We start from the raw sequence: 72,089 nt of genomic DNA, 5'->3' as shown, positions 1-72,089 counted from the left end.
GAAAAGTAGAGTCGCTAAGATTTACAACTGGCTCTTTTAGCACCAAGGTCATTGATCTTTTCACCATATTCCACTGGTTCCTGGTTAATTGCAGATTATGTAATAGTACGTTGGAACTCAACTGTTCCTTAGTTCCCTGCTAGGAAAAATGTAATCCACGAAATCAGCTTCGCCAAGATGCAAAGAAGGTTCAGAGTTTAAACTGTTTGATTTTATTTTATCATGAAGTATGATTTCTGTATTCTGGCAGTGGGATGTATCTATTCTAAAGCTAAATGTCAATTCTCGGCGTGCGAAACAGTCATTTATTTATTTGGATGTGAAGTCCTTTAGATTTGTCAATATATGAACCAGTAGTCCTAAACTTGGGGATGCATTTCTTAACTGAGAAACTCATAGTTCTGCTATTACAGCTTAGAGGAGGCAGGAATTATAAAATGCCCTTTGATGAACACTATGTCACTGATGACTTAATACTCCCTCTGATTGTCACTGGTTCTCTTGCATTAAAATCCTGTTCTGTATGGTTAATTTAGCCTTGGTCCAGTTCACTTCACAGAGTGTCCTCAGGCCCCTCATTTATCTAGCCGGCCCTAAGACTGGATTGTAGGTTAGTACTGTCTTTTGCTTTATTCTGCCTCTTGATTGTCCATCTACTGAAGGGTAGGAACAAGGACTGGTTCTGCTATGTCATTGTTTCTCTATAAAAGTTTTGTTGAAACTGAAACTAAAGGAATATACATTTGTTTTTAAATTACAGATTTTATTTATTCTGGTTAGTTCTGTCCTTGGTTTCAATGAGTGGACTGCCCCCTGGTGGACAAAAACTGTCAGCTCACATGAAAGTTAGCATGCTTTTTATTTTTCTTCAATTAATGTGAATTATATTCCATGAACAATAAGAATTGAATCATAATATGTCGAATTCAATTTAAAAAACAGAACTCTAAGATTCATCCAGGTATTCTTGGAATAGCCTGAATTATGAAGACAGGGCCATAATCTTTGTACAGTAAATTTCCATTTTTCTAGAATGGCTGGGGATTGTGAATTCTAATTCGTAGGTTATCTCACAGTCACTGATATAACTTACTCAGGCTAACCATTTGCAAAGAATTAGTACACAGTGTGTAATGGAATACATGGACTGCTGGATATCAGTTTCAGTAGTACTTGACAATAATAGTGAGCACTTACTTATAAGTACATCAGATATTTAAGATCATTTAATTCCTCCTTTTCTATGAGATAGGTGTGGTTACTATTGCTTTTGTGAAGATGAAGAAACAGAACTTTCACACAGCTGGGAAATGATAGAGCTGGAATTTAAACCCAGGTAACAAGTTTCAAGAGAGCATGCCTTTCAACCCTATGCTAAATGGCCTTGCTTATGAGTTCTAGAACATTTCAGGATGCCACAGGATCCCTCTTCTGAGTATTGCTGCTCACCAGTGTAGAAGTTGTAGGGGATTAGAATTAAACTGTGGCAGACCCAGCCCCTTTCCCTTTCCATACCGTCCGCTACCTTCATCACTGTCACATCTATCAGAGCATTGTATGTATCAGGGTGCAGTAAATACCTCTTGTCTTGAGCTTGGATCATTCAAAGCCTTTTTTCCCAGAAAATCTCAGCTCTCAATTTTTTTATTCATTTCTTTCTCACAAAATCATGATGAATCCTGCACAACCCAAATATGATTATTTAACTGTTTCATTCAGGACAACATATATGATTATTGACACCTGCTAGAATCACATGTAGCACATCCAGACCAAACAGGCTTTACCTAGCTCAGTAAAGAAGACTACGTATCTGGTTTCGTTCTTTTGAGAAAAGGTTTCTTGTTCATCCCGGATGAACCATGTCTACATTTCCGCATATAACACCTTAAAGGGTTTCTTTGACACTGGACTTAATGCAGGTCACTGCTATGGTTTGGATATGGTCTGTACCTGCCAAAACTCATGTTGAAATTTGATCCCCAATGTCACCGTGATGGGAGGTGGAGCCTAGTGGGAGGTATTTGGGTCACAGGGGCAGATCTCTCATAAACATTAATGCCCTCCCATGAAGAGGTAAGTGAGTTCTTCAGGGAATGGATTAGTTTCCCCAAAAGTGGATTGTTAAAAAGAGTCTGGCTTCCTGTTTCTCTCTCTTGCATCCTCTCTTTCCATGCAGTCTCTTTGCGCCTATGCCTGCTCCCCTTCTGCTTGCCACCATGAGTTGAAGCAGCTTGAGACCCTCACCAGATGCAGCTGTCCAATTTTGAACTTTCCAGCCACAAGAATCAAGAACCAAATACACTTCTTTTCTTTATAAATTACTCATCCTCAGGTGTCTTGTTGGACAAAACAGACTAAGGCAATCACAAAAAGTTTTGTTGAAAACTGAACTCATAATCTAAGATGAGACCTTTACAACAAACTTGAATATCCTGTGGGTTTACCCTCTCGAAGGCGGCCGGGCAGCATGCCAACCCTAGAAGTGCTCCTTTTCTGGGTGATCCATGCTGTTCTTGTCCCTTGCAGTTGGATACTTGCTTCCTGTTTCAGGCCTTTATGGACTTGCTTTTTCACCCACAGCCTGGCTTGCTGGGGCAGCAGCTCTCTGACTCTCCCATCTGACTGCCAAGGTTAATTCGCCATCTTTGCAAGAGCTGAACTCTCCCTTTTGATAGGAAGAACCACTTTCTATTTGGAGAACTAAAATCAGATGTCCTGTTACACAGAAACATGGACTGTTGACATTGCCCATGCCACTCTAATCACAATAGCTGACACTGTGTGGGTTTCTCTGGCACACTGGTCAGCACACAGTAAGTAGTAATACATGGTGTTGGCTGTTGAACGTACCTGGGAATACACCACAAGCCAATTTTGTTTCTATATAACCATTTTCCTAGGAATCAGTGCAGCTCTTAAAGACTGCTTCAGGATGCTGCATACAAGCACACACTTCAGAAATGTTTTTGAAGATATGAGGAGGAGGAAGCCGTGCCAGTGGCTTAAGAAGAATAACATGGTTTTAAAATACAGCCTAAAAGATCTAGTAACACAGGTGAGCTATTTCATCTTAAAATTAAATATTAACATGGCCAGAAATCTTCCTGCTCATTCCTGCTTCTAATAAAGCTAACTTTATGTGGTATTTGGTTGATTTTAATAAATCTAGAATACACAATACAACTTTAAAGCATCCCATTTTAGATACATACAAAATGAAATTCTCATAATTATCAAGCCTGAACTATTAACATAATTAATATAGGCTTTAATTTTCTTTGTTTTTCTACTAAAAAAGGAAAAAAAGAAAAAGCTTACCATCTGCATTCACCCAGAAGCACATGCATGGTTAAAATCAGACCGTCTGGGTGTTTTGGACACAAAAGAAACCTTTGACCACTCTGATTTGAGCATATGAGTGTCAAGAACCCCAGAACAGAGCCAATCCAAAACACGCTACAGTGTTTCTATTCAGAGGCCCTCAATGTGCCTCTTTAATGGTTTTTCAGAATCCCAGGAAATTGTGATTACATGGCATTAGCTTTTCATTTTCTGAAGAATGGATGGAAAGCATGAAAGTCCTCCTAACAATGTGAAGAAAATTATTTTTGGTTCTGGTATACTTCTGCTGTTTTCTGATAAACACTACACAGAAAATGCCTTTAAGATACCACACAATTATATATACAATTGTAGCTCAGTGGTGCCCGTGCTAGAGAGACTACAACCTTATCCAGGCAGAAAAGACCCCCAAATGGCAATTGTTCTCACTGAACAGTCACTTAGTCAAGGATGGTATTCATTCTAGTAATATCATGAATTTGTTTTCCTTTCTCTGTGAGATGCTCTTATGTTACCATGGAAGTAATCTTAATTCAGGATTTAGTTTTGGCAGGGCGGGGGTCGGGGGTTGATATTTCCAAGTAAATAACCATAGGTTTTGACTGGAAAGTTGCTTCATCTAGCTGATTCTGTATTTACTATATTGAGGAAGAAAGTACTACTTAATAGTCCATTGTGTGTCCAGATTGTGGAAATAACATTGGTTTGGTTATATTACATGTGAACCAATAGTATTTAGTGAATAGCAATAAAAAGCACAAAGATAAGATCAGATTGTCAGTGGATTCTAATAATATTTATGTGAACCCTAAGATTCCTGCAAGATTCAGTAAGAAACCGAAGTAGAAATCATGGAATATTTTATGGCAAGATAAGGACTGGAGCTATCATCACTCACACCATTATCCATTAACTGCATTGTGAGCTCATCAAATGATATTTAAGTCTCAGCAGAGACCTCAAAGGCTCTAAATGTGTGCTTTTTGAATTTTAATGGTTAAGCATTCCTTGGACAGGTGTTTATAAAAGATTCAGATTCTCAGATTTCCCTCAGAGATTGTTTCATTATATCTGGAGTGGGGCCCAGAAGCCAGCATCTGAAAAAATATACCAGATGATTCTGCAGCAGTGGTCTATGTCGCACTGTCACTCAGACTGGAGTGCAGTGGCACACCATGGCTCACTGCAGCCTTGACATCCTGGGCTCATGTGATCCTCCCATCTCAGCCTCTCAAGTAGCTGGGACTATAGGCATGCACCACCATGACAGGCTAATTTTTGAATTTCTTATAGAGATGGGGTTTCACCATGTTGCCCAGGCTAGTCTCCATCTCCTGGGCTCAAGCAATCTGCCTGCCTCGGCCTCCCAAAGTGCTGAGATAACAGGCGTGAGTCACTGTGCCCAGCCTGTGGTTGACTCTTCAAGAATTTTTTTTTTAAGTATAACTATTATATATCAATTAAAAATGAAAAGAAAAATACATTTAAAAAAGAAATATAACTTAGCTGTTTTTAATCCACTTGAAATACCCACCTAACCTTCAGATTGTCCCTATCTGATGAAGTACTTATATTCATCTTTTTAAGATTAATTCGTCCCAGGTTTGGATATATATCTTTCCTGTCTCCATAGTAATGTAGTTATAAATGACCACTCCAATGTCACCTAGCTGGGGGCAGCAAAGGAAATGCATTGTGACAAAACCCTACCACAGCCATACGTATCTTGAAACGACTCGTTAGAATGGACTATCATCGACCTTGATATCTGCTTATTTTGCAATGGTGGGGAAAATGTTAGGTGCTTTTTTTCCCCCCGTTCACCTGTTTTGTATATCCTGGCTTCTCAAAATGTGGTGTGTGGACCAGTAGCATCAGTGTCGCCTGAGAGTTTATTTGAAATACAGAATCTAAGGCCCTGCCCAGACCAACTAAACTGCAAGTCCACCCTGTGAACGAGATCCTTTGTGATCCCTGTGCATAGGAAAGATGAAAGGTAGAGGTGGGGAACAGCAGCCATGTTTAGAAAGGAATAAATGAGAGAGTATACGTTTCCTTGCAGTAAAGTTAAGCATGCTGAGATATAGGTGATGGGGAGGAAAGCAGCAAATCACACTGCCATGTGTGTACCTATGCAACAATCTTGCATGTTCTTCACATGTAGCCCAAAACCTAAAATGCAATTTAAAAAAAATTAAGCATGCTGTATATAACATTGACATGAACAAGTAAGTTCTACGGACTGAGGTAGACACTTGTTTTCCTTCTAAGAGCATGTATTTAACATTACTACAAGTGGTCATTCTGGGCTCTATCCCCAACTTTGGCCCCTGAAACTGGGATAGCCCTGTGACTTGAGCTGCCTCAGGGTTCTCATTGCCTTGATGGTATTTCACCAGGGTTCACTGCTCTACCCCTTCCAATTCCCCTCCCACCTCTCTCCCTGCAGACACCAAGTCGCTCTTCAACAGAGTCTCTCCTATAAGCAAGGCCCTGGGAGAGGAGCTGGAAAGAGAAAGATGCAAAGAACCAAGAAGGACTTTGCCTGCTAGAAGATTGTGACATTAAGAACAAAGAAGGGGGCCAGGGACAGTGGCTCACACCTACAATCCCAGCACATTGGGAGGCCAACTTGGGAGGATTGCTTGAGGTCAGGAGTTTAAGACCAGCCTGAGCAGCATAGCAAGACCTCATCTCTATAAAAAAAGTTTTTAAAAAATTATCCAGGCATGAAGGCACACATTAGTAGTTTCAGCTACTTGAGAGGTTGAGCCTTGAGCCCAGGTATTGGAGGCTACAGTGAGTCATGATCACACCACTGCACTCCAGCCTGGGTTAAGAGTGAGATTCTGCCTCTAAAAAAAATTACTGCCAGGCACGGTGGCTCACACCTGTAATCCCAGCACTTTGGGAGGCCAAGGCAGGTGGATCATGAGGTCAAGAGATTGAGACCATCCTGGCCAACATGGTGAAACCCTATCTCTACTAAAAAATACAAAAATTAGCTGGGAGTGGTGGTGTGTGCCTGTAGTCCCAGCTACTAGGGAGGCTGAGTCAGGAGACTTGCTTGAACCCAGGAGGCAGAGATTGCAGTGAGCCGAGATTGCACCACTGTACTCCAGCCTGGTGGCTGGCGACAGAGCAAGAATCTGTCTCAAAAAAAAAAAAAATTGAACCAAGATAGGGCTTGAGAGGTGCCAGGCCCCATTATTAGCACCTTACAAGTATTAATACAGACCGTCTTCACAATAATTCTGTGGCATATGTAAAGTCACTTGCTGAACACCACACAACTGGAAAGGCCACCCAACTGGGAAGGGGCAGAGGGCTAGCTGCAGAGGCTGTGCCCTGGGTCACCAGATAGGAAAAAGAGAGCAGAGCTAGATGGTGACTGCTAGAGGAAGAGGAGCACATTAAGCTCCCACAAAACCCCCATCTTAACAATGAAACTCACAATGTGTTAGTCTTCATGTCAATTGTGAAGCAAACACAGCTTCCAGCCTCTCAGTTCCACTCTGACTCCTGCACTCATTTCTCCTCAAAGGAACTACTGCCGTTTCCACTGAGATTGGGTGTGTACAGAAACCACAGCACTGCAAGGCAGATAAGTGCTGTGGAAAGTAACAGCAGAGTGCTGTGTAAGTGTGGCCATGAGGGAATTAGGCCAAAATGAGTCTACTTTGCAAATTAATTTCTAGGCTTCCTGAAGGAAGTGGCATTCATGAAGCCACACGGGTCATGCAGCTGGCTAAGGGGCAGAAGGCCATCCAGGCAATGGGCTCAGTGCCAGTCAAGGCACAGGACTGGATAGGGCTGTCATACCTAAAGTTGTTGTGTTCAGTGGCTTGGAGGGGCAAGTGAGAGAGAGCAGTAGGAAGAGCAGTCACCCTCTCAGAGGTGACTTGTTTTTCTGTGTTATACAATAAAGACAGCAAAAGTCTTAAGTTCATTTCTAATACACATGCCTGTTCATCAAAGTATGGTAACGCAACTTCTAGTTTAGCCAGTAAGGTACATGTTTACCATTGCATTGGAATCCCTTTCCTTTGTTGGAGGCATCTCCTGCTTTGGAGCCTACCCTAGAATCTGAAAATGTCAGTTACCACTTTCCCAGCTTCCCTTGCAGCTAGGACCAGAGATGCATGAGCATCACCACCTGAGGAGAGTCCATATAGAAGACCGTGGCAGCAGAGGTGGCAGACGCATACAGCTTGAAGAGCTGTCAGTGGCTGTGGTTCTATGTGAGTGGTTCAAGTTGTTTATCTGGGCCCACTACGGCAGCAGTGCTGGCTTCACAGGGCCAGTTTCAGAGCATGATCGGGGCACACATGTGTACACATGTACAGGTACATTCAGGCTGTAGAGTCTGTAAGACTTGTTCTCCAGATAAACTGTTCAATATTCTTTAATAAATTTCCTTTCTCTTTAAAACAGCCAGATTTGCTATATCTTGCTTGCAAATGAAAATCGCAACTGATACTTTCAGTATGTTAGAGAATAAAGTGCATGCCCACAAGGATTTTGGAACTTAGCCCTTCCTTTTATATACACACTAGGGGTAATCTTGCACAAGTAATTTTTTTTTTTTGGAGATGGAGTCTCACTCTGTTGCCCAGGTTGGAGTGCAGTGGTACAATTTTGGCTCACTGCAATCTCCGCCTCCTGGGTTCAAGAAATTCTCCTGCCTCAGCCTCCAGAGTAGCGGGGATTATAGATGTGTGCCACCACACCCAGCTAATTTTTGTATTTTTAGTAGAGAAGGGGTTTCACCATGTTGCCCAGGCTGGTCCCAAACTTCTGACCTCTAGTGATCTGCCCATCTTGGCCTCCCAAAGTGCTAGAAGTTACAGGCATGAGCCACCATGTCCAGCATAATTTTTTTTTTTTTTAGTGTTGGTATTTTTTATTTTCTAAATCATTTGATGAGAATGTGTGGACCTCATTCTCTAGATTATGGGGAGCGAGGACTGAAAGTGTGGGAACCTGTAGAACAGCTGTAATAAAAAGCATAAGGAAAATGAGGAGACCCTTGTATGAAATTACCCAAATCCAAGGTGTTTTCTCCCATGGGCCTTTTATGGAATTGTAAGAGGTAGAGTAAAGGCCCAAATTCTTTTGTTCTGTTACAGGAACACAGATTGCTAAACTCATATTCATTTAGGACTTTGAGGGGCACCAACATTTATCTACTCAGAATTAGCAGAATTGTATGGAGTGGTGTGAACAGGGAGGCCCCAAACCAAAAGCAGCCGATTGCATTTGCTATAGGTAAAACAAACTTCAGTGTAACAACAACGATGAAATGCTCAAGAACACTGATGGTTGTTGTCTTTTAAGCTAAGCTGCCAACTAAACCGTACCAGCAGTATACACCAACCTATTATTGACTTAATGATCCCAGAAAACAGATTTTAATATATGGTCCCACCAAGCCCCGTGGCTCATGCCTATAATCCCAGTCTTTTGAGAGGCGAGGCAGTTGGATCACTTGAGCCCAGGAGTTCAAGACCAGCCTGAGCAACATAGTGAGACCCTGATTCTACAAAAAAATCCAAAAATTAGCCAGGCATGGTGCTGCACACCTGTGATCCCAGCTACTCAGAAGGCTGATTTGGGAGGGTCGCTTGAGCCCAGGAGGTGGAGGCTTCAGTGAGCCATGATAGTGCCACTGCATTCTCTTCATCCTGGGTGATGGAGTGAAACCATCTTTAAATAAAATAATGTAAGGTCCTAAATCTATAAATTTGAGAAATCATCAAATTCACTTCTATGATGAAAATCATCATTTCAATGGAAAATTAAATATTCAAACAACTTGATAGAACATACTGTAGAACAAGGTCTATTTTTTTGTGTCATCTACCGTAATGTAAGCTCTGTGACAGTAGGGCCTTTGCTTGTATATTTCCATGGTGTGTTCTCAGCACATGGTAGGTACTAAATCTAACCTGTCTAGAGGGAAGAGGCACTCATTGCTCCCTTAGAATTTGTGAAGAAAAGTGTATTATATGTGGTATATTTTCTTGACCATATCTTTGCAGGACATTCTTATCAATGAGTATTTTTAGGGGGTAAAACAGGTTACTGTTTAGTGTATATTCCCTTTCATTCCTACATAAATGACTGCTAAGGAACAAGTCATACCTCAGTTGGGTCTTGTTTGTTCTACAATTACCTCTTCCTTCAGGACTTTCTGCTTTCAGTGTTGAACAGAGGTTAGTTAGACACAAAAGAACCTGACTTGGACATTCTTGGATTTCTCCATATAAGTCAATATAGGGTATGTTTTATTTGATGATGTGACGGGATGTAAACGAATGTTTTAAATATGGAAAACAGTTTTAGCAAAGTGTAAGGTTTTAGAAACCTCTGTGAATCTCCAATATTCTCCCCCTATTTCAAGCAGTTGAAGAACTCTTCAAAATACCTCTTAGACTTTCCGGGAGTTTCTTTCTTTTTAGTTTTCTTTTCTTTTTTTTTTTTTTTTTTTTTTGAGACAGGGTCTTGCTCTATTGCCCAGGAGTGAAATGGAGTGACCACCGTTTACTGCAGCCTCAACCACTTCCCGGGCTCAGGCGATCCTCCCACGTCAGCCTCAGAGTAGCTGGGACTACAGTCATGAGCCACCATATCTGGCTAATTTTTTTTTGTATTTTTTGTAGAAACAAGGTTTCGCCATGTTGCCCAGGCTGGTCTCAAACTCCTGGACTCAAGCGATCCACCCACCTTGGCCTCTCAAAATGTTGGGATTACAGCCATGAGCCACCATGCCCGGCCAAGTGTCATTTCTGTCTAAATTGTCAATTTGCTTATAAGTCTACCATCCTCCATCTACTTTGCATAATTAACATCATAAACAATATTAATAATGTTCTTTCATATTGGGATTGGGAATGAGAATTTAATTTTAAATATATTCCACAAATAATTTGATAGTTGCTTCTGTAAATGTCATTTTTAATGTACTTAACTATTTTCCCAACAACTCCTCTGGCAATAAGCCATACTGTGTGGCAAAGCCTTTCTTTTTTTTCTTGGATTAAATAAAACGACACATTTACCTTCATCTTTGTTTGACTTTGAAGAGCTTATTGCTGTGACTCACTCTGTAGCCTTGAATTTTAAAAATAAAGAGTAGAATCTGATTATCTTTTGTTTTCTCACAATATTTTAAAAAGAAAAAGTGTGAGTACAAACTAAGTAAGAATGTTAAGTGCCTTTAACTATTCTATTACATTCCAATTGGTTTCCCGGGCTGTCCTAACAAGGTGCTTCAAACTGGGTGGCTTAAAACAACAGAAACGTATCCTTTTATAGTTCTGGAAGCTGGAAATCTGAAATCGAGGTGTGGTCCGCAAGGCCATTTTACCCCAGAACACCTGTAGGGAAATCCTTCTTTGCCTCTTCCTCTCTTCTGGTAGTTTGTAAGCAATATTTGGCCTTCCTTGGCTGGTACATGACAGGCTCCAATCCTGTCTTCCAGCCATTTTCCTATAAGCACTCCCTCCCTCAACTAATTACATGGGCAACTGTCCTATTTCAAATAATGACCCGTTCTGAAATAATGGGAGTTAGAGGCTTCAACATGTCTTTTTTGCGGGGACACAATTCAACCTATATCAATGATTTCGTTTTTAAAAATTAACCATTGTTTGTTTAGTATAGTTAATTTCAATTATATTATTAAAAGTATTTCTTGGCCAGGCATGGTGGCTCATAACCTGTAGTCTTTAGGAGGCTAAGGCATGTGGATTGCTTGAGCCCCAGAGTCAAGACCAGCCTGGAAACACGGCAAAACTCCATCTATACAAAAAATACAAACATTAGCCAGGTGTGATGGCTCAGGCCTATAGTCTCAGCTACTCGAGAGGCTGAGAGGTAGGAAGATTGCTTGAGCCTGGGAGGTGAAGCTTGTCATGAGCCATGATTGCACCACTGCACTCCAGACTGGGTGACAGAACAATACTCTGTCTCTAAAAATAAAGAAAGAAATAAATAAAAAGTATTCCTTAGTCAGAAGAAAACTTTGACCTAGCAATTTGAGAGGAAAACTCGAAGTGGTTCAGCAAAATCATGAGAAGACGCAGTGTCATGTGAGTCAAGACGCATCAAGAAGAGCAGAGGTTTAGGGAGCAGGTGGACATATTTCTCTCCTTTCTCTTCATGACCATGTTATCATCTACAAACATCTGGAAGAAAGAAAAGTCTGATACGTGTGGGTTTCCTAATTGCTATGGACCGAATTGTGCTCCGTAAAGTTTCTATGTTGAAGTCCTAACCCCCAATATGCTCATATTTGGAGATGAGGTATTTGTGAGTAATGAGATTTAGATGGGTCCTGAGAATGAAGGGACCTGGTGGGATTAGGACCCTGATAACACCAGAGAGCTTGCTCTCTGTCTGTCTCTCCTCTCTGTGTGAAGACACAGTCAGAGGGTGACCATCTTCAAAGCAGGAAGAGAGGCCTCACCAGACCCTGATCATTCAGGCACCCGTTCTTGGAATCTCAGCCTCTAGAACTGCAAGAAAAAAACTTTCTGTTGGTTAAGCCACCCAGTTTATGACATTTTGTTATGGCCACTCAAACTAGGACAAAGACGCAAAACCAGATTCACTCAATGAAATCTTGCATTGCCAGGCGTGGTGGCGCATGCCTGTAGTTCCAGCTACTCGGGAGGCTGCGGTGGGAGGATGCTTGAGCCCAGGAGTTCTGGGCTGTAGTGCGCTATGCTGATTGGGAGTCTGCACTGAGTTCGGCATCAATATGGTGACCTCCTGGGAGCAGGGTAACACCAGGTTGCCTAAGGAGGGTTGAACCGGCCCAGGTTAGAAACAGAGCCGGTCAAAACTCCGGTACTGATCAGTAGTGGGATGGCACCTGTGAATAGTCACTGCACTCCTGCCTGGGCAACATAGCGAGACCCTGTATCTTAAAAAAAAAGAAAAAAAAAAGGAAAAGGAAAAGAAAAAAAAACCTTGCATTAAAATATTGTTTTCAAATGACCAAGTAATGCAGGTATCAGAGCCCAGCGTCAATTCTGTGTGAATAATGGTGAGGGAAAGTGGTCCACAGACAGGTCAGGAGGGCAGAAGACAGATAATTTTGCCTGCTGATCATGAATACAATGACTTAGCAATATCTTTCACCACCATACAGGAGATGTAGAGTCAAATTGTTGGTAATCCTTGTAGAGGATGACCTTGTAATAATAATGACAAACACACACAAAGTATTTACTGTGAACTACACACTATTCTAAGCACTTTACAAACAGTAGCAACTCCATGAAGTAAGTACTATGATTCTTCCAATTTTATAGATGAGGAAATTGAGGCACAGATTAAATAACTTGCCCTGGTTGCAGCTAGGAAGTAATAGAACCCATGTCCATGTTTGCAATCTCTCTGCTATGCTACCTTAAAGTTTTATATTCATATTCAGGAATCAAACCACTAATCTCTAAGCAATAATGCACTTCCTTAATAATATGGTTCTTTTTTGTAATAATACAAAATTCTAGTATGCATTGGCTTAGAGCTGCGTGTGTGTGTGTGTGTGTGTGAAGTCCAAAAGTCAAAAACACATATCACCAGAAATCAACATAATTGAAATACTCTGAAACACACCCAATTCCAGTGGAATTAATTTCCTGACAGCATCTTTACATTATTGTAAAGATACTTTGGACTTTGATCCAGATGTAAAAAAAATGTAATTTTTTACGTTTGGACTTTGATGTCCTGCACAGGCTTATGAACACATCCACTTTCCTTTACAAAATGGGTAGAAGAAGAATTAGGGTAGAGCCAAAACACTAAACTTTGACAAAAGATGAGTACCTTAAATGTTTTAAGTAAAAGTTTATATTCTTTTACAAACAATTTTGGATTATCCCTATTAAGCAAACACCTCAGGGTAGATCATTTTAAGGCTTATTACTAGACAGCGCAAAATCCAAGAATTGACACCTGAACCCAGAAGCACAGAGTGATACATTTTCACAAACACTTTGAATATTGAAAAGTAGAAAATATGCCTTTATTCCTCTTTACCAATACATTTAATAGCAGTGATATTTTAGAATGTAGATGCTCCATTTATGCTGTTTATTGATCATGTCTCTTTATGTAAGAGCTGATATGTGTAAATGTGTGTATATTTATAAACATATAGTTGTGTGCATATATATGTACACACATAGATTGTATATACACATGTTTCTTACCATTTGTGTTCCTTTTTGAAGTGGCCAAATTGTGTGCACAATTCTTGAACTTTCTTTTTATTTATTATACATTAAGTTCTGGGGTACATGTGCAGAACGTGCAGGTTTGTTACATAGGTACACATGTGCCATGGTGATTTGCTGCACCCGTCACCCTGTCATCTACATAGCATTTCTCCTAGGCGTCTTGGTTTTATTCCCATTGGCGTATTTAAGGATATGTATGTTCCCATTGCTTTGTTGACAGCCTTTTAAAATCTTGGCCTATCTGATAAGACCACGTGTTATGCTTTTTAATACACATTTCTTTAATGATTAGTGGGTTAAACACATTGTTATTTATGAATTCCACAAATGTTGATTGAGCGTCTGTTAGCTGAGATACCATTCTTATGTTGGTGATAAAATCAGTGACAGGTGACAGAATAGGTGGTGGAGAGACCAACTGCAGGTGCATGGCTTTGGGCCTTCCCCTCTGTGTGGCTCCGTGTGCTGTCTGCCCAGTCGCTGGCTGCCCTCTCCTGCTGTGTGCAAGGCCTGTGTGTGTCAGGGAAGCCTTTCTTGTCTCACATGTCATATTTTTTCCAGTTTGTTGTTTGCATTTGTATTTTTTTATTCAGCTCCTGTACATATTTAAAAAAAAACAACCTCAGATTTAATGATTATTTTTGTTTTGGCTTCTAGGATGTGAGATTTATTTATTTCCTAAAAGTAATCTCAAGGAAAACTGTTGTGTTTTGTGTTTGTAGATGGTATGATTTACATAGGCTCGCGAGTGGTTTTCTTGGTAGCACGGTGTGGCAGTGTCTCGCCGATGTTTTTATTGGAGATATTTCCATTGTTTTCAAGTGTCTGCTGAAAAGTACTCAAAAAACAAAGACCCACGTAATCACTGAGATATGATAAATCTAGAAAAGATAAAATTCCAGTACTTAGAATATATGTCCTTTAAAAAAGTTCATACTTAACCTGATTGTGAAGAATGAGTTCTATGTAAATTAAAATTCCAAACAGTGCTTTTCTTTTCTTTTCTTTTTGAGACGGAGTTTCGCTCTTATTACCCAGGCCCTCCACTACCCCCCAACCTCCTGCTTTCCCTCCCCTAACTTCCCATCCTCCGACAGGCCCTGGTGGGTGATGTTCCCCTCCCTGCCTCCATGTGTTCTTATTGTTCAACAGCCACTTATGAGTAAGAACATGTGGTGTTTGGTTTTTTGTTCTTGTGTCATTTTGAAGTTTTTTTTCCTTTTAATACATTCAGTTCTGGGGTACACGTGCGGAACGTGCAGGTTTGTTACATAGTTATACACGTGCCATGGTGGTTTGCTGCACCCATCACCCCATCGTCTACATTAGGTATTTCTCCTAATGCTGTCCCTCCCCTAGCCCCCCAACCCCTGACAGACCTGGTGTGTGATGTTCCCCTCCCTGTGTCCATGTGTTCTCATTGTTCAACTCCCATGAGTGAGAACACGCAGTGATCGGTTTGCTATTTTTGTGTTAGTTTGCTGAGAATGATGGTTTCCAGCTTCATCCATGTCCCTGCAAAGGACATGAACTCATCCTTTTTTATGGTTGCATACTATTCCATGGTGTACATGTGCCACATTTTCTTTATCCAGTCTGTCATTGATGGGCATTTGGGTTGTTTCCAAGTCTTTACTACCGTGAATAGTGCTGCAACCAACATACATGTGCATGTGTCTTTATAGTAGAATGATGTATAATCCTTTGGTTATATACCCAGTAATGGGATTGCTGGGTCAAATGGTATTTCTAGTTCTAGATCCTTAAGCAATCATCACACTATCTTCCACAGTGATTGAACTACTTTACACTCCCATCAACAGTGTAAAAGCATTCCTATTTCTCCACATCCTCTCTAGCCTCTGTTGTTTCCTGACTTTTTAATGATGACCATTCTAACTGAGATGGTATCTTATTGTGATTTTGATTGCATTTCTCTAATGACCAGTGATGATGAGCTTTTTTTCATGTTTGTTGGCAGCATAAATGTCTTCTTTTGAAAAGTGTCTGTTCATATCATTCACCCACTTCTCTGTTCCAGGGAGATGGGAAATTTATCTATAAGCCCCTGACTGGAGCTGTTGCCTTTCTTTCAGAGATGCCCTGCCCAGAGAGGAGGAATCTAGAGCGGTAGTCTGGCTACAACAGCTTTGCCAGGCTGCAGTGGGCTCCACCCAGTTCCAACTTCTCAGAGGTTTTGTTTATGCAGCAAGGGGGAAACTACCTACTCAAGCCTCTTAGTGGGGGGCACCCCTCCCCCCGCCAAGCTCTAGCATCCCAGGTTGACTTCAGACTGCTGTGCTGAGCAAGAATTTCAAGTCAGTGGATCTTAGCTTGCTGAGTTCCATGGGAGTGGGACCCACTGAGCTAGACCACTTGGCTCCCCAGCTTCAGCCCCCTTTCCAGGGGAGTGAACAGTTCTGTCTCTCTGGCATTCCAGGCACCGCTGGGGTATGAAAAAAAACTTTTATAGATAGCTCAGTGTCTTCCCAAAAGGCTGCCCAGTTTTGTGCTTGAAACACAGGGCCCTGGCGGTGTAGGTACCTGAGGGAATCTCCTGGTCTGCAGGTTGCAAAGACTGTGGGAAAAGTGTAGTATCGGAACCCGAGTGCTCTGTCCCTAACGGCACAGTCCCTCATGGCTTTCCTTGGCTAGGGGAGGAAGTTCCCCAACTCCTTGTGCTTCCTGGGTGAGGCAATGCCCCACTCTGCTTTGGCTCACCCTCCATGGGCTGCACCCACTGTCTAGCCAGTCCCAATGAGATGAGCCGGGTGCCTCAGTTGGAAATGCAGGCTGGACATGGTGACTCACACTTGTAATCCCTGCATTTTGGGAGGCTGAAGTGGGTGGATCACTTGAGATCAGGAGTTCAAGACCAGCCTGGCCAACATGGTGAAACCTCATTTCTACTGAAAATACAAAATTAGCTGGGCGTGATGGTGCACGCCTGTAATCCCAGCTACTTAGGAGGCTGAGGTAGGAGAATTGCTTGAACCCTGGAGGCGGAGGTTGCAGTGAGCCAAGATTGTGCCACTGCTCACCAGCCTGGGCAACAACAGTGAAACTCCGTCTGAAAAAAGAGAGAGAGAGAGAGAAATGCAGAAATCACCTGCCTTCTGAGTTGTCCTCACTGGGAGCTGTAGACCGGAGCTGTTCCTATTTGGCCATCTTGCCAGCCACCCTTAGAGTAGATTTCATTTATTTATTTAGACGGGCTCTCATTCTGTTGCCCAGGCTGGAGTGCATTAGAGCAATCATGGCTCACTGCAGCCTCCAGCTCCTGGGCTCAAATGATCCTCCCACCTCAGCCTCCCAAGTAGCTAGGACTACAGACTCATACTACCATACCAGGCTAATTTTTTTTTTTTATATATAGACATGGTTTCATCATGTTGCCCAGGCTGGTCTTGAACTCCTAGGCTCAAGTGATCTGCACACCTCAGCCTCCCAAAGTGCTAGGACTATAGGCATGAGTCACTGTGTCCAGCTTATTTCTGAACTTTTTAGATTATTATATAGTTAACAGAGTGCTAAATTACTGGAAATTGAAGAATAAGAGTGAAAAAAGAATTTGGTAATATCTTGAAGTTACTAGTTCAGATTTAAGAATGTGTTTCCCTCATGAACTCCGGGATCACTATTGGTTGGAAAGGCTCTCTTGACAGTGATTTTATCACTCACCTTCAGATCACAGCATGAGACTGAAGACTTGACTTATCTTTCTTCTCCTGTCCTTAGTTTGCCCATTAGTAAAAGGAGAGAGATTTTGCTGGAGGATATTTGAGGACTCTTTTATCTCTAACATCCTGTGAATTGCAAACATTATTAACTATTGTTACCTTTCATGAGAGCAGGTAGTTGAATCCAAATTGCATTCCCTTTTCTAGTTAATGTGTTTCAGCCTTCTAAGATTTTGTATTTGACAAGAAATATATTGAACTCTCTTTTTCCTAACATGAGGGAACACAGCTGGTGGGGTAATTTGCATCTCTCTTGAGGACCTGGATATGCTTTCACATCATCCAGTTTCTTCGAAGATTTGGGGCATCTAAACGGGATAGTATTATGTCAAGACCAGACTAAGAAAAACTTCCTTTGTATCTGTAAAATAAAACACACAATGTTTTAATACTAAGGATTTTTAAGACCACTCTATTGGCTAAGAATGGTTTTTATATTACTACATAATGTCTTTTTTTTTAGACTGAGTCTTCTTCTGTCACCAGGTGCCAGGCTGGAGTACAGTGGTGCGATCTCGGCTCACTGCAACCTCTGCCTCCCAGGTTCAAGCAATTCTCCTGCCCCAGCTTCCCAAGTAGCTGGGATTATGGGCATGTACCAGGCTAATTTTTGTATGCTTTGGTAGAGACGGGGTTTCACCGTGTTGGCCAGGCTGATCTTGAACTCCTAACCTCAAGTGATCCTCCTGCCTCAGCCTCTGAAAGTGCTGAGATTACAGGCATGAGCCACTGCATCCGGCTTGTAGTGTCTATTTTTAAGTATGGAATTGCTGAGAGACCTTTAAACTCATCTCAGCATTTTGTGTGGATACCACCAGGACTCTTGCCATTCTGTGTTGAGTGCTCCTTGCCCCATTTTTACTCCACTATCTCCTACAGTACCTACTCTCCCCCTGACACAGCCCCATACAATACAGGCTTCTAGACAGCCACCTTTAATTCAATTCAGCAAATATTTATGGACTGCATATGACCTGCCCAGCTCTGTGGTACGTGTTAGGGATATAAACTTCAATGTAATTAGGGACCTACCACATGAATTAACCACAAAGCACTCCTCTGGGTTACATGAACAAATTGTCCTACCATGTAGGTTTGCTTAACATTAAATACTTAAAAATCAGAAAACCAACGCCTCAGATTCTTCTTCTTTTTTTTTTTTTCACAGTTAATGAAAATTCCCTCACCTTGCTGATATTGGAAACTGTCTTGCAATGCTTTGGTTGATTCATGACAACAGAACAATTTTCTCAATGTCTACAAGAAAGGAGACTTCTATTGAGAGTGTTAAGAGAAAACGTAGCTATTCCTTTCCTTTCATCCAGAAGTGAAAACCAAATTATAAACATATACATTAAAGGAAGTGATGTGGATATGGTTTGAATATAGTCCCCACCAAATCCCAAGTTGAATCCCAGTGTTGGACGTTGGGCCTGGTGGGAGGTAGGTCCTGGTGGGTCATGAGGGTTGATCCCTCATGGTGCTGTCCTTCTGGTGGTGAGTTCTCACAAGATCTGGTAGATTCAGTGTGTGGTATCATGCCCATCTTGTTCCTGTTTTCACCATGTGAAGTACTTTAAAATAGAGTATAGATCAGTGCTGTCCAAAATAAATATTATGCAAGTCATAAATGTAACATATTCTAATAGAGTTAAAAGAGATACATGACATTTCTGTTAATAATGCATTTTATTTAATTAAATGTGTGATTGTTAGTTTTCAACTATATTCTACAAATGGACATTTGAAAGCCAACATTCTGGAGAAGGCTCTAACATTTCTTTATCTCTAAAGAAATGGTAGCAACATATCCAAAATGTGTGATTGTTAGTTTTCAACTATATTCTACAAATGGACATTTGAACCAACATTCCGGAGAGGACTCTAACATTTCTTTATCTCTAAAGAAATGATAACAAAAATATCTTTATCCCTAATCAATCCCAGCTTATGAGGTAGACTGCATTATTGTTACAAATAAGTACAGCTTCCTTATTGGAGAACTATAGTTCCCACACTGGCTTCAGACTTGGTCATGGGACTTGCTTTGGCCAGCCAATGAAATGTGAGTGGCAGTGATGGATACCACTCCAAGCAGATGCTTTAAAAGCCCTCATGTGGTCTGTCCCCTCTCTTTTCCCTGTGCCACAAGACCTCATGTCCCGTGCAGGGACAGTTCCCTCAGCCTGGGCACTGGAATAAAGACAATATGGAGTAGACCCGTGAGAGATATGTGCCCCGAAAGAGAAGAAACTCTTTCCCCAGAGAGGAGCCATAAACTAGAGAAAGAGGCAGACAGGGCAGCTAGTATGCTGTTTGTTTTCCCTTGAGCCCCAAAACCACATTTAAGCTCCTACAATTTGGCAGATGAGGGCCAGGAGTTGATGTAACTCTTCGGGAGAGGCTCTGGAACTGCAGGCAGAAGTTCCACAAGGCTCTTTGTGTCTGATTTGCTTACTGCTGTGCTCCTAGCTCCAGTGCCTGACACATGGTAGGAATTCAACAAATATTTGTTGAATAAATGAATGAAGACCAAAGGCAGAGGTAGATTTTTAAGGGCCTGAAATTCCTACATATTTGGTGATGTTCTTAAAAAAAAAAAAAACTCAGGTTACTAATACAAAGTTAGGCTACAAAAATGAAAATTCATTAAAAATGTCTTTTATTTTTTTCAGACAGGGTCTTACTCTGTCACCCAGGCTGGCATGCAGTGGTGTGATTTCAGCTCACTGCAACCTCCACCTCCCACGTTCAAGCAGTTCTCCTGCCTTGGCCTCCTCAGTAGCTAAGACTACAGATGCATGCGACCACACCCAGCTAATGTTTGTGTTTTTAGTAGAGAGGGAGGTTTCACCATGTTGGCAAGGCTAGTTTTGAACTCCCAACCTCAGGCGATCCACTCACCTCAATCTCCCAAAGTGTTGGGATTACAGGCATAAGCCACAGTGCCTGGCCTAGAACTTGTTTAAAATCTCAAAATATTAGCAGAGTTTTGGACTAACAAATACTACAAACATCATACAAATGTGGGTAAGTAACATGCTATTAATTAGCATGTTTATTAATTATTTGCCTAACTCACTTCTATGATACTTTTTTCCCTACATGTTTTAGCTGCAAACGATTTGATCTTCTCTTCACAAGACAACAATTTTAGAATCTTTCCCTTTTTTACAGCCCCTCCTCAGCTTACACAATCTTACTTCTATATTGAGATCAGAAAGATCATTCAGTTTTTCCTTTAGCATGACTGATTTTTTTTTTTTTTTTTTTTTTGAGACAGTCTCATTCTGTCGCCCAGGCTGGAGTGCAGTGGCATGATCTCAGCTCACTGCAACCTCCGCCTCCCAGGTTCAAATAATTCTCATGCCTCAGCCTCCCAAGTAGCTGGGATTACAGGTATCTGCCACCACGCCCGGCTAATTGTTGTAATTTTAGTAGAGACTGTGTTTCACCATGTTGGCCTGGCTGGGCTCAAACTGCTAATCTCAGTGATCCACCCACCTCAGCTTCCCAAAATGCTGTGAACCACCACACCAGGCTGCGTGATTGATTTTTTAAATTATTATTATTATAGTTGTTTTTGAGATGGAGTCTCACTCTGTTGCCCAGGCTGGAGTGCAGTGCAGTGGTATGATCTCAGCTCACTGCAACCTCTGCTTCCTGGGTTCAAGTGATTCTCCTGCCTCAGCCTCCTGAGTAGCTGAAACTACAGGTGCCCACCGCCACGCCTGGCTAATTTTTGTATTAGTAGAGATGGGATTTCATTATGTGGGCCAGGCTAGTCTCAAAATCCTGACCTCAAGTAATCAGCCCCCCTCAGCCTCCCAAAGCTCTGGGATTACAGGCATGAACCACCATGCCCAGCCCTGATTTTTAAAATTATTATTTATAATTTAGAAAATTTTATTTCAGATTTGAATGACTTTTTTTTTTTTAATTTTTTCCAACTCTGAGTCTTGTTCTGTTGCCCAGGCTGGAGTCCAGTGGCGTGATTTTGGCTCACTGCAACCTCCACCTCCCGGGTTCCAGCAATTCTCCTGCCTCAGCCTCCCAAGTAGTTAGGATTACAGACGCCCACCACCATGCCTGGCTAATTTTTGTATTTTTAGTAGAGAAAGGGTTTTACCATATTGGCCAGGCTGGTATTAAACTCTTGACTTTGTAATCCACCCACCTCAGCCTCCCAACGTGCTGGGATTACAGGCATGAGCCACCGAGCCTGGCCTACATGACATTATTGGTAATTACAATTTTCAAATTATTGTCAAATTTGAGAAAGCCCCAATTAAGTTTCTTTAACATATGGGCTATAAGATTTCATGACTTTTTAAGTGTTCTTATGTGGGGAATACATAATTTTTTAATTAATGAGACTCACAGTAGTAGGATGTTATGAAGCTTACGTTATCTTCATTAGGGTCAGTGTTGAATGTCCAAGTAGCAAAAAATTTAGGCAGAAGTATTTTTTCTAAAGTATTCATATCATATACTCTTCTTATTAGTCAGTTTATCAAACAATGCATGATGGTCCATTTTTTACTGTATATGCTGCATTATTAAGTGTATTGCTGACCAGAGAGAAATTCTGTTCTGACTAGATCTTCGTAAAAACTCACGTCTGATGGTTGGAAGAATTTTTCACAGAGCTGCTTCCAGTTCCATACATGTTAGACTTATTTCACTGGTGGGTGTTGCAGGTTATATTTAAATCACCTCTGGTCTTATGCCTTCATGTTATGACACTGGGAAGTCCATACCATGGTGGCAGGAATATTCTTGGAGCCCATTCCAAAATCTGAATGTCTTAATATAACTAAATAAAATAGCTATACATCAAAGTGATTAGAGACCACCTACCTGCATCCCAATAAGCATAAATGAAGTGTATTTGCACTCAGTCTCTTTTGCTGGATCCTTAAAATTCCTGCAACCACTATGGCCCCTTGGCACAGAGGAAACATCGTAGAGAGGAAGCCAAAGAAGGATGTGGCAGTCTTAATTATGAAGACAACACAGTCTTTCTAGGACCTTCACCATGGTCTTGGAAAGAGCCCGTGCAAGTAAATGAAACTGAAGCCTAAGTTCATTAACTTCACAGTGAATCCACTTCTGATGAAGATGGAGCTTCTCTGCAAAGCTCATTAATCACATGTGGTCTGAAGTGGGCTCTTTTCCCGACTTCTGTTCATAACAGAGCACTGGGAGGTTTGGAAGAACTAGGGGCTTTGGATGGACAATATCCTTTGGCAACGATGTTAAGGTTTTTAGCATTAGATGCAGTGGCCAGTATGAGGCTTTGTCAAAGGGCTCTCAGGCAGAGGATTTGAATGAGGGGAAGCTGCTGCCAGACAGAGATACAGCCATGTGATGACTGAAGCTGAAAGACTGGTTTAATAATAATGCTAATGATAATAGACATTATTTGAGTGTTTATTTTTATTCTCCCCACTTGGCAGATAAGGACCCCCAGTCCTACAGAGGTTTTTCAAGTACAACAGAGGCACTTCTTGGAGGACTTCTAGACACAGCCATTGGACTTACTAAAAGCAGGACTTTTAGGATGTATGTTACATATATGCATAGAATAAGATTCAAAAAAATAAATACCAGACTGTAAACAGAGATGATCTCTCAAAAGATTATGGTAGCTTTAATAACAATTATTATTGTTTACCTATGTATACTGAAATGTTTTACAGACAACATGTACCCTTTTGCATGTTTTTATAAATTGCTTTTAAAGACATGTTAATATTGTCACACATATCAGAAGAAATGCTTGGGTTTTCCCTAAAAATATTACGTAGCACTTGTGGGAAGCTGTGGAGCCTTGTGGGAAGCTAAACCGAGAAAGCATACTCAGAAATAGCAGGATGACCCTTAATGGAAAATGTGGGGAGATCCAGACCAAAGACCTTAGCATCTGCACCTCACTTGCCGTGGAAAGCCATCTAGGCCTTAGTAAAGCAATACAGTTAGGTTTCAGCCTCCTGGGGCAGCTTAGCTGGAACACAAGGTTATTAGACCTACGAGGAGCTCCTAAACCAGCCTGGAACCAAGGAATGCCAGGTGATCCTTCCAAGCCTGCTATGGAACGATATGAAACTACACACCACAAGAATTTATGTAAGTTTCCTTTTCTTTTCTTTTTTTAAACTTGTGTTCATTTATTGACTGCTGGGAGTACAGCTTATTGAGAATACATGACATGCATTTGGGGGAGAAATTAACTAAATCTGAAATGAAGCCATCCAATAAGTCTGCTGTGAGTCAATAAGGTAGCACAGATTAGATGTAAGGACAGAGTGGTAGCAACTAAAACAGCCATTTACAGTTGTTATTAAGATTCCAGCTGCAAATTCTTTTGGAACTTATTTATTCTTATTTACTTAGGAATTACCAGGAAAGAGGGAAGTCTTTACCTTAAACTAATACTAAGAGGCAGATTAAAGTCTGCCTCTTTACCTTAAACTAATACTAAGAGGGATGCTGTGAATCACTGAAGAACTCCCCCCAAAATTATGCTCTTACTTCAACACCTTTAAGGCAATTCTTCAATGTCAGTCTGTATGCCTCAGACTTATAAGTAGCTATGCAGACTTAGAAAAGATTAATAACTGATTCAAAAGACTGTATTCATTTGATTCCAGTGTCTACTGCTGAATTATACTGAGGTCTAATATGAGCAAATTTTTATACCATATTGCCAATTTCCCCTCCAAGATTTTTGTTTTCACTAATTGATGCAATAAAATAAATCAAAGAATTCCAGGTACACTTAAAAGGACAGAAAGATTAAGTTACTGGAATATCTTAGACCATGATCTAAAATGGTTGAATTACACAGATAGAACTTAAATAAAATGATTAACTTGAATGAAGTGAATAAAATGCTGAAATGTATCCCAAACTACAGTTTCATGCCAGATATTCCCCCAATCGTTGTAATGGATATCTTTTCTTAAGATGACAACCTTAACATCACTCGATGTTCAGGTGATTTGGGGTACTTTTTATGGTAGCAGAAAGAAAAAAAGAGAGAAAACCCCAATGGAATGAAAAAAGGAAGATTTTTGCTTTTTGTTTTCTTTTTTAAAGAGGCAGCCTGGTTTTTTTTTTTTTCATAATCTTTCTTCCACACTTCTGGAGAAATGGGTTATGACTTGCAGCGCTGGACAAATTGAGGGTATAAGCACACGTCTCGGATGTGATACCTATTCAGAATCCACGTTAAGAATCGTTCCAGGCCCAAGCCATAGCCTCCATGTGGACATGTGGCGTATTTTCTCGGATCTGTATACCAGTAATAGGGAGTGGGGTCGATCCCTTCCCTTTTATAACCTGCCAGTATTTCTTCATTATCCCAGATACGTATTGAGCCTCCCACAATCTCACCAACATTGGGCATCAACACGACGACAGATTCAGTAAGACGGGGATCTTCAGGACATTGCTGCATGTAGAAGGACTTGATCTCCACAGGAAATCGACACAGCAAGATTGGTTCATTAATGGTGTCTGTCATCAGTCTCTCAGGAGCTTCTGGGATATCTTCTCCAAATTCATAGAAAGTTCCATCTTCTTTCTTTATATCATGTTCTTTTAGCCACACAATAGCATCTGAATAGTTCATCCATTTGAAAGACCGTTTGGAGGGGGCTTAAAGTTCGGGTTGAGTTCATGCACTATGCTGGCTACAGGTGACTTCAGTACTCGGTCTACCACATCACAGACCAAGTCCTCCAGCCGGTTCAGGAGGTCCTCAAAGCTCAGGAAAGGACACTCGGCTTCCATGTGAGTATACTCAGCCAGGTGCCTTTGTATTCTGGACTGTTCTGCCCGGTGGGACTGCGTGATGCAAAAAACATCTCCCAGGGCTGGGAGGCAAGTCTCCAGGTACAACTGAGAGGACTGAGTCAAAAATGCCTCTTCCCCAAAGTAGTCAAGCTTGAAGAGCGTGGAGCCACCTTCTACTTGTGTTTGCACTAATGTTGGAGGAGCAACTTCACAGTACCCCCTATCAAAGAAGTGATCTCTAAAGCACCTGGTGATCATGGATCGTGCTCTGAAGATTTTGGACATGTTTTCTCCTCGGATCATCATGTGTCTGTTGTTGAGCTGGACGTCAACATCAGACTCCTCATTGATCAAGTTGTCAGCTCCTCCAGCAGGGGCCAAGCCAATGAGTTCCCAGAAGTCACAACTCAGCTCATGGCCACCTGGAGCCTGCTTGCCCTTTGGGGTAAGATTTAGCGTTCCATACACTGCCACGCTACTCTCCGTGGACAAGAGTAGTCCATTGTAGCACAGACACAACTCATCCGACAAGACACACTGAAGAAAACCTGTTCCATCTCGCAACATCAGAAACATTAAATTCTTTCCTTGCCTACGTAGCCTGTGGGCCCAGCCAAACACCTTTACTCTTTGGCCTCAATATCCTTCTAACGCACTAATCTTCACACATTTTGGCTCTGGGAGACTTGGATCGTTTTTAATGGTAACCTTCTTGGCTTCTTCCAGGTTCTTTTCTCTTCGTAAATTATCTTCTGCCTCTTTCTTATCCCGGGAGTCACTCTTCATTTGTTCCCTATGCCACATCTTTTTAATGTTCTTCATCTGTGATTTAGAAATAACATTCCACCTCTCATTTTCTTTTTGTGAATCTATGTAAATGGTAGGAAATGGTTCTTTTCCTATTGTCATCAAAGCCTTTAGACCTGTTTTAAATGGCTTCTCCTTGGTTCCATCTCCCGTGGCATCATCGCCTTCTCATTCAGAGACGTACAGCTCTGCTAGCACCATGCCTGCCGTGGCCATGATCACCTCCAATCAAGTTTCCTTTTCTTTGAGAAAAATTTCATTTTGCAAGAGGGAGTGTTCTTAGCAGTCTACGGAAGGATAGATTTCCCAGGTTTCTGGTTATTAACAGAAATGTTAATATCCCAGAAAGGTAATTTGGAATGCTTATACTAGGGATGTCTTAGATTTAAGTATTATCTAGTTTGTTCTCTCTCCCATGCATGCATCAGGCTTGTATTTTCAGCTTTAACTCCTGCTCTTCCTTTATACATACATATTCAACATGTTAGCTATGGAACTAGCACTAGTTCCCATGCATGCCAACAATATGCTTTCAGCCTATTTATATTCGTGTCCATAGTCCAAGTTCTAAATATCCCTCAAAAGCTTGCTCAAATGGTGCTCATGAAATCCTCCCTGATCTGCCATTCCTTTCAACTTTCCAAAAGCACTTGATATGTCATTTTTGACAGCACATGTTTGTTTCTTGTTTGCATTAGCTTCTGTATCACACTTTGCCCTACTGAACTTGAAGATTTAGCTTTTGGTCGTTATTGTTGCCCTCTCAGTACCTAATTCCGTAAATAGCAGCTTTTCCTTTATTACCATCTAAGAGTTTTATAGTTTTTGCTCTTAATGTTTAGGTGTTTGATCCTCAAAAGGTACTTATTGAGCACTCAATCTGGATTTTCCAATGATGTCTTGGATATGACAGCAAAACCACAGGCAACAAAAGAAAAAATAGATAAATTGGACTTTATAAAATTTTTTATATACAGACTTTTGTGTATCAAAAGGTATTATTGACAATGAAAAGACAATCCACAGAATAAGGAAAATATCTCCACATCATTTATCTGATAAGAGATTAATCCCCACAACATATAAAGAACTTCTACAATTCAACAACAAAAAAACCAAACAATCTGATTTAAAAAGGGGTGAATGACTTGCATAGACAGTTCTCCAAAGACACAAATGGCCAGTAGGGACATGAAAAGAGGTCCAATATCAGTAATCACTGGGAAAATACAAATGAAAAGTACAATGAGATACCATTTCACACCCAATAGGATAGATATAATAAACAAAGCAAAACAAACTTCAGGAAATAAAAGTGCTGGTGAAGAAGTGGAGGAATTCGAATCCATGAGCATTGCTAGTGGGAATCTAAAATGGTGCAGCTGCTATGGAAAAATGGTATAAAGCTTGCTCAAAAAAATTAAACATAGAATTACAATATGATCCAGAAATTTCACTTCTGAGTATGTACTTAAAAGAACTAAAAGCAAGAGCACTTTTAATTCTTAGCAAACAGATATTTGTACATCAGTGTTCACAGCAGCATTATTCACCATAGCCAAGAGGTGGAAACAATTCAAATGTCCCTTTGATGGAGGAATGAATGCAGAAAATGTGGTCTATACATACAATGAAATAGTATTCAGCCTCAAAAAAAGGAATAAAATCCTAACATAAATCTTGAATGATGAATCTTGAAGACATTATGCTAAGTGAAATAAGTCAGACACAAAAGAAAAAATATTGTATGATTTCACTCATATAAGGTACCTAGAGTAGTGAAATGCATAGTGTTAAATCAAGTTTAGCCTAATGCTGCCTCCTTACATATTTTGAGTTTTGTCTAAGGGTTTCTGTGTACATACTGAACTATAACAAGTGGAGGTGTAAACAGACTGTAGCCTACACTTGTGCCAATCACTGAGTTTTGGCCAATCAACTGTAGCCAATGGTTTGAACTAGGTTCAAATAAGCCAAACACCAAGCTGTAACCAGCGAGGCTGTTTCTGTGCCTCACTTCTGTTTTCTGTACATCACTTTCCTTTTCTGTCCATAAATCTTCTTCCACCACATGGCTGCACTGGAGTCTCTGAGCCCACTCTGGCTGGAAAGGCTGCCCAATTTGTGAAACGTTCATTGCTCAATTAAATTCTCTTAAATTTAATTCAGATAAAGTATTTCCTTTATCCATAGAGACAGAAAGAAGAATAGATGCTAGAAGCTGTAGGGAGGAGCTGATGTTCTCACAATAATGAGTTCTCATGAGATTTTATGGTTTTATAAAAGGCTTATCCCTTTGTTGCTTGGCATTTTTCCTCCTTGCCATCATGTGAAGAAGGAGGTGTTTGCTTCCCCTTCTGCCATGATTCTAAGTTTCCTGAGGCCTCCCCAGCCCTGTGGAACTGTGAGGCAATTAATTGTCTTTCCTTTATAAATTACCCAGTCTCGGGTAGTTCTTTAGAGCAGCATGAGAATGGACTAATACAGCAGGGGTCCCCAACCCCCAGCCCACAGACCCCCAGCCCACAGATCAGTACTGACCTATCAGGAACTGGGTTTCACAGCAGGAGGTGAATGGTGAGTGAGCAAGTATTACCACCTGAGCTCTGCCAACTATCAGATCAGCAGTGGCATTAGATTCTCATAGGAGCTGGAACCCTATTATGAACTGCACATTCAAGGGATCTAGGTCGCATGCTCCTTATGAGACTGTAATGCCTGATGATCTCAGGTGGAACAGTTTTATCCCCAAACCATTGCCTACTCCTGTCATGGAAAAATTTTCTTACATGAATGCCAAAAAGATTGGCAACCACTGTTCTAGAGAACTAACCTAAAGTCTTCATAAATAGCTTACTCAATCTCCTCTTTGTTTCTTTTTTTTAAAACGTATTTATTGAGGACCTCTATTCCATATGGCACTATGCGGGAGATATCATGGAGAAAAAAGTAGTAGTATAGATAGTGATTAAACACAGACTCTGGATTTAAGTGCCACTTTTATCCCCCTGTCATCTATAGGCACATTATTTAACCCTCTGCATCTCAGTTCCCACATATATAAAATGGTCCCAGTAATATTACCCATCTCATAGGGTTTGTGCTGAATATCTTCTGTTTTCCTCTCCAGGTTCATTCTCCACACGTCTCCATCCTGATCTTGACCCTGGAAATTTGGCCTGCTTGGGATGCTTTAATGGATTTACTTGCTCTGTGGCTTCAATTTGGATTTGACCAATGGGGATCCCTGGTAGGAGATCAGAGGAAGGGAGGAATAAAAAGGTCGGGTTCTTATTGTTGTTATTTTTAGAGACAAGTCTCCCTGTATTCCCTGGGCTGGAGTGCAGTGGCTTTTCGCAAAGGTGATCATATTGTACTATAGCCTCAAACTTCTGGTCTCAAACAGTCCTCCTGATTCAGCCTCCTGAGTGGCTGGGACTACAGGTACAGCCAGTTTTGAGATTGAGTTTTTTACCCCTGGCTTCCTTCCTGTAGGGATGCTGCGGGAATGGCTGCCTCCCTGACCAAAAGTTACAGCCGCTGCCAATACAGCTCTCTCTACATGATTTCCTTTTTTCGAGGTTTATGAACATCCCCTCCTTTACAACATCAGGCCTGGGGTGGTCATGTCTGCATTAACCAGCTACTATATGGGCACAGGAGAGCTAAAAGAGAAGCAGTGCCTTCTGATGGACTCTTCACTAATGGTAGATGATAGAAAAATAAGTACAAAAATTATTCCTTTGGAACTTGATGATAAGTACAAGTACATTGTGGCTCATGCCTGTAATCCCAGCACTTTGGGACGCTGAGGCAGGCAGATCACTTGAGGTCATGAGTTGAAGACCAGCCTGGCCAACATGGTAGAGCCCTGTCTCTACTAAAACTACAAAACTTAGCTGGGTGTGGTGGCATGCACCGGTAGTTCCAGCTACCTTTAAGGCTGAGGCATGAGAATCGCTCAGACCCGGGAGGTGGAGGTTGCAGTGAGCAGAGATTGTGCCACTGCACTCCAGCCTGGGCGACAAAGTGAGACCCTGTCTCAAAAGAAAATAAAATAATAAAATAAATACTATTCAGCACCCAAAACTTAACTTTTCAGGTTTCTAACAAGTCTACAAATCCCATTATGTGATATTCATATTCTTATTATTTATCCACATTCTGATGTCACTGAGATGTTGTGATAATTAAAGCACAGCTGCACAGCCCAGTCTTAATCTATGAGCTGCTGTCCAGCTCTCCTGTGATAATGTAATAAAAAGAATTTGGATTGGTGATATGACAGTGTCAAGTTCATTGCCTCCCATTTCCTTGTTAGTTCCAGACTACTAGAAATTTTTGTCTATTGGGTGATTGTGTTTCAATAAGTAGGGTAAAGTTTACACAGTAAGTTATTCTATCAGGGTGAATTGAGGTGTTTGACATGAAAGAGAACAGAGCTAGGGTAATTGTCACACATCAGAATGGAGAACTCTCCTTTCCTATGTCCTTGTGAAGAGTAACTGGATACTTTACACTTGTAAGCAGAAATGCTTAGAAATTTCATGTAATCTTACAAAACATTATTTATGGGTCAAAGGCAGAAGGCAGGGTGGTAGCAACCTATCAGCTTTCTTTTTAAGAAGATTGTGGGTCAGGGCATGAAGCCATAGCCTCCAGGCTAGGCGGCAGGCAGCTCTAGCCCAGGGTGGCCCACAGGAGTGGGAGGAGTCAGCTCAGCCTCCAGATCTCAGCTCTGGTTCCTGGGCCCGTGGATGGCTATTGCCCATGTCTGGCAAGCATGGGCACTTCCAGGAAACTGAGGTCTGCTACTGTGGGAAATACTTCCTGTTTGCTTTTAACCTTGTCTTCTGGGTGCTGGGGTCCCTGTTCCTCTGGGCCTGGGGTGATCAGGGCTGACAGAGCTGGGTGGCCATTTGTGGTTGTTGCAGGCACCATGTTGGTGCCAGGCTCTGCTGGCTGTATCAGGACCCTTCAGGAAAACACCTTTCTGTTCAAGTTTTTCTCCATATTCTTTGGCCTGATCTTCTTCCTGGAGCTGGCAATGGGGATCCTGGTCTTTGTCTTCAAAGACTGAATTCAAGACCAGCTCAACCACTTTAGCAACCACAATGTCAAGACCTACCATGACAACATTGACCTCCAGAAGCTCATTGACTTTGCTTAGGAATATTGGTCTTGCTGCAGAGCCCAAGGGCCCAGTGACTGGAACCTCAGCATCTACTTCAACAGCTCTGACTTGAATCCAAGATGGGAGCACTGAGCATTACTTTTCTCTTGCTGCATCAGAGGCCCTGCAGAAAATGCCCTCAGCACCCAGTATGGCTATTGATATAGGAGTTAAAAAGAAATTATTTAGGGTAAGGAAGCATAAGGAATTTAGCAAGGATAAGGAAGTCCTCAGTAAGGTTTTCCTTTTAATGAAAAGCAGCCCCAAAATAGTTTCTTTTCTATCACAAAGCAGCCTGTAAAATTGAGCTGCAGACATAGATAAGCAGGCTGGAAGCTTGCATGAATGCTAGCAGCTGTTCCAATAGGAAAAGGCTACCTAGGGGCTAGACCTGTTCAACATGGCAGCTCCATCTTCCCTTTTCCTTGCCAACCACGTGCACAGTAAGGAGCAAACAACATGGAGCTGGTCAAGTAGAGAAGCCACCTGCATAACAGAAGACTAGGGTGAGACGACCAGCTTTCTTATGCACTATGTAAACGTCTCACGTGGTCCAAGCAATCTTTGCGCCCTATGTAAATCAGACACCACCTCCTCAAGCCAGTCTATAAACACCCTGCCCCACCCGCACTTCATCACAGGACCAGAAGACACACTCGGGTGTCCCTCTCTCTCTGCAGGAGAGAGAGTTGTTTTCTTTTCTCCTTTCACCTGTTAAACCTCCGTTCTTAAACTCACTTCTTGTGTGTGTTTCTGGGTCCTTGATTTCCTTGGCATGAGGCAATGAACCTCAGGTGTTAACCGGGACAATGATTGCTTTACTATGATATCTGGCTTAAACTGGAGCTGGGGTAGCAGGGATCCATCCATGCCAAAGGCTGCACATGTCAGTTTGATGAATGGCTGCTTGACAACTTGATTGTTACAACCAAGGTCTTTGTGAGTATTTCCTCCAGCTAGTCCTCCAGATCTTCAGCATCTTTCTGGCCCAGAGCCTCCTGAGCGACTCAAAGCAGTGAAAGGCAACCGGTTAGCCTGCCATGGGCCATTGCCACATGTCTGGCCTACTGAGACCTCTGGAACCCCGCTCCCCCATTCAGGACCCTCTCCTACTGTATTGGTGACAGGCAAGGCTGCAATTTCTGCTTGGATCTGAGTCCTGAGTGGGGTTTGTATGTACAAGTGCACTGTTCACCCACAGAGAAAGCCACTGTGGTTCTGCTGGGGCTGCTTTTCCTGGAGCTGCATGCAAGGAAGGTGTGTGTGTCTACATACACACATGTACATGCATGCAGAGGAGAGCCACTGTCTTGGCTATTGTTGGGGTAGTGGGCTCTCCAGAGGAGTAGGAAGGGCAGAGCTAAGAGAGTATAGGCCAGGTGGTCTGGGAGGCACTGCTGTGGAGACATCTGCCTGTGTTTCCCCTCCCCCCACCCCATGCTGAGATACACTTCTCTGTACGTGGCTGTGTGGGGCATGCTTTGGGGCATGCTCCGGGGCCTGCTGCTGCCTGGGTCACCACTTCTCACAGCTTCAAAACTCTCCTGTTCACTACTATACCTTCAGTCCACCAGGAGCTCACCTCCATGTCAGTGTACTCTGTAATTAGCCCAAGAATTTTCTCTCTTTCTCGGTATGCCTCAGGAGCAAACATGATAATGGCTAGAAACTATTCAGATAACCAACTTTGAAAACCAGGGAAAAAAGTAGATTGTAAAATTTCTCTAGGACCCAGTTAGAGTAATGAACAGGTTATTTTAAACAATTCTCTTGAATTGATTATGGTGCAAAGTTGAGTTTCAAGTGTCAGGGAGAGACACTCTGATCTCCAGCTTTCAACCAGCAGCCATTACAGTCCCAGCAAGGTCCATCTCCTGTGCATGTTGAAATTTATAAGAAGATGGAAGAGAGTGGGGGACAGATGCAATTTCTGAAGCTCTAGAATATGTCTAGTGTACATGTTTTTTTCTATCTTTAGTAGCTAAGTCTCTGATAAATTTTCAAAAAAGGTAAAATTTGACATTATAGATACATAATATTTATAAAATAATTATTTTATATTATCTATAAAATAAATACATGTCAAAGATTTTGTGTAGCTCATTAATTAATGTGGGGACTGGGAAGGCTGTTGACAGAGCCAATGGAGAAGTCAAGATTTTCTTTCTTTTTTTTTTTTTTAAAGAGACAGGGTCTTGCTTTCTTGCCCAGGCTGGAATGCAGTGGCACAATCATAGCTCAGTATAGCCTTGAATTCCTGGGATCAAGCAATCCTAGCTAGAACTACTGGTGTGCACCACCATGCTTGGCTAGTTAAAACAAAAATTTTTTTTTTTTTTTAGAGGCAGGAGTCTCATTATGTTGCTCAGACTAGTCTTAAACTACTGGCATCAAATGATCCTCCTGCCTCAGCCTCCCAAAGTGCAGGGATTGCAGGAGTGAGCCACCACACCCCATTCAAAGACTATCAATTTATAGAGAATAAAGGAATATTGACATGAACTTACAAATAGAAAGAAAAATGGATTTTTATGTAGAAGCAGATAGGTAGAAAAGTCAATTCAGTCTCCATTTGGCAGAATTTATTTGCATGTCTATAGATGTGGTAAGCAGAATAATACTTCCCTTTCCAAAGTCCACATCCTAATCCTCAGAACCTGTGAATTTGTTAAATTACATGACAAAGGGGAATTAAGGTTACAGGTGGAATTAAGATTGCTAATCATCTGACCTTATTATAGGGAAAGTACCCTGGGTTATCCAACTGTGTCTAAAATAATCACAAGTCTTTAAAAGTGGAAAAGGCTGGGCCAGGCACGGTGGCTCACGCCTGTAATCCTAGCACTATGGGATGATGAGGCAGGAGGATCACCTGAGGTCAGGAGTTTGAGACCAGCCTGGCTAACATAATAAAATCCCATCTCTACAAAAATACAAAAAAGAAATTAGCCAGGTGTGGTGGCACACCTGTAAACCCAGCTACTCAGGAGGCTGTGGCAGGAGAATCACTTGAACCCAGTAAGTGGAGGTTGCAGTGAGTGGAGATTGTGCCTCTGCATTCCAGCCCGGGAGATAGAGCGAGACTTCATCACAAAAAAAAAAATGTGGAAGAGTATGGTAGAAGAGAGTCAGAGGGGGTTGTGTCTATGGAGAAATGTTCAGAAAGATGCAACATTGCTGGCTTTGAAGATAGAGAAAGGAGTCCAATAATCAAAGGTGAGGTCTAAAGTTAGAAAGAGAAAGAAATTATTTTCCACTAGAGCCTCTAGAAAGGAGTAGAGCCCCCCAAGACCTTGATTTTATCCCAGGGAGACCTGTGTGGGAAAGGAGTAGAGCCCCCCAAGACCTTGATTTTATCCCAGGGAGACCTGTGTGGGAAAGGAGTAGAGCCCAAGACCTTGATTTTATCCCAGGGAGACCTGTGTGGGACTTCTGACCTCCAGAACTATAAGATAATAAACTTGTGTTATTTTAAGTCATGAAATTTGTCACATCATCAATGGAGAAGTAATAGATAAGAATTAGTTGCATTGCTGTTATTTATTTACAACTTAAAGAGTTTAAAAAATAGCCTAGTCAAAGACAAAGGTACATTGACACAGCATCAGATAATCCCCAGTCTTCAGTATTCCACTGAACATGTACCCATTCCAAAGTCTTCAAGTTTTTCTAACATTACCAATTTTTAAAGGAAACAATAATTTTCATTTCTTAATTAAGACCTCATACACAAGCTATAACTGCAGAGCTTATGGTGCATTCTTTTCAGGCAGCAAATAAAAGTAGGAATGTATTCCTAATGAGATGAATGACTTAGCACTTAGCAATTGCAAAGATACCCTATCCGACCACAGAGTTATTAATCACTGATGGAAGCAGAAATGAGCAAATCGATGACTTGATGGTTCAGTAGAATCCCCCTTGAAAACAGGGGGAGAGCCAAGTCATCAGTAACTCTGGAATCAATTCTTGTTCCATCTGCCAATTTCTAGCCAAATGGAATAATGGCCTCTTGGTAGTCAACTGCTTCAGCTTCGAGGTTTCTGTTACACTAGGATTTTCTTACCTTCAATTAAAATAAATTAGGTAACACTTAGGAATTGACCTTGCCCCTATAGAAATTTTTATCAAATAGACATTAATTGGCAGGCACGGAAAGAATTCAAAATATAAAAAGTATTATATTATATATATATATATATGGAGTGTAGTAGAATCAAATTTTTGGCTGTCCCTGGCATCCATACCTTGTTCTTTTTATAGCAATACACAGAGTCTCAAATGAGGTTCATCCTGTTACTGGCTGCAAATCTGTATCCGTATGAGTCTGCAGCAATCTCAATTCTTGTCTCCTCGGAAGAAAGATTTCAACCGAGAGGCATATGTCAGAAAGGAATGAAAGGAAGTAAAGTAAACTTGGAAGAGGGCCAAGGGGGTGACTTAGGCAATCAAGTGCATGGTTTGACCTTTTTGCTTGGGGCTTTACATGTTGGCACACTTCCGGGAATTTTCATTTCTCCTTCCCTGATTCTTCCCTTGGTGTGGGCTGCTGTCCGCATGTGCTTGCTTGAGCTTACTTGCCCAACTCTTGAGATCTTATCAGGAAGCTGCTGATCACCAGTTTCAGGTGTTTTCTATCTATTGGAAGACTGCCCTTTCCTGGTGCTGACTGTAACCAATTATTACTCTAGAGAGACAGTTAACAAGAGCCCAACCATCCCCTGATGTTCACCCAACACTCCTGGTGTGTCTGTGTGGTGGGGCGGGGCAGGATGCCCTTTCCTGTCCTCCTCTACTATGCTAGCTACATGCTGTAACAATGTTGCATACATTCCTTTCAGAACTCTCCATTCAAACAAGAGTGAGTGAATGACCCAAGCTTGGCCGGTCTGTCTCTTAAACTAAATGATTAGATTAAGAATTTTTGTGAAAGAAAAGTTGATCCAGTGAGAATCAAGCCTGGATCATTAAATTGAAAGTATCAAGCAAGAGGCACTTTCTACAGGCTGGTCTTGCTACCCTGGTGATATATGGACTAAAGTTGAAGGAAAATCAACTTGATAATGAAGTCAACTCAGAGGGAAGCAGAGACAGGAACACAGTTTTCTTTGATGTCATGTGGGCTCTAAAATCTGGGCGAAGCTACTGAAAGATTGCCTACCTCTGATCTTTTCAGAGTAGTCATATTATTTTGCCTTTTGTTACCCATAAGTCTGTTTGGGCTTAATTTCTGTCACCTGCAATCAAGAGAGTCCTGACTGAGAAAATGTATATTTGAGAAGTTATCTCATTACCAAAAAGAATGAACAAGAAAGAAAGTAAAGAAATACAGTAGAAAAAAAGAAGACAAATTCCAATTATTAGAAATACTAAAAGGGGAGATTCAAATGGTATCCATACATTAAATAGAACATAAAACTACTAATGATACTTTTTCCAGAAAAAAATGATGTCATTGCATTCAATAGTGAAAACCAAACACTAACATATCTTACCAGAACCAGGTATCTTGGCAAAGCGGCTTCAACTTCTTCCACTACGGCATCAGTCTGTTTTACATTGCATCTAAATTGCCTGAAACACTGTCCTGGTATCCACATCAACGTTTATGGTTTTGTTGGAAGCCTGCGGAAATGGCACAGAAATGGAGAAAATATAGTCTGCCTTTGACATGCTTATGCTCTAGGAGAAGACAACGGAAGAAGAAAATCTAGCTATTGGTAAAATTGAACACTGTTTGTAAGGATAACTGTGGTACAAATCTAACGAAGTTGTTGTCTTCTGATTTTTATTCATTCAAAGCAAATGAGTACTTCTTAGAAAACTTTCTAAAACCTCCATTATAGGCTCACATTTGTGGTCCTTATTAGTCTATATTCAGCACATCTGAGAATGCAGAAGAAGCAAAGACAGTGAAATCAAAAGAACTCCATTATTAGATTAATGTGATGAAGTTGATTCAGTCAGCAAAACAAAACCGATTAAAAAGAGTTTTAATGGGGAGTATAATCTTACAATAATCAGGCAGGGAAACCATGAACCATTAGGAAAGCAACCTGGTTTGTGCCCCCTTTCTCATTTGTCTCCAGTTAGCAGATTCACAGAGCCATGGCCTAGCAGTTTTCCAGCTTGGAGTCTAAGGTTGCAGTACCCTCCCTCCCTCCTTCTCCAGTCGGAGGTTTAGTATTTTCATTCAGCTTTGAAAGGGAAAGGAAAATTTTCAACTCATATTGAGGCAGGAGAATAGGGTCTGGAGGCAGGGAACCTAAGGCAGTTTCACACTGACTTCCTAGAACTAAATTGAAAGGAAAACCCTAAGTAAAAAAAGGACCTGAGGCTACTCCCTTTGCAAATCCCCACTTTTCTGCATGGCAGTTGGAAAATTGGCTGTCCAACAAATCTGACTGATTGAGGCTCAGTCTTTGTGTGAAAGTGCAATTTTGTAACCTCACCTCAGCCTTCACCTTTGTAACTTCATATATAGTTATGGACTGAATTGTGTTCCCAAAATTCATATGTCAGAGCCCTAACACTCATGTGACTTTATGTATTTGGAGATAGGATCTTTGGGAAGTAATTAAGGTTAACTGAAGTTATAAGGATGGGGTCAATCAGAGAGAACTGGTGGCTTTATAAGAAGAGGAAGAGAGGAAGGTGAAGGTGAAGATGTTTGCACAGGAATGTGACCTTTGTAACTCCACTTCAGCCTCTGATTGGTTGCAGAAAGCAACTGATTGCTGGCCACTACTTTATTTATATGAGGTGAGCATGAAGTTGCCAATGGGAAGCCTCTAGAGGGTATCTGGACCTGAGAGGCTTCTGTATTGGTCAGCTCCCTCCCACACTGTGTAGTGCACTTTTGTTTTCAATAAATCCCTGCTTTTGTTCTTTCATTGCTTCAATCTTGTTTTGCTTTGCTGGGCGTTTTGTCCAATTCTTTGTTCAAAATGCCAAGAATCTGGACAACTTGCAGTCAAGACCCTCTACCAGTAATACTATAACAAAAACTAGTATCAAAACGTAATTTTAACAAAAATTTTTAAAAGGCTAACAAATCAATAATAATGGACAATAATAAAAGATAAACAACTCAATAGAAAAAAGGCAACAGAGGCCGGGCACGGTGGCTCACGCCTGTAATCCCAGCACTTTGGGAAGCTGAGGCAGGTAGATCATGAGGTCAGGAGTTCGAGACCAGCCTGGCCAACATAGTGAAACCCTGTCTCTACTAAAAATACAAAAAATTAGCCGGGCATGGTGGCAGGCATCTGTAATTCCAGCTACTCAGGAGGCTGAGACAGAATTGCTTGAACCCGGTAGGTGGAGTTTGCAGTGAGCTGAGATCATGCCATTGTACTCCAGCTTGGGCGACAGTGCAAGACTCTGTCTAGAAAAATAAAAAGAAAAGCAACAGGAGAGAAAAATCTGAATGTCCAATAAAGTTGTGAAAAGATGCTCAGCCTCACTGCTACTCGGGAAAATGCAAATTGAATAAATATCATTTTATATACCTAATATTAGTAAGAACTAAGAACAAATTTTGGCAAGGATAAGGGCTATTCTTATCCACTATATGCAACTACTTAGGGATGTAAACTTGCAATTATTTTAATATGCAAAGGTGAAGACATATGTCTTAATTGTTTCACTTTCATTTTTACTCTAAAAAAATATCAAGCAACATTCATGGAATTACACTTGTTCATCAAGGGCAACTGTGCATTGCTACGGATATAAGAGTTTAGCAAAAATAAAAAAAAGTATCTGTGAGATTAATTAGCTATGTGGAATTTACAATAGAAAACATTTTATATTTTAATATTTTTATAGTGAGAGGATCCTTTAAATCCTTTTTAAAAAGTATGTACTCACATACATACATACATGCATATATTATATATATTGGGGAATTGTGTCCCCAAAAATTCGCATGTCAAGGCCCTAATCCTCATGTGACTGTATATATTTGGAGATAGGATCTTTAGGAAGTAATTAAGGATAACTGAAGTTATAAGGATGAGGTCCTAATCCGATAGAACTGGTGACCTTACAAGAAGAGGGAGAGAGGAAGAGAGAGATCGTTCACCCCGTCCTAAACTGAGCACACAGAAAATGGCAGCTGCCTGCAGTTAAAATGAATCTTACCTTGCTGGCACTTTAATCTTAAACCTCCCAGCCTCTAGAGCTATGAGAAAACAAATTTGTTTTGCTTATGCTACCCACTTTGTGGTATTCTGTTATGGCAGCCTGAGTTGACTAAGACAGACACACATAAACACACACACTGGCAAGTAGACATAAAATTCCAAGAAATGTTAGAAAGTGAAAAGTGCTATAAAAATACGGAGTAGGCTGGGCAAGGTGGCTCACACCTGTAATCCCAGCACTTTGGGAGGCCAAGGCAGGTGGATCACAAGGTCAAGAGATCGAGACCATCCTGGCCAACATGGTGAAACCTTGTCTCTACTAAAGATACAAAAATTAGCTGGACGTGGTGGTGTGTGCCTGTAGTCCCAGCTACTCAGGAGGCTGAGGCAGGAGAATCTCTTGCACCTGGGTGGTGGAGATTGCAGTGAGCAAAGATCATGCCACTACACTCCAGCCTGGCAACAGAGCGAGACTCCGTTCCAAAAATGTGTGTGTGTGTGTGTGTGTGTGTGTGTGTGTGTGTATGTGTGTGCGCGCGCGTGTGGAGTAAATGATATGGGAAGAGTGCAGAGGAGGTGGCATTTTAGTTTTGCCAGGAGGATGAGTAATCCAGGCTAGAGATCTGAAGGACGTGAACTTGGGCAGTGGCCTTAGAAAATAAGATTTGTACTGTCTCAGGAGAACCCCATTTGATTTCTAGGCTGCAGCTGACTAGCACCTGGTCTGCCCATGGATACTCAAGGATAAATACACATCTGACAGAGGAGGAGCATTACAGTCTCATGGTTTTCCAACAGGGTACCAGCTTTTCAGCAGGTCTCCAGTCAGCTCCCTCTTCTTAGCCCCTTCATATTTGATTTTTCAATCTACTGCTCTTCTAATACATTTTTTTCTACACTCTTCTCCAGGTCTCAGCCAATGACATTCCCTTTTCTACCCACCTATACCTAGTTAGTCACCACATCTTAGAAGACACCTACAAGTTATCTTTCCTCTTCTTTTCCCCCACAACACTGCCTCAATCCAGAATCCCATCACTTCTTTCCTACATGTATGTGTTAACTTAAAACTCACGGGAGCTATACATTTAGAAAAGGAGACTTTATTTCTTATAAGGAGATACAGCCTGCAAGGTGGCCATCTCACAGGCTGGGAACCTCCAGCAAGGACCAGAGACAGGCACTTCAAAGGAAGTGGGGTTGAGGTAGGAGCTTTATACTGAATAGGTTAGCTAAACATGCATATTCAACAGATTACAGGAGGAGCTATAAATATTCATGAAGGTAGTCCTGACACATGTGTATTGAGCAACATGCATGTTACATACAACCTCTGTTCACCTTGAGGAAGAGACTTAACATTTAATGTATTCCACTTAGGCCCTATACATCAAAAGGTGAAGCAGAGATGAAGGCACACAAGTGCATGGGCCTCTGTAAAGTGGCCAGAACCAGTCCATGGTCAGTGGTCTTACCTGGAGAAACTCACTAAAATCCCTTGTGCAATCAAAGCTGTAACTATGGTTGGCATACCAGGGGTTCTGTTAGTGTCTGTGAACTGGATCAGTTGTAATTGTTTTAATATTGCTTCTCTCTAGGCCAGTGTTTGTTTAGTTGCAAGAGAAAAAGAAGACTCTTGTGGTAGAACATAGTTTATTTTTTAAGTGTAGTGGGTGCATGACTTAATCCTTGCCTGGCATGGCCTTAGGTTTTATTTATAATTTGGTATCCTATTCTCACAAATAATTTGTTCTGTCAATGTTATGATCTTTATTGTAACATTAACATGTTAAACATAGGCTGACTTCCTAGAACGAAACTGAAAGAAAACCCCTAACTTTCCATGCCTAAGTAGTTGCTAGTTAGTTGTGTCTAAACTACAAAAGGGAGGGAATAAAATGAGGCATGTTTGATCTCCTGTCCTATTATGGCTGGGGTCCCCTTGGCCAAGAGAGAGATCTGTCCAGTAAGTAGACAGACCCCTGAATTAGGATTTTATTTTTACTTTATATATAAACAATGGCTTTACAACTAATTCCCTGACTTTAAATTTGCCCCTCTAGTCATCCTCCACCCTGTTGCCAGAGATATCATTCTAAATCTCATGATGTCACACTTCTGATTAAAATTTCACCATGGTTCTCTGGATTTCAGGGTCAAGTTCAGATCTTTTCCTCAGTAATCCCCTGCCTGCCTCTCTAGCCGAAATCTTCCATAACCCCCTGACTGGTACTGTCATTCTGGTCACACTGAACTAGTCCTCTGGCTGTCATGTTACTTCTTGCTTTTTCTGTTACTGTCTGGAGTTCCCTTCTCCGTTAGAGGCAGTAGAATAGGGTACAGTGGTAGGAAACCTAATGCCATTTCTTGCTGACTTCCTAGAACTAAATTGAAGCAAAAACCCTGACTTTCCACGCCTAAGTAATAAAAGGACCAGAGACTACTCCCGTTTCAAACCCCAACCTGTTCTGTGGGGCAGATGGGAAATTCAAAGTACCTCTGATTGGTTGCGTTTAGTAACCATTCAGACGTATGCATAGGAGTGTAACTTTGTAATTTCACTTCAGTTTTTGACTGCTGGCCACCACTTAATTTACATGAAGTGAACACCAAGTGTCCAATGGAAATCTCTAGCAGGTATTTGGATGTGAGAAGATTCTATATCCAGGACCCTTGAGCTGCTGTTTTGCTTGCTCCCACACTCTAGAGTGTACTTTCATTTTCAATAAATTTCTGCTTTTGTTGCTTTACTCTTTCCTAGCTTTGTTTGTGCGTTTTGTCCAATTCTATGTTTAACACGCCAAGAACCTGGACACCCTCCACCGGTACCACTTTCAGCCAACTCTTTGTCCTTCAAGATCTAGGGACAGCATTGCCTTTTCCAGGAAACCTCCCGAGACCCCTTCTGATTTAGGTACCCTCCTCTGTGCTCCCTGTGATTAAATCAGCCTCTGCACATGTTACACAAGCACTATGCTTTGGTTTCAGTTTACTTGTTTGTCTCTTTTGCGATCTGTGTTATATTCCTCTTTTGCAACCTTGTCATATCCGCAATGCCAAGTATGGAGCCTGTCACATAGCAGACCTTAGAAATACTTGCTGAAAGAATTAATAATAGAGGTAGAACCACAGGGCTTAGTGAGCCCCTGGAGAAAGGGATTAAAGATGTTTCTGAGGCCTCTATATAAGGGATTGCAGAAATTTCATGATTTGACAATGGGCAGGGGGGATCATTTGTGAGCTGTATGTGACGCAAAATTTGCCCCCCCATCCTAATTTCTTAGCTCACTGGGCCAATCGGCGGATAGGACAGGTGGAGCTCAAATTAGGAGAAAAAAACTACACTTCCCGTCATGCCTTTGGGCTCCGCTCTCGTTTTTTCCCTTTTCGTCACCGCCTCTTCCCCACGGAAATCAAAGGAGTACTTCCGGTTTCGGCAACAACCTGAGCCGGCGGCATAGGTTAGCTTTAGGGCTTCGCTTCGAAGCTCCGCCTTCGCTCCGGTCTTTCTGGAAACACCGTTTTGATCTCGGCACTGCGGGACAGGTACTTCTAGGCTGCTGCGGGTTCCCTGGGTCTAGTTTGCTGCACTGGGCGGGCAAGACCGTTTCCTGGTGAAGGCTCAGAGTTCCGGCAGGGTGCATCCGGCCTGTGTGTGGCGCGAGGCAAGGGAAGCCGGTGGCCCCAACGCTGACGTTTTGTACCCTCTTTCTTCTCTCTTCGTGGTTGCAGCGTCGCAGACGCTCGTGTGAGCCTCAATGGCAGATACGACCCCGAACGGCCCGCAAGGGGCGGGCGCTGTGGTAAGTGCGAGAGCTGGGTAGTTTGGCTTGATTTGCAAGAGTTAGGAAGAAGCAGGAAGTGTTTGGAGTCCCGAGACGCTCTAGAAACAATGCTTTCAGGACTGGGATTAATGAGTTGATGTAGGGGAGTTAGAGAGGGGAGAGAGGAGGTCCTGAGCGCAGATATGGAGGGAACTTCAAGTTCGTTTCCGAAGCGACAACAGGCTGGCCTGGAGCTGGTGACCCTTACCTGTATGCCATGGAAATTGGGCCTTTCCTCTTCTCACACCTCGGTCTCTTGATTATCGTAGGCCCCAAGGTTAAAGATGCCACATGAGGTTGTGCCATGACACACGATTCATGACACACCACGTGGAGCATGCGGATTCTGGCAAAGAACATTTCTGCCTAGTTTATATCATTGTATATAGAAATTATGCAAAGAGAGGAGAGCAGTGGTCTTTTTCTTCTTCACTTTCTTCTTTATGAAGAGAATATCACTCTGCTTTTGTAAATGTTTTGAGATGCTGTTCTGGACCTAACAAGTTATTTGTGCCCGGAACATTATTGTCCTCCACTTTTTAATCCATAAGTAGTTAAGTATTTTTCTGTGTGACCGCAGTGCAGTTACCACATTTGGGAAATATTAGCTAATATAAAATCCGTGTTCAAATTTCCGTAATTGGTCTTTAAAGCTGCTTTCTCTTCGTTGGGATTCAGTCAAGAAGCATGCATCGATGGCCGGGCACGGTTTACTCCTGTAAACCCAGAATTTTGGGAGTCCAAGGCGGGAGGATCGTTTGAATTCAGAAGTTCGAGACCAGCCTGGGAAACATAGCGACACTTCCATCTCTACTAGAAATCAAAAAAATTAGGCGGGGTGTGGTGGCTCACGCCTGTAATCCTAGCACTTTGGAAGGCCGGGCGGATTGCTTGCGCCCCAAGAAGTTGAAGCTGCAGGGAGCCAAGATCGCGCCATTTTACTCCAGCCTGGGCGATAGAGAAAAACCTTGTCTCAAAATAAACAAAAGAATAAATTAGCCCGTTGTGGGGGTGCACCCCTTTAGTCTCAGCTACCCAGGAAGCTGAGGCGGGTTGTGCTATTGCGCTCCAGCCTGGGGTGACAGTGCAAGTCTGTATCTTAAAAAGCATGCATTCAATTTACTGGCCGTGTCTTCTTTACTCCCTTTTAATCTAGAACAGTTCTGCCCTCTCCTTCTCCACTCCCCCGCCCCCAATTTTTTTGAGATGGACTCTTGGGCTGTCGCTCAGGCTGGAGTGCAGTGACGCAACCTCCGTCTCCTGGGTTCAAGCAATTCTCTGCCTCAGCCTCCAGAGTAGCTGGGATTACAGGCACCTGCCACCACACACAGCTAATTTTTTTTTTTTTTTTTTTGAGACAGAGTTTCGCTCTTGTTACCCAGGCTGGAGTGCAATGGCGCGTTGTCGGCTCACCACAACCTCCGCCTCCTGAGTTCAGGCAATTCTCCTGTCTCAGCCTCCTGAGTAGCTGGGATTACAGGCACGCACCACCATGCCCAGCTAATTTTTTGTGTTTTTAGTAGAGACGGGGTTTCACCATCTTGGCCAGGTTGGTCTTGAACTTCTAACCTCATGATCCACCCGCGTCTGCCACCCAAAGTGCTAAAATACAGGCACGAGCCACTGCACCCGGCCTCCACCCCTTTTTTGTCTTCAAAGATACCAATAGTTTTCAAGAGTTTAGACCTGTTTTGCAGCACATCTATGTATATCTGATATGTAGGAAGCATTTTACGTTGATTTATCCCATCATTGCAGAATTTGATTATTTGATTAAGGTGGTGTCCACCAGTTTCTCCATTGTAAAGATACCTTTTTTCCTTTCTAATTGAAAAGTGTTTTTTGGCATGATACTGTGAGACTATGTGACTGTTGCTCCTCAGTTTTTCAACCAAAGATCTAGTGATTTTTTTTCTTTTTGCCTGAGCCATTTATTAGTATGACGGTTGGAGAGTTTACTCTTAGAAAAATGTATACCAATACACTTTCTTTTTTTTTTTTTGAGAGGGAGTTTCGCTCTTGTTACTTAGACTGGAGTGCAATGGCACGATCTCAGCTCACCACAACCTCTGCCTTCTGGGTTCAAGCAATTCTCCTGCCTCAGCCTCCCGAGTAGCTGGGACTACAGGTGCGCACCACCATGCCCAGCTAATTTTTGTATTTTTAGTAGAGACGGGGTTTCACCTTGTTGACCAGGATGGTCTCGATCTCTTGACCTCGTGATCCACCCGCCTCAGCCTCCCAAAGTGCTGGGATTATAGGTGTGAGCCACCATGCCTGGCCACCAGTACACTTTCTTAAGGTTTTAAAATTGTGTAAGAAAATATACATAAGCATGTACAAAATAAAATCCATAGCTCAATGATTTATTGCAGAATAAACACCTTGAACAAATAGATTTTGAGGAGAATGTTCTAAAACTAACTTTCAAACTATGGTGCACAGTTGTAATATTTGTTGAGGAACTGAGCACAGTAAGCTAGATTCATCCTTCACTTGATTATGGCTAATCATCTCAATTTACTGGAGTCACAGTATGGTAAGTATGGATTTAATAATAAACCAGAGTTGAATTTCATATTTCTGAAATTACCTGCATGTGGGTTAAAAAGACATACAGTAGAACAGCCTTGAATTTTAAAATGTACTTGCATTTTTCCCAAAAATTTTTTTTAATTTTTTCAAAAGATAATGAAATTACATAGAGCAGTGTTTTTAGACTTCACGTAGACCTATTAGTGAGTTGAAAAGTCAATTTAACTAGTGGAAACACCAGCTATATTTAAATAATTAAATAGAAAATGTCAAAATTAATTACTCAGTAGGATAAATACTGTTTGTGAAAGTTGTGTTTACTTTATATATCCATGTATGTGGATCTCGATGTTAAAATTACTTAGGAAGATCTGAGACAAAAAATGTAAAAGCCACTTTAGAATTTGAATATAATTACTTTAATGGTAATAGACATAGGTATTGGGGGAAAAGCAGCAAGGGAAAAGATAGAATGGGAAAAAATGGAGAAGAAAATGGTGTATGTAAGTTTAATCTGGGACCACTGAGCCTAAGGTAAGACTTGTGGGGAACATGGAGATGATAGAGTGGTGTAATCTGAGAGGCAGGTGGCCATTTAATAGCTATCAGCTGTATTTTGAGCACCTACAGTATGCCAAGCCCTTTCGCATGTAGCCAGATGACAAGGGTAATGAGTTCAATAGTTACTACTATGATGGTTTCATATTTCTTCTTCAAAAGATTTAATTTAATCCAAACTGGCTTTATGTGATGTCTTACTCAGCTCTGAGACCTACCTATTCGGGTTTGAGATTTTTTTTTTTTTGCTAAGAATAGGCATATGGAGCTCTTGAGAGCAATTAGTTTTTATTTAATGTTCTTTTAAAATAGGTGAAGCCAATCTTACACGTATTAAAGGAACACAGACAATTGTAGTTGAATTTCTGTTAAGATTATTTTTTCTAATTAATTAGTCTTTGCATTTTTTTTAAAAAAGTCAGCTGATATTTTTTCATTTATATCTGTTTAAGTACTTGTGCTTTCCATATGAAAACCATAAGGTGTTTGGACTTGCCATTCAGCATATACATGAAACATTTCATTGCCTTAGCGTGTTCACCTAATGATCTAAAAAACAAATGGAACAAAATTAAAACATTTTGAGTAGACATAAAAATCACACAGTGTTGATGCTTAAAATATAATTGCAGGCATAGCTTACAATATTTTTATTTTTAAATTTAGCAATTCATGATGACCAATAAGCTGGACACGGCAATGTGGCTTTCTCGCTTGTTCACAGTTTACTGCTCTGCTTTGTTTGTTCTGCCTCTTCTTGGGTATGTATTATACATATTGCTGCCTTCGATATTCAATTGTTGAGTCAGTTTATATGGAATGCTTTTTAGTTGTAAGACTTGTTAAACTGTAAAGGGTTTAGGCACAAATAAAATGCAAGTTCCAGCCTTAAGGTACTAATGACCTAAAAACATTATCGGCTAGAGGAATATTTTATATCTTGTTCTTTGTGGAACGAACACATTGAAAATCCATGGAAAAATTGATGCATGTGAATGAGATAAGTTCATGTTTTATTTTTACTTACTACTTGATAGGAAGAGTCACTGCTTTATAAAATTCAATTTTATAAATTGAATATGAAAAATTCAGTTGGGTATATATATGAAGTGATGCTATTAAAAAGGTAGACTAAGTTCAAGTAATTTTTTTCTATTGACAATTAAGTGATTTAGATGTTGTGCAATTATGATGCAATTCACAGAGGAGGAAGAGACCCTGGAGTTGTTGTTTATGTCTCATGATAACCTCTCCTCTGGCAATTTGCAGGTTGCATGAAGCAGCAAGCTTTTACCAACGTGCTTTGCTGGCAAATGCTCTTACCAGTGCTCTGAGGCTGCATCAGAGATTACCACACTTCCAGTTAAGCAGAGCATTCCTGGCCCAGGCTTTGTTAGAGGACAGCTGCCACTACCTGTTGTATTCACTCATCTTTGTAAATTCCTACCCAGTTACAAGTATCCTTTTCTACTTTTTTAACAATGAAATTGCCAACTAAGCATATAGGAGTCCTCTTCTGATTATTTCAGCAATGAAGGCATTCCATGAAGACTGGGTTTGTTCTTGACACTTCACTTGAATGAAGGTATGTTTCGTGTAAGAATTTGACTTTAAAATCTAAGTTTAAACTATGAAGAGCTAATTTAGGAACTTTCAACTATTTTTGTTCTTGCCTCTCGAAAGCTTCTTTATTAGAATGGATATTTTTGAATTCGGCTTCGAAGTACAAGCTTATGCAGAACTTACTTTAAGATTTAAAATTTTTTTTATTTAATTCACGTTTTTGGCAGTGTCTAGATGTCTTGCTTTAAAAAAGAGAGATCCTCAGCTTTTTCCAGTCTTAACCCCAGTAAGCTAGACACAAATGGAATGTAACCAAGAAATAAGTAGGGAATGAGGTATTTAAGCAGGGAATGAGATAATCAATACAAAGAAAGTAATATTTGCTGTATAGAGTAGAAAACAAGGACATGCATGGCTAATCCCTGGAGCTAATGAGAACTCATTTGGAATTTGTATGTTTTCGCATTTCAAAGGTGTGTTGTGGCATGATACTGAGTATTCCATAAAGGAGGGGAAAATGAGAAAGAAGTTCTGTTGTGTATTTGGAAAATGCTAGGTTGAACATTTTTAAATAGGGTTCTTTATTATAGGGCCTTTGGTATTCTAACGTGTGTTGTGAGACTAAAAGAGTTCCTAGTATTTTTTAAACTTAACTTTTTTGGTTGTTTTTTTCCTGTAGATTATCTCTCTGCAAATCATTTTGTGAATTGAGAAGTGCTACTCTAAGAACTTTGGAATATTTATGATACATCTATATGTTATATAAATCACAATAAAATATGCCTCTGAGACTCAATCTTATCTATTCATGGAGTATCAGATTTTTAAATAGATTTTTGTAGGTCTTAAGGAAAAGAGATAAGAGGAAGCCGAAATGTCCTGGGCACCTATTTTGCCAATATAACATGTTGACATATTTAATCTTTATAGCACTCTGAAAAAAATCCTTATGGTATATTTTTAATAAAGATGCTGATTTGCTGATTGTCAGTATCCGCTTCCTACACATTGGCTAGTACGTAGTAATGCTGACAAGGTCTTACTAACTTAAAAGCCCTACCTAATCTATGGTTAGTGGGTGAGTAACACTTAAGTGTACTTTAAAAATACTTCTTTCTGTATGTGAGTAAAGCTGGTAACTTCACATAAATGTTCAGTATATGGAGATTCCCTTTAAATTACTTGCTTCATCGAGATAATATGGGGAGTTTGAAATGTAAGGATAGCATTTTTTCTGTTTGAATACGTAGGTCTGTAATGTCCCATCATAACTTGTGTGTGTTCATTTTTAGGTAAAACTCATTAAATGATTACTACAGCTGTAAATGATGATCACGCACATTTGCTTGGCGTATTACTGGCTTGACCAGCATCTGTTGATTGAAGTATTTTGCAGTCACCAATGTTAAAATTCTAGCCTTTCTGAGCTATAATGAGGAGTTATATAGAGATTTTTGGTCATACCTTTTAGTAGCTTAAAATTTCTTTGGAGGGAGAAATAGAAATGACACAAATGTGTTTTAATGTAGAGTAAACTCAATATGTCAGTAACTTTGGGAACAGTGGCTCACACGGATCAGGTGCTTAGTAAGTTTTGTTGAGTGAATCCTGAGGTCTTGCCAAATGAGACTCATGACTGGTGAAGACAACCTTTCTGCCTTTTTTATACAATTGGTTATTATGTTGAAGACTAAGGAGTTCATATTCCTTAAATTCTTAGAAAGAGAATGTAGTAAACAGTGGGAATAACATAAACTAGTAATTTTCAAGAAATGCTAATCTGATTATTAAGGTGATACGGTATAAATAAAAGTGGGCCCAAAGTAGTGTTACAGACTTGCGTTCTGATCTTTGTTCTTATAAAGGTGGTATTTTGTCCTTGTTTGGTTAATAACAGGTACTTAGAGCTTTTCATCTCTTATCTTTTCTAAATACATTGTATTAGTAGTTTAAAAGTAATGTTGGGGCCGGGCACAGTGGCTCACGCCTATAATCCCAGCACTTTGGGAGGCCGAGGCGGGTGGATCACGAGGTCAAGAGATCAAGACCATGCTGGTCAACATGGTGAAACCCCGTCTCTACTAAATATACAAAAATTAGCTGGGCATGTTGGCGCACACCTATAGTCCCAGCTACTCAGGAGGCTGAGGCAGGAGAATTGCTTGAACCCAAGAGGCGGAGGTTGTAGTGAGCCGAGATCACGCCATTGCACTCCAGCCTGGGTAACAAGAGCGATACTCCGTCTCTAAAAAAAAAAAAAAAAAAAGGTAATGTTGGAAGCTAAGATTATGAATCTCTTGCCTAGGATTTGTAAATGTTAGAAATAAGACTCCTTAGAAATGTCTAGCTTTGATCTACATACTTATTTGCCAGAGCATGAAACTTGGCCTAAGAAAATTAGGTTAGTGACAGAGTCAGGAGTGGAACCCAGGTTTCATAACTCCCAATTCAGGGCTCTATTTTTACTACTTGACACTGCCCCTTTTATTGAATTCAGTCTGGATATGTGACTGAAGTTTAAATTCTTTAAGCATCAACAGAGTTTTACAGTGACTTTAAGATAGGATTGTAGCTTCCATCAGTTTCAAAGTAGTCTATGCTTCATTAAAAAATTTAAACTTTATATATACATGTATGATCTCTACTTAGGAAATGGACATTTTTCTTAGTTCTTGTTAGAGGTGGGAAAGAGTTGATTGGGATATTAATTTGGAGAACTATATTAGAGAGTTAAGGTTCCTCTAATACTAGGATATAGGTTGGTGTCTTGCTTGCCAATTCGAAACTGGAACCCTTGGATTCCTAAACGAGTTATGGTTGTAATGAATTTGCTACTTAGATTATGTTAGAGCAATCACCATTTCCTATCATATCAGGCCTTCAGTTAGTATAGAAAAATAACATGGTTTAGTTCTTAGGAACTGCTAATATTTTTAGGACAAGCATTTTTGTCATTCATGATTGACTAAAAGTCTATATCATTTTGTGGAACTACTTGACAATTTTTTTTAATCAACCTGGCAGAAATTGGAGTGGAGAATGGGGTCTTTTGAACCCTTTCCATTTTTCAAAAAGTTGAATGAAAAGTGTGTATTTATCCATAACATAAAGCCAAACAGTTGGACTCAAAAGGATTCTCTCCTTATGTCTGTATTTAAGATGATGAGAGTTTTAATTGAATATATACAAAACAAAATATATACTGCCGTTTTAATTTTTACAAGTTGAGAGCGTAAATGTAACAACTTGCTTAGGTATAGTATCTCAAAATAATGGAGTCTCTGTAGGAAAGAAGTAATAGAAGATCTTTAGTCTTTGGGACTAAAACCTGGGGAATTACTCTTTAAACCATTACCTTAGACTCTTTCCTCAGCATTTGAGATTGTGAAATGACTATACAACTACTGTTTGAAGGCTGCATTAAAGTGACCAATAAAGCCGTTGGAGGGTTAAAAGCTATACTTACAACCTTTTGGGGTGGCCTAGATTTCGCTTTAATTTAGCAAGTGTTTACAATGTTAGCCAGTAGAAATGAATGAAAAAAATTTTTTCGCTATTAATTTTTGTCATAAAAAGAACTGAATTTTAGAAAATGAAATAGTTTACTTTCTTTACAGTTGACAGAATTTGATTTAGCTTAAAGTGTATCAGTAAAACAAGCCATTCTACTGAACTCATTTTAGCAGATGTTTCAGATCTGTATATTTGGACATAATATGTAGTCTGTTTTGCAAAATGCTTGATGACTTTTAAATGTTTTCCTTAATTGTTTTCTTCAGTGAGTATTTTCCCAGTCTTGTTATTCTCATTGCTTCATGCTGCCACATACACGAAAAAGGTCCTTGATGTAAGTAAAACTGCTATTTCTCTAACTTGTGAATTACGGATCACTGACATGAATTAGAGTTCTAAGACATTTTGGCATTTGTCCCAAAAAGTTTCTTTATACCATACAAACTTGTTTAAATTATTTACTGATTTGAAAATTTTAAGTTCAGAAGTGTTAATTGTTGAAGTTCACAAACTAGTACATTTTATAGATAAAGGATTGCACTTAAAATTACCCCCCGGTCTACAGGAGAATTTTTCAAGTTTGAAATAGGTCTATTTTTTTGAAATTTGTGTTGCTAAAAGTGTTGAGTTGTCAGATCTCTTGTTCTGTCAGTGTTTAATTCTCGCATACCAGAGAAGTTGCATGTACTGAATAAATCTCTTTTACACTTATTTTCAGAACTGCTGCTTTCCTGAAATTCTTATTGCTAGGTTGGAACATTAAGCCTAGCTTGGCCCCAGGCCATTTACAGCATATATACTGAAATTTGAATTAAAATATCCAGATTTATGCTTTGTATTGGCCTTTTTCTTTACCCTGTAATTCTTTGGTCACAGCAGTAATTACACTCTAACTTCTAACACTAGCTAAGGAAGGAGTCAAAGATATTTTAACTGTAATACTGGATAGTCAGATTTTGTTGTGGTTGGAGAGAAATAACCATTTTTTGTTAAATAATCGTTCTTGAGAAAAATAAAGCAGCTAAGAATGAAAAGTACTTTTACTAAAGTTGTTTTTTAAAGTCTAAAAATACAAAAAAAAAAAAAAGCAGGAAAATATACTGCATTTGTCCTTAAATTGTTTGTGAACTTTGTACCATCATTTCTAAAGTAGTATATTTGGTTATATTGCCTGTTGGATAAGCTATTTAGCTAAAGAAAGAAAATATTGTTATCAGAAATGCTTCACTTATTTCTAATGTTGGCTTTCTCTTTTTTTAGGCAAGGGGTTCAAATAGTTTACCTCTGCTGAGATCTGTCTTGGACAAATTAAGTGCTAATCAACAAAATATTTTGAAATTCATTGCTTGCAATGAAATATTCTTGATGCCTGCAACAGTTTTTATGCTTTTTAGGTAAGGAAAAATTATATTTGTTTTGGAAGGCTGATGAGTGAACATAATAAAATAGTAACTCAGTTTTTCTTATTTAAATCTGTTGAAGCTAGGTATTGACATGTAGAGCTAGTTGAATCTTAGTAGTCACCTAATCTAACCTTTTTCATTTATAGTAGAGAATCTGAAATATGGTAGACCTAGGAATTTGTCTTATTCCTTGTGATTTATCATTTAACTGTTTAAAAATTACCTTGATAATTAACTACCTTTGAAAGAATCTTACAAGTCTAATCTAGTCTATTCTGCCACTATTGAGATGATGTTTCTTACACTAGAGAAAAACCTTTAAATGGGCTTGTATTAATAGTTGCCTACTATCACCTTATTTTGTTTGTATCTTTTTTTATTAAGTCAGAGTCTGACTCTGTTGCCTAGGCTGTAGTGCAATAGTGTGATCTCGGCTCACTGCAACCTCCGCCTCCCAGGTTCAAGCAGTTCTCCTGCCTCAGCCTCCCAAGTAGCTGGGATTACAGGCACTTGCCACCACACCTGGCTAATTTTTGTATTTTTAGTAGAAACTGGGTTTCACCATGTTGGCCAGGCTGGTCTTGAACTCCTGACCTCAGGCTGTCCACCCACCTCAGCCTCCCAAAGTGCTGGGATTACAGGTATGAGCCACCGTGTCCAGCCAAAGAGCCTCCTTTTAAAAGTATGAACGTTAAAATAGTATTGACGTCTGCACTGAAATGCTTGCATACATTTTAAAACAATACACCTTGCTACCCAGATGATTGCTGTATCAATTTTTAGTTTTACAAGTAATAGGACATTACAGATAAAAACTAAAATAACATTTGACTATATGAATCCTAGTTGCAGTTTTGTCCACTTCCCAGAGGTGTAAGGAGTTTAATATATGTCTGTGTATGTAGTCCTTTAAAAATACTTATACAGATTTGTAGAACATATGTATTTCGGATGTGGGGTTTTGTTTGTTAATTTGTTTAGTTCTTATTTTACATCAAAGATATTATTCTAGTTGGGCATGGTGGCTCATCTCATGACTGTAAGCCCAGCACCTTTGGAGGCCAAAGTGGGTGGATCACTTGAGGCCAGGAGTTCGTGGCTAGCCTGGCCAACGTGGTGAAACCCCATCTCTACTAAAAATATAAAAATTAGCCAGGCATGGTGGTGCACACCTGCAATTTCAGCTACTTGGGAGACTGAGGCAGGAGAATTGTTTGAATCTGGGAGGCAAAGGTTACAGTGAGCTGATATCACACCGCTGGACTCTGCCTGGGCAACAGAGCGAGACTCCCTCTCACCAACCCCCCCCCCAGAAAAAGGTGTTATTCTGTACCTTTTTCACACTTGTATGTTTCCATAACCTATTTGATTTGGTATACCCAGTTCTGTTTTTTGTTTAGCCACATAGCATTCTAACTTATATCCTGATCATGGAAATTTGTTTCCAGATGTTTAGTTTTTCAAATATTGACGCAGTAAATATTTTTTACCTGCTTATACTTCATGCCAGTGTTTTCTTTAACATAGATGCCAGAATTGATTTTGCTGAATACAAGCTAGGCGCCTTTTGTGTTTAGTGGACCATGCTAAATTGTTCTTTAAAATGTCTGTATTACTTGTTTTTCATAATCTTGTTAATTTGCAACAAACTGTCATTATTAATTATATAGTTACATTTTATTATTTTAACTGTACCTTGCCTTGATTAACTAGTAAAGTTTTCATGTACTTGACAATTACTTCTCTCTGTAGCAGTCTCTTCAAACTACCAACGGAGTTTTCTAGATTTCCTTATCAGTGTATCTGTTTCATTCTTTTAAGTAGTGCTTTCCTCTGAGAACTCCAGGATTGGCAGGTGTTGCTTGAGTTGTGTGGTCCCAACTAGAAAATGTAATCTAAATAAAGCTCTGGAGTGATACAATGGAAACACTTCCTACTGGGCTTTATAGACCTGGAGTTTAGTTGATTTGACCTTATCTTGGTTAGCCTTCTGAGCCTTCTCCCCGAACCATTTAAAAACTAATATTAGTTGAAATAGGTAGATGCCTAAAATCCTTCTATCTACAACATTCCATAAATGCCGAATATAAGATTTGATGCAGTCATATTTGTAAATTAACTATAAAACCTTGACGCTAAAATTTAATAAAAGCCTTCTCTTATCCTAGAACCTGAATGCACATAAAAGACAAGGGTAATGTAATCTGAGACAACAGAAAAAGGGACAAGATCAACGTTCCAATATTTTTCCCATCATTCATAGGTTTTTTTTTTCACTTCTCAGACACTTAGAAACTTTAATTATTAATTAGTAAAAGAAACTTTTTGCTCTCTTATTTTTCTTGTTTTTATGTGGGTATGTCACTTAATCCTGCTTTTGGGTCAGACCAGGTTCTATGATTTGTTTCATGTAATTTGATGAAAGTTCAAATGGTAGATACCAAAACTAGTTTTTTTATAAGGGTATAATTGATGTCTGTATTCTGAAACCTCCAGATTTTGTTTAGTAAGCAAAATAATTTCTTATGCTCCTCTTAAATCATATTAAGACAGTTTTAATGAAATTCTGAGATGCCATGCAAACTTAGACAAAACTTCACTTTGGAACTATAATGAATTTTTTCTTAAGGGCACCAGGTTTTGACATCATTGGTACGTTAATTCAGTTGTGCTCCTGAAATGTTTTATTTAAACGTTATTTGTACAAACTTATCATCTTAATTTTTAAGATTACTGTAAAGAAGGTGAGAATTTGCCAGAAATGTTTAAATAGAGAAATCATTTTGTTTGTTGGAAAAATTAAAATCAACTTATAAAGTTGTATTTAATTCCTACTAGGAAAAACTGTTAACGCTATAGGTAGGTAGCTTGAATATAACCCAAACAACAAAATTAAGAACAATCTTACATTATTGCTATTCCTAATATGCTGTCCTTCATGGTAGACACACAGTCTAATATTACGAGGCTTTATCAAGTTATTCGTACCAGTAATGCTTCAAGCTCTGTTTTTAAAAATGGATGTGAATTTATCTTACACATGCGTTGCACATGTGTGCAAAGACAGATAAGGGTCATTGTAGCATCATTTCTAGTTGACTGGAGCCACCCAAATGTTCATTAGTAGGGAGCTTGTCAAGCATTAGATGGAATACTTGAAGCTGTAAAAAAAAAATTGAGATAATGTATGTGTTGTGATATAGGATAATCACCAAGAGATTTAAGTTAGTTTGTAGGGTGTTCTCCATTTTTATTTTGTGGGGTGTATGTGTGTAAGGACATATATATGTTTCTGTCCAATTTTTTGGGAAAGATAAACCACCTCTGTCCTAGAATTGTTAAACAGATTTGGTGAATTTTAAAGTGAGGACTATCTTAGTGTTAGTCATCGTATACACTTGTGTATATAAATTTCTGAAGGGACATACTCGAAACTGTGGCGTGAAGAAGGGGCTAACTTGGATGATGGGAAATTTGTTTTTTAAGTGAATATTTTCTATTTATGTTTTCTGTGTTGTGTCTCTTACATTTTCACTTTAAAAAGTTAAAAATGTATCAAATTATGGGGGAAAATGCATGTTGGAATTGTTTAGTGGTAAGTTTGCAATCGTGTAATTATTTTTTTTATGAAAGTAATGCAGTTTAGAAGAAAAGGCTAAAAACCTAATAAAACACAATTGGCATCCTAATGTATTTCTTCCAGTTTTAAAAAATACAGTTGTAATAATATATGTAGTTCTATATTCTGCTTTTTTCAAAGTTGCTATGTAATTTTCATAACCTAGATTCTAGGTAGTTGCATATTGAATCCATTAAATACCCATAAAATAATATAAGTTGTTTAATTCTACTTCCTTACTTTTCACATTAGGTTGTTGCCACATTTTGTTCGTAGTTATTTCAGTGAATGTCTTAATTCAGATAGTTTTTCTTAGGGAAGAATTCCAGACTTGGCATTTCATAAGCATATATATAATTCTTTGGATATTGTAATTGTGTTTTTTAACCAAGAAAAATAATTAGTATAGGCCACGTAGATTTACTAATGATGACCCAGTATAATTTTTTTGGTGGGGGGGAGTGGTTTTTTTTTTTTACTGTATATAAAATAAGTCACTTTGCATATTTTATGAAGCCTTACAACATCAGTTAGTAATTACCAAAGTATTTATGTAACGTTCTCTGATTTTGTATTTTAAAAATTTCAAAAGTAATATATACAATAATACATTTATAAAAATTAAACAATAGCATTTTACTCTTTACTAATCATATACATTCTAAGATATTCTTTTTAATGATAACTTGGATTTAGACATGATAGATTTCACTATGACCATTTGATGAATGAAGATACACATATTCTCCAGTTGAATTGCCTTTAAGTTTTGAGAGTATACACGTGAATTGATATTGTATATTTATCAGTCTTGTATTTGTTTATTTCAGTGGTCAAGGAAGTTTGCTCCAACCTTTTATATATTATCGATTTCTTACTCTTAGATATTCATCTAGAAGAAATCCGTATTGTCGGTAAGCTGATGATTATTTTAAAAATGTTTTATTTGTTGAGAGTATTGTGAATACATAGTATTTATAATTCTCAAGAGTTGTTTAGCTAATGTGTTAGAATTTAGAAGCAAGCAGTGTTTTTGTAAATTTAAGTTCTAGGCCTTAAAATGTACTAGGGTTGGTGAGGAAGTGGTTGTATTTCTTTTTAGAAACTGAGACTGGAGTTATCTACACCACCTCTAAAGCACTGCTAAAACTTAGCAAATTTTAAAATGTGTAAGACATAGGTTTCACTCTCAGCTTTCTTAGTTGAAGAAACAAAAGCACATGTCAATTAGATGAACAGTGGTTAGGACACAGTATTCACAAGCCAGTAATGCCATAGGTTTGCTTTATCATATCAGTACTGTAGTCCTCAGAAGGGAGAGATCATTGGGCCAGAAGATAGATGAGCCCGAAGATAGATGAGCCCAGGAAGCTTTCACAAAATTGAGATTGTGGAAAGAGTAAAGCTTTTGAATAGTGAAAACAGGGAAAAACACTTTAGGTGGGGAAATAGTAGAAGCAAGAGAGTTAAGAAGCACAAGCTATATTTGAGGAAAGTTATGTAGACCTAGTTTGACTCAAATGGAGATTCTGAATAGTGAATTGCTGACGCTAAGATTAGAAAGGTATATTGGAGCCATGTTATAAAACTACTTGAGTTTTAGGGTAAGAAGTTTGGAATTTATCTTTTAGATGAATGGGACTGATGATTTTGACATGGTGAGAACATTCTTTGGATAGCCTTGTGCCAGAAGAGTTTGAAACAGAAAAATGGGGAAGCAGAGAAATTTTAGGGAATTACTATAGTTTTCAGGAATGGAGACTTCAATTAATATACACTAAATTATACACTCTGATCTTAAGCATTGGAGCAAACTAAAATGAATAGATGTTTTTAATAGCTTTAACAATGATACTCAGATCATTTTCATTACTGATAGTAATATAGTGTATTTTCAAGTTTAAAATAATATAGAATTCAGCCAGAAATTTAATGAGTGCATTCGAGCAATCTGTATATTATATTTTTATAAATACAGTAAAAAGAACTGAATTTGAATGCTGGCCCATCGTTAACCAGTTGCATAACTAGGCAAGTTATTTAAATTTGGCTTTCTTTATTGGTAGAGGAAATGACTTGTGGGGTGAAGTGAAGTAATATTTTAGAAGTACTTAGACTCTGTTAGCTTCTTACTAGTTTACTATTCTATGATCTCATTTTCCTTTCAGAGCGTTTTTGTGCTCTCTTAGGCAATGTCTTTTTTTATAATACTTTCTAAAATAGAGCTTATTTTAGATATTTGTTCTTAATGAGTCTCTAGTAGCAAACTTTCATTCTTACTTGATTTCATGATTTTAGACTTTTTTCTTTCTCATCCCTATATTCATTTTAGACATTATCTTATAGTCTCTTGCCCTAACGTCCGTTATTTTAATCAGCAAATTTGTTTTTCTGTGCTTTGTACCTCCTCCTCCATTCCCATTTTCTCCACATACCCTTAAATTATATTAATACATCTAGAACTTAGTTTTCAGTGGACTGAAAAGGAAAGAATAGCAATGAATCGAGGTAACACAAATATGTGTTAATAAACATCTTCAAAGATCTCTTTTAAGCACATATTTTAATCAAACCAGTGGAAAGGTGTTGGAAAATATTTCGACTTATGAATGTTGATAAACAGGCTATAAAACTACGTTTTCAGTACTACGCTTTTTTTAATTAAAGATTTTGAGACCATCTGTATTCACATTTGTGCCATTTTCACCTATGGTATTCTCAAATTGGTGGTTTCAGTTCTTTGTGGATATTTAGTATAGATTGTCTATAGCTGTGCTGTCCAGTATAGCACAGCAACCACATGTGACTATTTAAATAAAATTCATTTAAATGAAATAAAAATTTAAAACTCAGTTCCCTTTGAGCACATTCAGGTAGGTTCTCAAAAGCCATGTGTTGCTGGTAGCAAGTGTGGGTCAGCACAGATATGCAAACATTTTATCATTACTCAAAGTTCTGTTGTCAGTGCTATTAAGGAACTCTCTGACTTGGTCTGTGCCGGTGATGTAGCCCATAATAAAACAACTAGCTGTGAGTGAAAGCGATTGAATTCATTAGTCCTTATGCCTTCTAGCTTTATTCATTTGACTGATTGGTTAAGAAAACAGTGACTTTATGTTGATGAAATGTGGAATTAAAATACCTGCTTTCAGGAGTACTCACTGCTGAATAAATTAGACAGCGATGTAAGTCAGTGTGATGATGAAGGTGCTCTGAAAGCATACAGAACAGAGGCAAATGAGAATTCATTGAGGAGGTGGGAACATAAGCCAAGTCTTATAAAGAATGAGCCTGAGTTCTGACACATGGGTGCCTGAAAGTGCTTAGCATACCCGTACGTAAATGTTACTTGAGCTCAGGAAGTTTATAGAGAATTGATCAATATCTGTGCCCAGAAAGGTAGATGGTAGAAAGGACTAGATTATGGAAGGGTTTGGATTTTGTTTTGAGGTAAGGAGAACCTATCAGGATTGTAACATGGAGGGGTTGGGAACCCCCATGATGAAATTTGATTTAGAAATATTCCAGAAAATGGATTGCAGGCTCACCAAGAGAAGAAAAAAGGTCAATTTGGAGAGTGTTAGCAGTCTAGAGGCTGAACTGATCCATTGGTAAAAGAATAAGGGAACAAATATAAAAGATATTAGGAGATATAGGATATTAGGGCTTGGGAGAAAAGAGTAAGTTAAAGACTTGCAGGTTTTTGGCCTGGAATCCTAAAAGAGTTATAATGGTGCTCTCATAAAGACAGGAGATATAGGAAGGGCAGGTTTTGGAAAAATAGGCATCCTTCCAAATATTATTCCTGTCTTTCAATGCAAGCATATTAAACACTTGTTTAGAAAAGTAGATTTGTTGCTTTTTTTCTAGTCATAAAACAGGATACAGAAAGGTAGTACAGGAGCTGTATCTTTCTTTACACAGGATGAGTCAGCACATAAGGTGAAAATTGTGAATGGTTAAAATAACCCTTGATGATCCTTCATATCACTTATAAATGTCAGTACAGTATACATGATTTTGTATATACTGGCTTGTATACTATATATGTGATGCGTACACTATGTGATAATACTTTGTAAGTAGTGAGCAGTTAAGGCAAAGGCCAAGTCCACGTAGTTTTGGGCACAAATGTGCAACATAAGTTGATGGTGATAGTAGTGAGGGCAGGGAGTGGCAGGAGATAGGGTAGAAAATTAGATTGAGACTAGATTATGGAGGGTATTAGGTGTTATGCTGAAGACTTGAGCTTAAGTCTGAAGGCATAAAAAAGTCATAGTTCAGTATAATGATCCAACTAGGAAGTACATTTATTGAGCATCTTCTATGTTGCATTTAAACTTCACCACAACTCTCGATTATTTTACAGAGGAGGAAATCTCTGAGGGACAATATATAATTTAAGGAAATAGTGGGTGAACACTGCCCATGTTATATACTTTTTCTTGTTCTCTTTTTAAAAAAACTTGTTGAAATTGCCTAAGTTAAATGTGAAAATGATGTGACTCTACTCTAAAGAAATTGTATAAATTGTCTAATCTGAGGTTTCAGAGATAGCTATTTGTTAAATACCTTTGTTAAATGGTATTTCCACCCATAAAAGATGTAGGTGTTCAGTCTGAGAATTTCATTGTGTGTACTTTGTGTTTTCTCTACAATGCATTCTAGTTATTATTTTATTTCTCTAATGGCTATGGTATATTCCTTCATCAGCATTTGTTTAGCATTAGAGGCATGCTTCATAAATATTATGGAAGTGGTTCCAGACCACCACAATAAAGTGAATATCACAATAAAGCCGTCAGAAGAATTTTTTGGTTTTGCTGCAGTACATACAAAAGTTACGTTAACGCTCTACTGTAGCACACACAACAGCATTACTATCAGCAGTAAGGCTGTTCTGCTTTTATGTCATTCATCTGTTCGCAGAAATAGCACTTTTAATTTCCTTCAGGAACTTTTCCTTTGCATTACAGCTTGGCTATTTGGCACAAGGGGTCTAGCTTTTGGCCTGTTTTGGCTTTAGACATGCTTTTTTCACTAAGCTTAATCATTTCTAGTTCTGATCTAAAGTGACAGCCATGGGAGCCCTCCTTTCACTTGAGCACTCAGAGGCCATTATAGGGTTATTAAGTGGCCTACTTTCAATATTGTGTCTCAGGGAATAGGTAGGTCTGAGGAGAGGGAAAGAGACCAACCAGTAATGACCTTGATTAAGTGCTTTGTCTTACGTGAGTACAGTTTGTAGTGCCCCAAAACAATTGGAATAGTAACACCAAAGAGCATGATCACAGATCCCCATCGCAGATATAGTAATAATGAAAACATTAGGAATAGTGGGTGAATTTTGGCAAAGTGTGACACAGAAACATAAAGTCAGCACATGCTGTTGGAGAGTGGCACTGATAGCCTTGCTGTAAGGTATTACTGTAATGGTGCTGCAACAAACCTTCACTTTGTAAAAAATGAAATATCTCTGAAGTGAAATAAAGTGAGGTAAGCCTGTGTATTGCTTTTTGCTTGTATTTCTCAAAGAAAACTGTTTTATCTTGCAGGACCTTATTTAATGAACTGAGGATTGTTGTTGAACACATAATAATGAAGCCTGCTTGCCCACTGTTTGTGAGAAGACTTTGTCTCCAGAGCATTGCCTTTATAAGCAGATTGGCACCAACAGTTCCGTAGTTTAACATCTAGTTAAGCTATAAATATAGTATAAGCATTATTAGCAGCTGGTACTTCTGCTAGGGGTTGTAAATTCCAGGTGTTACACTGACCTCAATCCAATTTACATAATTTACATAAATGCATCTCAGTGGAAGAATAATAATTTTCTTGGCATGTTAAATCAAGCTTAAGAAGTTTTGAGAAAATTTTACTGCGCTGTGTTGCTAATGGTTAAAGAAGTCTGTATCTAGTGATAAATATACCAATTTTTTTTTTAAAAAGATGCTGTTGTGCCTATATCATAAAGTACATTTATTTCTCCTATAAAAATAGCTCTAAAATTTGTTTCAACCTAATTGGTACCCTGAATTTCTATCTGGCATGAGTTCATTATGTTGATACACATATGTGAATTCAGTACAGTTTGAGAAAAGTATTCTACCATTCAGTAATTTTGGTTAATGATTTTAATATTTCTCAGTGTATTTAATTTCTAATTGTTTTTTAATTGGTTTTATGCTGCTTTGTTAGGACAGATGTGTTTTGAATGTACCATTATAAGAAAAATTCTACATATCTTAAACTATGACCTTTTAAAATTTTATTTCCATAAGTAGTTTTGTGGTCTTGAGTATGTTTTAAAAGGCTCAACTGTAAGTGTCTTTGCCAACTGGATAAATTTTTGGGGTCACCTAGCCATTGAAAGCAGAAAGCAGCAGTGACACAGCTTTCCTTTCAGAGAGCCATTGAGAAACATTTCTCAAATAGGAAATCCTTCTTTTCCTGATGTGGGCATATATATTATTTGTATTATAGTTTGTAGAACTACCTAGTTCAGAATCTTGACTGCCGGTTTTCTTGGTTTCTTAGGCTTGAATTTTCATAGACAATTGCAACAGTTTAGATGCCTTTTGAAAGGAATGTAACTGAAGATTCAGCATCTGACTGTATGTGTGTCTATTCTGAAATACTAATGGAGAGTATCCTGTAGAGTTCATATTTACCCATCAAATCTGACTTAAAAGGTTAAATGGAAGATTTTATAGGTAAGGTAATTGGTTAGGAAAGGGGTAGGGGGAGGAATTGTGGGGGAATAGTGTACATTCCAGTCTCTTAATGCATAGATACATTTAGGAGAATTGGATGTATTATGCAACTTTGATTTGGGTTGTAAAATGTGTTAAATCCTGTTCATTGCGTTCCCATCAACTCTTTTATAAAATTCATACTGATCTTTGCTACCGTTGCATGATTAGAAATGTTTAAAACATTGTAAAGTTTTAATATAGAGTAATGTAATGGTTTTTGTGACCAGTTTTCTGTCTGCATGTAATTTGGATTTCTCAAATACATTCGTTAGTAATTTATCAGTAGCATTATTTTTATTTTTGTTCATCTTTCTAATCTATAGAAAGGGGATACTCTGCTGGGCGTGGTGGCTCACGCCTGTAATCCCAGCACTTTGGGAGGCCTAGGTGGGTGGATCACAAGGTCAGGAGATCAAGACCATCCTGGCCAACATGGTGAAACCCCATCTTAGAAAAAAAAAAAAAAAGAAAGGGGATATTCTTAGGATAAATACATGAAAAATTATACTTGATAGCTTAAATATAATCAGCTATTTTTGTATTTTTGTAATATTTGTTCACTAAGTTGGAGAAGCAGCCTTATAATATGCAGTTGATTTTGTGTGTGTGGCTAATCTCATTGTCACTATGTAAAGTAACCTAATGGTTTTAGAAACTAAACTTTCTAAAGCAATAAAATGACTGTAATATTAAGTAAACATAATATGGATTTCTAATTATGTTTTTAAAAATGAAGTCTTGAATTATATCAAGAAATTTTGGCAGCTGAAGGCATATTTATGTTGAAGCTATTAGTTTTTTCCTATAATTTAAAAAAATCTTTTAGATTTATAGAAGAGTTGGAAATGTACAAGGGAGGTTTTGTTTTTCATTTTTTTGTTTTTTTTGTTTTTTTTGAGACAGAGTCTCACTCTTACCTAGGCTGGAATGCAGTGGCGTGATCTCAGCTCACTGTAGCCTCCACCTCCTGGATTCAAGTGATTCTCCTGTCTCAGCCTCCTGAGTAGCTGGGACTACAGGCCCACACCACTATGCCCACCTAATTTTTATATTTTTAGTAGAGATGAGGTTTCACCACGTTGGCCAGAATGGTCTCAATCTCCTGACCTCTTGAGCCACCATGCCTGGCCAAGAGAGTTCTTTTGCATACCCTTTATTTAGCTCCTCTCATGTTAACATTTTATATAACTGTAGAACATTTATCTAAAGTAAGATATTAGCCCTGGAACAATACCACTAGCTAAAGTATAAAACTTATTTGAATTTCAACAGTTTTTTTTTATTATTATTTTTCTTATATGTGCTCTGATAACCATGATCCATGATTTTTTTTTTAACCATGATTGTCTTCTAAAGATCTGTAAATATGTCTCTTTTTCAGTGTTTCCTCTTTATTTTAAAAAATACTATTGGTCAAGATAATTGGTCAATAATCCATGTTGGTTTTAACATTAAAACTACTACAATATAAAACAACACTGTGCTATAAATTGAGGTTTTTGTGTCATTATAGCAGAATTATATTTCAGATATACTCATGTTTGACAAGTTGAAACATAGACTTGTTTCTTAAAGGAAGGCTTAATATACAAAAAAGGTACCCTTAAACTCATGAAAAAGTAAATTTTACAATTTGAGCATTATTAGATGCTTAGTTTGCATGAACTCATAGTTAGAAATTCTACAGTAGGAATATCTACAACCAGCTGATTTGGAATTTGAAATTAATAGTGTTATATGTATACCTATCAAGTTGAAATTAAGGAAATACAGTAGCAATATATAGAATGAATGTAGTAAGAGAAATCAACTCTACTGCATCCTTAAAGTTATTGTTAGTTCAGGTTTAAAAGAAGCTCCTTTAACATCCAGAGTGTCTAATCTTCAGGAATTGGTGTAGTACCATTGTTCTAGCACTTTTAAATATTAAACCCTTTTGGATAGATGGAAGCCTTATATAAAATCTACTTTGTTTTAGCAGGGATTCCGTATCCTTTTATATAGTTGATACCTTATTAATTTCAACTCTAACATTAGTCTAAAGAGAAATTTCTCTTTTTTTCCCCCTAACCCTAACCCTAAAGAGAAATTTCTTAAGTGCAATTTGTATTTAATTTTTTTGGAATAAAATTTAGAGGTAAATGTTCCTGGAAGAAAGAAAAACAGCAAACTTTTTATAGAAAATTGATTTGAATATTTAAGAATGTTCCTTATAGAGAAAATCAAGGCCAGCTATAATACTAAACTAAAAGTAATGAAAAATTAATAGGTTCTGTTATAGAGCTGAGAATTATAAAACTATCAATACATCCTTCTTCCTAAAAGTCCAGATCAAAAATTCAGGTTAGGTTTGCAAGTTCAGGACACAAATAATATTTTTTTCTGGAAAAGAAGATGAGTATATGTGTAATAAGACAAACAGAACTGAGAGATTTAGGGTAAGTTTTAGTTCAGAATAAATTCATTTTGAGAGATTGAGGTGAATAATTTTAACTAATGCTAATGTTAAGGAGTTTATTTTGATTAACATAGTTATTCTGACCACCACCTCTTCTTCAATCTCTGTAGAATCTGAGTCTCAAAGCTGTCACGCAAGTGAGACTAGTTTTGATACTTGGAAATGAAAAACTTCAAGGAAGTAGCCACAGACAGTTATGTTTAGTATCAGTAGGTGGCACTCTTTCCTCAGACAGCCCCCCATTTTCACATGTTGTGTTTGAAGGTTAAATGCCACCAAGTTTTGAGTCAGCTATAAAACTAAGCATCTGAATTCCTTGGCCATTTTAAATATGTAATCATTTGAGATTGAAAAAATATTAAATAAGCATTTTTTTTTTGAGACAGTTTCACTCTTGTTGCTCAGGCTGGAGTGCAATCACGTGATCTCAGCTCACTATAACCTCTGCCTCCCAGGTTCAAGCAATTCTCCTGCCTCAGCCTCCCAAGTAGCTGAGATTACAGACACCTGCCACGATGCCCAGCTAATTTTTTTTACTTTTAGTGGAGATGGGGTTTTACCATGTTGGCCAGGCTGGTTTTGAACTCCTGACCTCAGGTGAGCCACCACGCCCAGCCTACTTTTTAAATATTGAATTATTCAAAAGAAATACCTTGTCAATATGTGCTTTCTAGGAAAACAGCAAAATAGGCCACAATTTGGAGCGACATCATTCAAATCATGGTCTATCCAGTTTTTTCTTTCCATGCTAAGTGCCTAAAACTGAAATACACTAACATACAATTGTCCTTTCTCCTTTATTTTCAGATGTGTAGCAAATGGTATTTAAAATGTTTTCGTTATCATTTTGTAGGTAAAGTAGATATAGCCAGTTCAAACTCTTTTGAAATTTAGACTTTTCATAGTAATATAAAAGCATATTGAAATTTGTAGATACTGTATCAGGAATGGTACCTAGATTTGAAAATTAAACTTGGCTTGTAGAGACAACTAGTTTCTCTCTCTCTCTCTCTTTAAGACAGAGTCTTGCTTTCTTGTCCAGGCTGGAGTGCAGTGGTGCTGCCTCGGCTTACTACAGCCTCCACCTCCTGGGCTCAAGGGATTCTCATGTCTCAGCCTTCCTACTAGCTGAGACTACAGGCGTGCACCACCATGCCCAGTTAATTTTTGTATTTTTGGTAGAGACAGGGTCTCACCATGTTGATCAGGCTGGTCTTGAACTCCCAGCCTCAAGTGATCTGCCTGCCTCCGCCTCCCAAATGCTGGGCTTAGGTGTGAGCCACCACACCTGGCTGAGACAACTAGTTTCTCTTGAACTCATTGGAATTCTCCAGGATTAGGAAAATTCCACAGAGCCTATATAATATTATAGCTCAACATTTAGTATACCAAAGGCATACCTGTGTAAATCTAAGAGTTATTTCCAGAGATTGTTTTAAGGAACAGTCCCATATTCAGGGCAGAAAGTTATGATTGGATCTGCTATTAAGGATAAAGGAGCTGCTAAAAGTTTGGGAGGTTTCCTAGTGGTAACTATTCTAGGAAATATTTATGTTCTAAGGCGGTGTTCATGTGGGTTCTCTAGAAGGATCATATTTCTATATGATGAATTAACTCGATAGCCTTTCTCCTCTTGTGCATACAGGAAATCTGACCTGCATTGTTTAAGTTGATGTGACGAGATAAAATACAGTATTTTAAAATCTAGAGCAGATTCCTTTCTTAGAAAACAATAGGAAAAAATTACAGATGGATATCTTTACTGGAATTTAAAAATTAGCTCATATTCCAGGAGAAAGAATGACCTAAGAGTCATTTTATGTTATCTAGCCTTTTGAAGCTACTCACTTGATACGCTTAGCACTTTGGAAATAACCTTTTTTTCTCGGTTCATGACAGTTTAATTCCAAACTTTTACTATTTTCTTTTGTAACTTTTAGATAGCGCAGTTCCTTTTGATACTAATTTTTGCCTACATATATATTTTTAAGTTGAGACCAAATAGGTGAAATGTTGAGCAAGTAACATTTATTATGTGTGTATTGGAACAAATGTAAAAGGGTTACAAAGATTAGAAACAGGGTCATAAAAAATGGCTTGATTTATAAATGCATTACTTCTGGTGCTTTATATAATGGGATATATCGAACTAAAAATTTGTACATACAGTATGTCAGCATTTCTTAGTAACTTCTCCTGAATCCATTTTTAATATCTAATACTGTACCGATTGGGGAGTTATATTCTTCAGGCCAATACTATCCAGACTATATAAATTTATAAAACCGAAAAATTCACTTCCTTGTATTCAAGACCAAAGCTCATAAATGCTAATGTAGGGCTCAAAGGGGAAGTATAGTTCTCCTGCATATTTGAGAAAATGTGAAGTCCTTTCAAGAAAATCTAATAAACATAATAATCATAGCCTGCTGACACTAAGGAAAAAGGACCTCATTCACTCTTTCTTTATGCTGCAATTTACTGGTCCCTACTGATTTCCAAATTGGATCACTGTAGTAAATTATCCATGCTGGTACCTGTGAAAGTAAGCCGTGGGATCCATATTTGTTTTGTGTTCTGCTTAAATCAGCAAGAATGATAAATTTGATGGTGTGAAATTGGAAGTATCAAGGGCTTTCTTTGGTGAATGAGTGAAGTAACGTCTCTACTTGTAATTTATTGTGACCCTTTTTCACTGTATGTGCTTTGTATGTCTAATATTTATTTCAATGCAAATTAAATTGTTTCTTCATCTATATTGTTATATCTAAGATTTTATTGATGTAAAAATCTAATTGTGGAATAAAAATCTCTCTGGATTTAAGCAGGTTTAAAAATGTTATCTTGCAAAAGAACAAAACATTTGTAGTTAGAAATCAGCTTTCCTTTGAGCTTAATTGCCTTATTGTTAGAATAAGGTGAATTTGAACACAGATTTCTTGTCCTCAGCTCATGACAAATAATAGAGGTGCCGTGATTTTGAGGTCTGATGTGAAACTGGTAAAACTGTGATCTAAGGTATAGGAAAAATAAGGAAAGAAAAATTACATTGATGTCTCAGTTGTTTGCTTGATTCTGTACTTTTTTGTCTAATAAAATTTATAGTCTAGAGATGAGTTATTTATACTCCTATAATGATTCACAGTATACAGCATATCCAAAGTCATCAGTCAATGCAGAATAACAGAGAAATATGTTTCCTTTCTAGGTGTTTAGAGTTGGCATGCATTTTCTGTGGCAGTTTAACAGCTGGCACTAAGCAATGCACTGTACAAGCAAGTTAAATCCTTGTCCATTTGGAGATTGTAATCTAAGAGGCATTATGGAAATCAGTTATATAAAGGCAATTCTGACAGGTGAATAAATATTAATTAGTAAATGTGTTGTCTACGTAGGGGGAAAAGTAATGCAATAAATAAAAAGAGTGGTCTAGGAAATGGATTTCCTAAAGATTTAATGGTGTGGGGTCTTAGGGATATATGCATTATTGACTCATAATGCTCTCTTTTTAAGCATTTTAAGCATATGGAAATATTTGAAACTGTTTATAAAATAATTCTGAGCTTTGGGACGGGAAAAATATTCCTTCCTCAAGACTAATTGAATGGAGAAACTCCAAGAAAGTGGTACATCGAGATCCTTGAGAATTATCTGTCTAAGCAGGTGATGTGTCAACAAAGGTCTTTTAAAAAGTTTATGTTATTGCAAATTTTGAACATGCACAAAAATAGAATAGTGTAATGAACTTCCATATTCTTATCTCCCAGCCTTCACAGTCCTTGACTACGGCCAAATGTGCCCTACCCCCACTCCTGTTCACTTTCCCTTCTCCTGGTTTACATAGTTTCATGTTATTTTAAATCACTTAGCAAATTTTTAATTATGCATCTCTAAAATATTAGGATGCTTTTTAAGATCAATATAAGGTTAACAATAATTAACATAGGTCTTTTAGGCTGATGACTAGAAATGATTAAGAGTAATACCCTGATAGGAAAAAGGCTTACATGATTTAATAGCAATATATTATGAAGGGAGGGGGAAATTCTGATATTTTTTAGTAAAGGGAAGACTTCCCCTATATTGTTGCCCTCAGGAAAATGCAAAGATAAACATCTCCTCTTTCTTTGGGAAGTTATAGAAATAGATTTTGCCTTTCTACTCTTTACTCTCTCCCTCCCAATGCAGATAGTGTATCCAACTGTTTTTCCCTAAAAGCCTGAGAACGTGGGATTTTGAATGGCAGTGTCAACAGAAACAGAATAGGAAGCAGTTAGGTTCTGCAAAAGAAGGGAGTCCTCTTAACCAAAGAACAGGGAGGGCGTAAGTTGGGGAAGATAAATTTAATATTAGTATCATTGTCTTCATTAAGTTGCCCTTAAAACAAATACTAATAAATATCAAGTAATTAGATTGTGAATTTAATCTCAGGTTTACTTTAAACTTTTATGTACTTTAAAGATTCAGTTTGTAGCATTTTTTTTTTATCCTACAAATTTGGAGCTTTACAACCATTATTGCCTAGTGTTCCAACAATAATAAACCATTCAATTTAAGTAACAAACCAAGACACCAAAGACACAGAAATAAAACTTGCAGTGATCCAGAATAAAATAGCTACTTTTCTTGTCATTAATTTATAGAAGATACAGGCATATACTTAGGTTTCTCTAAAATAATGGGTCTTGATACTATGAATTCATAATACTGTGTTTGGCAGTTCAACTTAGTAATATCCAAGGGATGTAATTCATCTTTTAGAGTGTTTAGAAATGACCTTTTTAAAAAACAACAAAAAAAAACCCCACTTTATCTAGTTAGCTAAACTTCCTTTTTGGGCTCTTTTGCTATTGGGCTTATTTCGAATTAATTTTTTTTTTTTTTTTTTTTTTTTGAGATGGAGTTTTGCTGTTGTTACCCAGGTTGGAGTGCAATGGTGCAATCTCGGCTCACCTCAACCCCCGCCTCCTGGGTTCAGGCAATTCTCCTGCCTCAGCCTCCCTAGTAGCTGGGACTACAGGCATGCACCACCATGCCCAGCTAATTTTTGTATTGTTTAGTAGAGATGGGTTTCATCTTGTTGACCAGGATGGTCTTAATCTCTTGACCTCGTGATCCACCTGCCTTGACCTCCCAAAGTGCTGGGATTATAGGCGTGAGCCACCACACCTGGCCTTGAGTTAATTTTTTTTTAATTAACTTTGTTTCTCTGTCCTGAGGACAGTCCTTAATTTAAAAAAATAAGCAAAAGAAACATTTCTTAGAAAAATATTGGAACCAGACTTTGTGCATGGTGGTGCATACCTGCAATTCCAACAACTTGAGAGGTGAGGTGGGAGAATTGCTTGAGCCCAGGGGTTTGAGTCCAGCCTGGAAAACATAGCAAGACCTCATTTCCTCTAAAAATGAAATGAAAAATATTGAAACCATTTCAAGGAAAATATTTTAATTTGTGCTCTTTTATGTTTTTAGTTATATTTTTAATTAAACAGATATATTGTTGGGAATAAAAAATATTTTTTTCTAAATAAATAAACATTTATTCTAATAACTTACCAGAGGGTTTTTTGTTGTTGTTTGCCTTTTAGTATTGTGGCAAAGTTATCTGTAAGGAAACTTATTACAACTCTATTTGAGTTTTGTGTTTATTATACTTTTTCTGAAATGGCTTTTTGGCAGCTATAATTTTATACCTATATTACAATAGTAATATGCTTTCAGTAGCATCAGTGTTTTTAAATCTTTGATATTAAAATTCTCAAATAACCTTGAAGCATGTTTATAAAATCATTCTTTGTTCATTTCCTACTTACTGGTAATTATCAGATTCGTAAATTTTGAAACATTGGAATCTTACCTTGGTTACAAGTAAACTGCCCTCTGGTGGCAAGTTTTCTGAAAAATAATTCTACTGGCTCTCATTTTGCCTGTAACTAAAAAAATTGGGGGGAAAAGCAAACAGATTTTGACAGTTCATTTTATTTCCAGCTGGTTTTTACACTAACCTGTTTAAACAAGGTTCAAAAGGGCTTCTTTTTCATTATTTTAACCTTTGCATGCTATAAAAAAGTTTTAGACCATTATGATTTGTTAATACTAGTTTTCAAGGTGCCTAAGTGAGCTAATAATTTTTAATATTTATGCAAGTAAATATAATAGATTTTATTATATTTATGCAAGTAGAAGGACATTTTTGGGGTCTCAGTTTAAGACTGAGAAACTGAAATTCCACAGAGAATCAGAGAATTTCTTACTGACAGTTGTGAAGGAAAGCTTTAGAGTACAATCCTCATTCAGCTCTTGTTCACCGAATAAAATGTGCTTTTTTATTTTCCTTTTTTGTCTTTTTTTGAGACAGAGTCTTGCTCTGTTGCCAGGCTGGAGTGCAATGGTGTGATCTTGGCTTACTGCAACCTCCATCTCCTGGATTCAAGCAATTCTCCTCCCTTAGCCTCCTGAGTAGCTGGGACTACAGGCACACGCCACCACACCTGGCTAATTTTTGTATTTTTAGTAGAGACAGGGTTTCACCATGTTGGCCAAGATGGTCTCAATCTTTTGACCTCATGATCCGCCTGCCTTGGCCTCCCAAAGTG

At 38.9% G+C, this 72,089-nt stretch overlaps 1 protein-coding gene and 2 pseudogenes across 3 annotated transcripts; 2 read left to right on the top strand and 1 right to left on the bottom strand.

Annotated features, from left to right (window-relative positions):
* Window positions 1-24,482: 24,482 nt before the first annotated feature.
* Window positions 24,483-26,176, bottom strand: LOC100407642 (asparagine--tRNA ligase, cytoplasmic pseudogene; annotated as a pseudogene).
* A 4,539-nt stretch (window positions 26,177-30,715) lies between these two features.
* On the top strand, window positions 30,716-31,211 carry LOC100385062 (tetraspanin-17 pseudogene; annotated as a pseudogene).
* An 11,477-nt stretch (window positions 31,212-42,688) lies between these two features.
* On the top strand, window positions 42,689-68,317 carry TMEM33 (transmembrane protein 33). 3 transcript variants are annotated; one of them, XM_035293796.3, is made up of 9 exons: window positions 42,689-42,811; window positions 42,998-43,068; window positions 46,849-46,943; window positions 47,452-47,639; window positions 51,525-51,592; window positions 52,519-52,652; window positions 57,111-57,194; window positions 61,836-61,956; window positions 62,818-68,317. In XM_035293796.3, the coding sequence occupies exons 2-9, from the start codon at window positions 43,024-43,026 to the stop codon at window positions 62,821-62,823; spliced, it is 741 nt and encodes a 246-aa protein (XP_035149687.1). In that variant the 5' UTR covers window positions 42,689-42,811; window positions 42,998-43,023; the 3' UTR covers window positions 62,824-68,317. The 3 variants fall into 3 exon arrangements, with proteins under 3 accessions (XP_035149687.1, XP_008991663.1, XP_078223397.1); XM_008993415.5 differs by lacking the exon at window positions 62,818-68,317 and having other exon boundaries at window positions 61,836-62,099; XM_078367271.1 differs by lacking the exons at window positions 42,689-42,811; window positions 62,818-68,317 and having other exon boundaries at window positions 42,995-43,068; window positions 61,836-62,099.
* The last annotated feature ends 3,772 nt before the right edge of the window (window positions 68,318-72,089 follow it).

Source organism: Callithrix jacchus, chromosome 3, assembly GCF_049354715.1.
Source record: "Callithrix jacchus isolate 240 chromosome 3, calJac240_pri, whole genome shotgun sequence".
In the NCBI taxonomy this organism is placed as follows: domain Eukaryota; kingdom Metazoa; phylum Chordata; class Mammalia; order Primates; family Cebidae; genus Callithrix; species Callithrix jacchus.
Note: the sequence above shows the minus strand (reverse complement) of the source record. Positions and strands in the feature narration are given on the sequence as shown.

Excerpts from the sequence above, each read along its gene's own strand:
- TMEM33 (XM_008993415.5), top strand. The coding sequence starts at position 43,024 with ATGGCAGATACGACCCCGAACGGCCCGCAAGGGGCGGGCGCTGTG. Across the intron at positions 52,653-57,110 it reads ACAGTTTTTATGCTTTTTAG|TGGTCAAGGAAGTTTGCTCC; the intron begins GTAAGGAAAAAT and ends TGTTTATTTCAG. Across the intron at positions 57,195-61,835 it reads AGAAGAAATCCGTATTGTCG|GACCTTATTTAATGAACTGA; the intron begins GTAAGCTGATGA and ends TTTATCTTGCAG.